The sequence below is a fragment of the Dipodomys ordii genome, unplaced genomic scaffold (assembly GCF_000151885.1).
Source record: "Dipodomys ordii isolate 6190 unplaced genomic scaffold, Dord_2.0 Scaffold8, whole genome shotgun sequence".
Classification (NCBI taxonomy): domain Eukaryota; kingdom Metazoa; phylum Chordata; class Mammalia; order Rodentia; family Heteromyidae; genus Dipodomys; species Dipodomys ordii.
In genome coordinates, this window is record NW_012267224.1 from 1609081 (window position 1) to 1681169 (window position 72089).

Here is a 72089-nt window from a genome sequence, read left to right on the forward strand (position 1 = left end):
ATACTGTTAGACATTTCTCATAATCACACACTTGCTTCAGATCCAACGAAAGATTGGGGGTAGTAGTGTTATATGCTGGGCCCACTGGGGAAAATTTGAAACTTTTTCTTTGCTTGTGTCTCTAACTTATAATTTGTGCAAAATTTGTTGGAGATCCACGATACAGGCCCAAGGGTGTTTTTTGATCAAACGGTGAAAAGGAGTCTATTAAAAATGTGGAATCATAATTTCTGAAGGTTTAGGAACTTTAAAAAAATGCAGACAGCTGCTGGCTAAAGAACTAAGAAATGTTTAAGTCGGGAAAATATCCTAGGTAATGGAGCCAGAAAGCCTAAATCAGTGGTAAATACTGCTAAGCCATCATTACACACTAATAGTTATTAGTCATCTCTCTGTTTGTAAGGGAAAGCCTAAGGGTCTGAAGTCCAAAGCTTAGACTCTATTCTCTCCGGCAAATCAAAATCCCCAACCCCTCCAACAACAGAAATCTGCCAAGAGAACATTAAAGGTCAAGCTAAACCCACAAAAGCATAGCAACACAGATTTCAAAGGCCCTGAATGGAAAATACAATTAAAAGTCACCAGTTCACTCTGAGCAGAAGAGAAGGTTGAGAGCTTGATTTAAGGTCAGAATCCTAAGGGACAAACACAGCGAAGGGAAGTGGGAACCCTAAGCCAAACCATAAGCAAAGTGGCCTGGAAACCCTCAGACTTGGCCCGAGTCTTCCCCTTTTTGGCCCCCTTCTTGTGCGCTCCTGTCACTGTGAGGCTGGACTATGGAGTTGCTCTCTTGGGGCCTATACTCAGGAGTGAAGGTGAGGATCTAGCCTTGAGTAGATAAGACCTGGCTCTTGCCCAACTCCACAGGGACTCCTTGCACTGCCCTGAAAATGTCATTCACGCTGCCCAACCCTAGTTTTACAAAATAATTTCTACTAATGAGGTCAGGCATCCAAATTACCCTGTATTTTATGATTTGAAAGATGCCAAGAAAATACCACTGGGAGTTTAGGCCATGATATACATCTCCCATTATGCTTCCGTGATCTCCACTGCTTGAAATATTACCACTGGTGAGTATATGTAATGCCACTTCATGCCAGAAATTGTACTAGAAACGAGCTATACAGGGTTGAGATTTAAAATTACATATATTCTATACTATACACGGTCCTTCTGAAAGAAATAGAATGCATTAAACATATAAATGGCATGTTTATATCCATACATGCATCCAAACCAGGAGTCTACTATAAGATTAGTGAATGAAACGCTAAGAAGTATAAGCCTTAGTTAAGGTCATTTGAAAAGTCACTGAGAGATAACTTTCAAAATGAGGTTTAAGTGTAGCATGAAGATCTTATAATATGCTATACCGGACAGAAACCCATATGATAGTCTCTAAGTTGGACCAGAGCTTTATTTATTACAAAACTTGAAAAGAAAAAGAGCTTGCTATGGATGAAGCACAGCAGGCGAAGTAGGGAAGGGCTGAGACAGATGGACAGAGCTAAGTACAGAACACATGGCATTTTGCTGGCCATAGTAGGGATGTTGGTCTATTCACAAGGACAGGCCATTAGGGATCCTATGCAAGAGGATGATATAATGTCATTATTAAAGTGATGCTGGTCTCAGTGAGCTGGAAACAGTGGTAGACGTTATAAGGTTAGAAAAGTTCTGCTTCTTTTTCTACATTGTAAATTCCATGAAAGGGAAGAACTCCACCTGTTGGGTTCACTAGCCTTCCTCTGCTTCATACCAGAAGTGAGCCATGAAGTTAATCAGTTTTGATAAATGAAGATAAGGAAGCCCTAGAAAACATTATCATAGGAGCTTGGAGTTAGTGATAGAAGCAGACAGTGAGAAGTAGAGGCAACAATGAAAAGAGTAATAAATAAAATGGATCAAGGCCGACAGAGAGGACAAATGAAGGTCAACACCCTGACTTAAGCCTCATGAAAATGGAAAAGTCATTTCCTTGAATGGAAACCTTGAGGGAGGCCAGGAAGATTAGACTACTAGCCTGAAAACTAAATCGGAAGAATCTTAGCTATTCCAGGCCTGTATATGGGGGAAAATGTGTATTATATTAAATATAGGAGTATTTATTGTATAGTATTACTGTGGACAACAGCTTCCTTAGGCAACAATCAGGAGATTCAAGGGAAAATCATGAGTTCAATGTAGAGATGTCAAACTGAAGAAAGCTAAGAAATGAATGTCCATTTCTAAAAGATAATGTACAGTGGATATCTATGTTCAAGAGAAAAGTTTTGGGGTTATTACCATAATGGCTGTACTTAAAACCAAGAGTAAGAATAGGTCATATAGAAAGAATCCATGGAAAGAAGATTGGAAGGGTGTTGGTACTCTGACAGTGGAATCTTTCAACAGTTAGAGGTCATGAGAGAAATTTTCGACAAACTAGAAATACAGGAAGCAGAGAGAAGTCAGGAAGACAATAGTAGATAGGCCATAGCAGCTGAGACAGGAGATTAAAGAATAAAATTAAAGTAGCAAATGGATGACTCAATTAAATGCCATGGTCTATATTAGTTTCCTAGTTTAGTTAAAAGAAATTATCACAAACAAGCCAGGCACCAGTGGCACATGCTTGTAATCCTAGCTACTCAGGAGGCTGAGATCTGAGGATCATGGTTCGAAGCCAACCTGAGAAGGAAAGTCCATGAGACTGTTATCTCCAATCAATCACCAAAAAGCCAGAAATGGAGCTGTGGCTCAAGTGGTAGAACTCTAGCCTTGAGCATAAACACTCAGGGACAGTAACTAGGTCCTGATTTCAAGCCCCAGAACTGGCAAAAATTAGGGGGAAAATAGAAAAGAAAGAAAGAAATGAAATGATCACCAACAGTGTCAGGTATTAGAAGGGAATCTCACTGAGCTATAGTTAAAATATAGACTGGAATGAGTTTTTTCCAGATGATCTAGAGGAAAACCAGTTTATTGGACCCATTCTTTGTCATCTCTGCTTCTAGATAGGTCATGTAACTGTTCTGGACAATGTAATACAATCGGAAGTCACATGCGCCACCTCTGCCCTGGGCAGGAAAGCCAGTGTGTCCCCTTCCTTGCCATTCTCTGCTCAGCTGGTGATGTACAGGGATGCTCCCCTGTACAGCCCACCTATGGCTGGAAGGGGCAGACCTCTCCTCTAGGTTCAGGTGGATTGGCACATGAATGCAAAATTGATTTTTAGAAAGCTAAGTCCTTGAAATATGGAGATGCTACAGTTTTCAACATAGACATATCAACATGGGACAAGAATAGGAAGAAAGTCTAAAACATGAATCTGAAGTGGGCTCATAGACCAAGTCCAATGTGACCAAGTTCATAACATTCTAGTAGTTTTACCACTGAAAGAGTAGAGAATTAAAGATACTATTGAAAAGCCAGAAAATCCTGCATATTGGTAAATAAAGTAAGCATAAGGCTTTTCACTTTCTGTCATTAAGTAAAAGCAATCAGAAATGCCAGTAAAACTTCAAGGATGTGTAAGAACATCGAAGTTCCAGAACAAAGCAAACTAAACTGTGGCAAGGTATTGAGCATTCCCACAGGAGCAGAGTGAGTTGATGTGAATTTGACACAGAAAGTATTCTCTACCAGTTTGAAGTAACCTAAGATTACTTTTCTTTCATCCTGAGTTCAAATATACTTATTCTACAGTATATATGGTATATATGTTATAGTGACATTGATATCACTATGGTACTATAAATACCATTCCTTCACCTTCAAGTTTTTTAGCATCAGTTTTAGTAAAAGCAAACAATAAACTCACACAAACCCATAAAGCAGGATTTCACTGCTGAAGGTCTGGCAGTCAATAGGTAACTGTACAGTTCAGACAATGTGGAGCTGATGTGTGTGGTGTGTAAAGGTTTCATTCTAAATGAAGGCCACAGGAAATACTCTGAATCTGCTGGATCAAGATGTGTGATTTTAAAGGTAAGATGTAATACAACCAGAAATCAGTGTATACTAGCCAGAGCCCTATTTTTCATAGCAAAGAGTCAACAGAAAAATCAAAGCATACATAATAATATCCTATTTAATATTATTTTAGCCACAGTTAGAAGAAATAAGAGAATGAAGAATCCCATTTCTTACAACTGTCACTGAAATTTTCAAAGAAGGTTGCATACATTACTCTTATAACACAGCCAGAGGAGACAAAGCAGGTGTGTATGAAAAGAAGAGTATAAAGATTTTATTTGAAATGTGTGGAGTCATTACTTTGAAATCTTTAGATCTATGAGAGCTTTAACCATAAGCTCTCTTGGAGTCAGATTATAAAAAATATACATATATACATACTAGAACATTTGAAGGTATGTGCTTTGAAATGAACATTTTCATTTTGAAAGCAATTTTCTATGTTCAGTGATTTCATATTTGTTTTCAAATATATCCATTCATTTGACTGAAGAGTGCTTGTGTTTAATAAAAGCCAAAACATTTTGACATGATTTTTTCCATTGCTCATTACTAAAAGAAAAATCACATCTTAATTTATGTTTTCCAGTGTCTTCTCAAGTGCTTATATTATTAAAATATTTGGCAAAATACACCAGAGTTTTGGGATTGGTAAATTTCATATAGCTCCTTAAAATCCTGTAACATGAATTTGATATGCCATTCAATTAATAGGTTTCTTTTAAGCTCTTCCTTTGTAAACAGTACAGTATGTGGTAAATCCAAGGAAAAGTATACAACAGAGAGGTAGAAGTACAGGCCCGGACATTGGCAGAAGCAGAGAGATCAAGATTGAGGGGGGTTATTTAATGATGATTAAAGCTTCATAACACAAACCATGGAAGTAGGATTAAATTGTCTACACAGATTGTAGAGAGAACGGAATGAGAGATGATGGCAAAATCTCAACGCATGCCACGCTCACACACGAAGATGAAGAACAAAGTCAGAGGCAAAAGCAGAGTCAGGAAACAAGATGCAAGCACTTGGGTCTGTGAGTCATTTGAGGGCAGAGACTCATTCATTGCTGACTTTTAGTTCTCTAATCCTCTCCATGTTCCCATTATAGACACTTGACAAATGGTTACTAAATGAGATGGAAGTCGTTGAAGAATGTATAATGGAAAAGGAATAAAGATTATCTCCGAGCTGAGGGACAAGAAGCATACTGCATACACTGTCTCTGAGGGGGAGGATGGTCCTGGCTGCGCTCAGCACTTCAGAGTCCCATCTGTGTGTACATGGGCAATACCTTTGCGAGGCGCATGCTGGTATGCACTCACAGAGGAACACAAAAGTCCCCACAGGAACTATCCTTATTTTGTAGAATAAAGAACTAAGACCGGTGGGTAGGTACTTCACCACTATAACCCCAGCGGCTTGAGAAGTAGAGACTAGGACCCTCAAAGTTCAGGGCCATCCTGAGCTTAATTTAGTGAGACCTTATCTCAACCAACAAACTGGGCCCAGTAGTATGTACTTACTATTATCTGTATCATGTAGGGCATCATAAGTAGGATCTTAACAGTCAAGGCCAGCATGGATAAACTTGCAAGATCCTATTCAAAAAATAAAGTAGAAAAGGATGGGAAATGGGCTTTAAGTTCTAAACCTGTACCACAAAAATAGAAAAGGAAAAGAAGGAAAGGATGGAAGGAAGGGAGGGAGGGAGGGAGGGAGGGAGGGAGGGAGGGAGGGAAGAAGTTCCAAGATCAGTGGTTTGCCTCCAGTAATATGGCTGGTAAGAAAATGAGGCAGATAGCAGTACACAAATACTTCTGCATCCCAATGCAGCACCCCACCTGCTGCCTTGACTCAAGCAAGTAGTGCATCGCTAGGAGGCAGCAGAGAGGAGCCCAGGGCTGGAGACCAGCTGCTGTGACTGCACACACACCTACTGACTGCTCTCCATGTCTCAGCAGACACGCAGGGACCCTTATGAGCTGTCAGGGATGTAGTGAGCAGGGGACAAAAGTGAGTTTCTAGTGAGTGTGTGTGAGAGAGAGACAGAGAGAGACAGAGAGAGAGAGAGATTGACTACCACTAAAGATGAGAGCAGAGGGTCAAGGACATGCACAGATATTGGAACAGACTTCAAAACATTGCCTCCAACACAGCCACTCAGTCCTCACCACACGCACTGAGGAAGTGAGAGGCGGCATAGGTACAGAACAAGAAAGGAAGGAAATACCTCTGCAAATCTGAGTCTGGACGGGAGTCCAGAGAGAGGACATCTATAATCCAAGTTCTTTCAGAGGTAGAGATCTGGTCCACTGTGGTTCCAAACCAGCCCAGGCAAAAAAAAGTGAGACTTGCCTCTCATCCCGCAAGCCGGGCGCATGTCCTAGCTGAGAGAGAGGCCTGTGGGAACGATGGAGGTTTGAGGATGGTCCGGCAAAAGCATGAGGCCTTTGGGGAAAATACCTAAAGATGACTGGAGGTTAGAGCTCAAGTGGCAGAGCCCTTGCCCAGGAAGTGTGAGGCCCTCAGTTCAAATCCTGGTGCCACCAAAAGTAAAAGAGTTTAGAGAGCTGAAAGAAGTTCAAAGAGGAGGAAGAAAAGCCCATGAGATGACCTGAGCAAGTGCATCAGATATTTCAGGGTTTCCCGTCCCCCCCCCCAACACTTTACGACCCCAGTGATCTGAACACACTGGACCAGCCAACCAAGATTTTTTTCCGGCTGTCAGGGGTCCCCTTGCAGGCGGAGAAGAGCGAGCTCATTAAGCACGTTAATCTCTCCCGCCTAGGTCATTTCCTGCAGCACTGAATGAATCATACGGTCCCCTTCTCCCTGTCCACAAGGCTTGGGTATGGCGGCTTGGAGCGGGGCCTGTTTTCCAGGTGCAGTCACCAGTGCCACATAAAGGGGATTATGCTACTTCCTGCAGCTCAGCTCCTCATACAGACCAGCCCTGGCCGGGTCTGCTTTCCTCATGGCCTGATCACGTTACAAGCTAATATCTAATTTGAAAGTTGTATGTCACACCTCTGTTCACAGCACTGCGGCTTTCAAGCGAACACTTACTTCTTCCTCTTTCCAAATTAGTTGAGCTCCCTCCTGTGAGAGCCCCAGTACAAGGGAATGCACAATTGGGCAAATTAAACTGAGATCCCCTGCATGGCTATCTGACCAAAGGATATAATGGCATCCCTTAGTAAACCATCTGAAAAATAGTCGTAACTCTCCCATGACAGAGTGGCCTCAAGTCCAAAATACAGTCGGTTCAATGAGCTAGAGTTCAGTTTCCAACAGGAACATTTTTACTAACTTGTTCTATTCTCAGTTTCCCCATCTGTAACATAAACAGATAGGAATAAACGGTGTCTAAGGAATTTTCAACATATAGTATTTGGGGCTTTGCTATGTAATTAATGACTAGAGTGCAATTCTGAGCATTTTCAGATACTAAGAAGAAATATTACAGCCCTTTAATTGCCATATTTTAAGTATTTAAATAGGGGCATAGGTCCCCATATTAAGTACACTCTCTTTTGGTAGAGTTACATGATAGTCACTTTTCTCTCTGTTCCCAGGTCTGTGCTATTTGCCATAATATTGTAGCCTAGTCTGATTCTGGCCTTGGTCTGGGAAAATGTGATACTGCTGAACAAGACACAAACACAGACTCAAAGGTTCTTAGGATGACTGCGATCGCTTCCTTTATGTCTGCAAAGCCGTATAAAGGACACGCTGAGGTATTTGTCTCCGAAAATGGGGGTGGGGGTAATATGAGACAGTTCCAACCCACAAGACTAAACCCAGTCAAACTGCAGACTCGTGAGTCACTCATGGCCAGCTTCTAGCCAGCCCATCCTAGATGACTTCACCTCTTGAGAAGCTGGACGTAAATATTTATCACTCAGTGCATGTCACACAGCACTACCTTAGCAGCTAATACGTATCTGAACTAAAAACTTCGCAGTTTTTAATTTTTTCATTACCTTTAAGTAGTTGTACAAAGGAGGTGCCATACAGCAGAGCAGTTTATGAATACAGTTTATGATCAGTGTCACGCCTTCAACATGCCCATTCCCCTCAACCCACCCTTTTCCCTTACGTTTCTTAATTTTCTAGTATATATACCATGAATTCTCCCCTACTTCCTCCTTTCCTTCATCTACTCTTCTCCCATTAGTCCCACCCCTTCCTCTTTGGATGTACTCATTTCCTAGTGTTGATTTTGTTGGTCTCTGACAGAAGTCTCTCTAAAAGATTTGAGCTCTCCATAGAGACGGTTACACTTCAGTTCATTCATTTGGAAACACTCCCCAATGTGTTTCCTTACAGATTTATAGGCGCATTCTAGTTACCACAAATGAAGGAAATCACGTAACCTTCATTTCTTTGGATCTGGCTCACTTCACTTAGTATGATTTTTTTTTCAAGACAGTGTTAGTCCACACAGTAAAAGTAACATCCAACTTGCGTCTCTGATTCATAATTCTACATCTTCATTTGCTTTCCCTCCATCTTTCTTTTATCTCAAATAATGGCTTATCATCCTCTGTGCCACTGCTAATTCCCTGCCTTCTAATCTTCTCTCAGATGTTACTCCTTCTAGGCTATTCTCCCTCAGAGCAACTAATGTGTTATATGTCATTATCTTTAACAGTAGCTTCACTCAGAAAAGTAGACTTAAGAAGACTTCATTGTCTTCTGTAGAGTAGGATTCACATTGCTTTGGTGCTAGTGTAGAAATATGTCTACTCTGGCAGGAGTGGATGTGAGGGATAGGTCCCTAAAAGTAATCTGTGTGAGTTCTCTGGGAGGTGGCTCACACTCTGGGAAGGGGTTCATTCAGGGGGTGACTGAGGAGGAGTGAGGAGAAATACCCATCTTTCAGGAGCAGGTAGGGAGTGGCAGGAAGAGGTGCAAGCATGGCTTTCCTCCTTCCCAGGATTAGAATCACAGAAGTAGAGGCCTCCCTTAGAAACCTGCACAGACTTGCATGGGCTCATCTGCCCCGACTGTAACAGAGGGCAAAAACTTCAGAGTTGGCAGTAGGATGGCCTAGTGACTTGAGCATCCTCAATGTGCAAATACTCCATTCCCTGCTAGAGATTTAGCACCTGTGATAACTGACTTGTGAGTATATTGACTATTGATCAATAACATTAGTGCATTTACTTACAATTTTGGTATTGAATTTTGTTATGCTCCTCATAGATACTAAATATACTTCTCATTATTTGCATAATACTTGTTCTCTTTATGTTTGGTCTATAACTGGAGACCAAAGTGTTCAGTATACTTCTTTTCTTGTATATGAAATTCCTCATGAAAAGAACTGAAATAAGGTTTCAGGAGTCCTAGCTACTCAGGAGGCTGAGATCTGAAGATCTTAGTTCAAAGCTCAGACAGGAAAGTCCATGAGACTTTCCAATTAACTGCAAAAACAAAATCCAAAAGTGGAGATGTAGCTCAAGTGGTATAACACTAGTCTTAAGAGAATCAAAAATCAGGAACAGCATGCAGGCCTAGAGTTCAAGACCAGGGACAAGCACAAAACAACAAGAAGTTTTTTATGAGACATGAGTAGCTCAGGTGAACAACAACCACGGGAATGATAGATGATATTAATACCATATAAGTATATCATAGGTCATCTATAACAACATTAAAATTTATGTGTATTTAAATAAAAGGAATAGTAAACTATTAACCAGAACAAGATACTGTTTGTATTTTCAATTATATGTTTAGCATTTATTGAAGGGTACATGACAACATTTGTGGAATAATGACGGATGGATGGATGGATGGATGGATGATTAGATTAGGAAAATATAATAGTGAATATTCACTATATGTCAGATATTTTGCTAAGCTGAGGAGATATTAAAACAATCTTAAATATCTTTACCATTGTACAATCCTTAAACCTCCCACAGATGATGATATTTTAAATACAATTCACAAAATATATTATTCGGCTTCCAGAGGGACAGGAGCCAAATATCTTTAAGGACAAATGTCCTATCATGGGGTAGAGATCCACATCCTAATGTGACCATCGTCACACTCTCTTGACAGAATATTCTACATATATTATCCCTGAACACTGACTTACAACTTGGGCAAAACTGGATCTTAAGTGATCTATCTTCCACTGAAATGGCAAACATCTGAGTAGTGTCCTTTTCTCCATATACAGCCCAGTGTAAACATTGAATAATATCCATGCCCACTGAATGAGTGACTAAAAAGAATAATAATTCAAACAAACAAATGGGTCAAGATCATATACCTGTTGGACAATCATGTGCAGAATGACTTATTATTCAGAGTTGTGGATTTAGATGGGACATTATGAGATGCCTGTGCCAAGACCAGAATAGCAGAGCTAACAGTCAAATATCAGACCAGGTTTCAGATCTAAAAAAAGATGTCTTCCAGGGACACCGACAAATACTTCACTCGAGTTCTAAATCAAGTCAAAGTCTTAACGTGTGGGGAGATAAACTATCAATTTTAATAGTAACCAGGGTCTATGAGAAATTGGACTTCTTTACTATAAATTCTGTAATTACAAAGCCTCATGCATGCCACCTTAATGAAAGTAAGTGTCCTTCTGGGATCAGCAAAGCAAGTGGGAACTTGATTTAAAAGAGGAAAGAGGAGAGAATAAAATCAAACTACACAAGTCCAGTTTTGCCTTTATATTCTAACATCCGTTCGTGAGTGAGACATCATGAAATGTGTAGGCAAACACTGATTTGATGGATGTCTCTCCAGATAAAAGGACACATTAAAAGATGGAGAAGCTTCCCTACTAACCAGTTCCTTGGAGGAGTTAGGGAGAGGCAGAGTGTCCAACAAAGGAAAGGTAAATGTGACAGCAGATGTCCGGAACTGCAGCATTTCCTGGATAGTTTCTGCTACTTCAGACACATTTTTTTCTACTCTTTTTGGTTATTTTCCTTGTGCTCATCCAAACATATAATTTCTCTTTTCTTAATACTCTGAGCTGTTATCCTCCTCATTCACTACAAGGTCGATTTTATTCTCCTGCGTTGTCTATGCATGCTGTTTTAAGAGGCAAAACTCTCTCTTTGTTTTATAGAGATGAATGCATTACATGACAGTCAAAATTGTCAAGATCCCTTTTCATCGGTGCATAAGTCATTTGTGGTAGAGAGCAAAGTAGTGTCTGTCTTCCTGCAGTGTTCAATGCTAGCAAAGGTGACAAACAAAGATGTATACAAGAAGGTGAACCTGCCCCAGCTGGACGATCCACCTCAGGTGAGGAGATTCAGTTCAGTGGCTATGAAGCCCAAGCCACAGATATTCACACAGCTGTGCTAACCGCCCCTCCAACATACCACCATCTCTTCCAGATGCTTTCCCTTCTCCTACATGATTCTCTTCATAACTGTTCTTTCTACGGTTCTTAAGAGCAAATTAGAATCCATTAACACAGATCCCCACATCCCTTCCTCACAAATTTCCTCCATCCAAATGGTATACTACCTTCTTTTTGGCAACAAAGAACTCAAGGCTTGAAAATGTTCAATGGTAGGGAGAGGAAGTCTAATGCCAGAAGACAAAAATTCCTCTACTCACTAGGCATTTGTTCATTCCATGCATTTCACGATTTGGTCGTGGATGAGCACAGATAGCCCATCTCTGACTATAAGGTCCATGGTCAGTCAGCCTCTTTTCAGCACTTGATTCAAGGTGATTTCACTATACATCTATGCTTTCTTATGTGATCTACCTGTGAAGGTTATTGTGTGAATCTCTCCATTTACTGGAATGCTTAGATGAGAACAGGCGTGTCAAGTGAATGGTCATTTCTGAGGTTATTGCTTGTATCTAAGAATTTGTTTATAAATCCACTCTTTCTAATAAAAGGCTAATATGCTTTTTGTATAGGATATACTAGGGAAAACTTTCATACACTCTATTTGTGTAATATATTATAAATGATGAAAAGGTTTTACCCACCTGTTACAAAACCTCTGGAAGCAAAGACTTGAATTCAAAGCAAGTGGCTGGGTAGGACAGGATGATCTGTTTGAGGTCTGGACTTCCTTCAAAAGCTCACAAACCAAGGAAAAAATCCAAGGGATCTGTGAGGAAACATTAATTAATGAATACATACTCTGTATATCCAGTGCTTATGGTAAAGTTTCTATGGTGAGCAATAAAAGAGATCAATTCCACATTTCAAATTCTCTACCTAATTCTGAGCCAGCAGGAGAGAGGCCAGAGCACAGAACACCATGAGTCAAGCGCTCTAGGCATTTTATGTGCGATGTCTCAGTTTTTTCCATCTGTTAAAAACTGTTCTGAATTGAGTTATCTTCCCCTTAATGTCACATGTTGAAGTCTAGTACTTCAGAATGCAACCCAATCTGGATATAAGAATTCTGAAGAAGTATTCAATTTAAAATAAGGATGTTAGACTGGAGCCTAAGATACCAGAATTTGCATCGCCTTTTACAGAAAAGAAAATTAAACAGGCACACAGGGAGAACATCATATGAAGTTGAAGTCAGAGCTTCAGATGATACATCTATAAGCCGAATACATACAAGAGATTGCTAGCAGTGCTCGAAGCATAGAGGGAGGGCCTTGGGACAGATTCTCTCTTACAAGTCTTCAGAAAGAAAAACCACTGCAATACCTGGCCTTGAACTTCTAGCTTCTACAACTGCAAGACAAGTTCTGTTGTTGAAGCTACCAAGTGTTTTGTTATTAATGGTTTGTCAAACTGATATATCCCCCTGAAATGAAGCATTGTTTTCTCAGAAAGTGTGATTTTACTGCCTTGGTGAAGTCAATAGGGAAAGCCTTATTCCAAAAGCCATGATTTGGGGTTATTTGGGTTCCACTGTCACCTCCCTTCTCAGATTTTTTTTTTGGTCAGTCGTGGGGCTTGAACTCTGGGCCTGGGCACTGTCTCTCAGTTCTTCAGCTCAAGGTGAGCACTCTACCACTTGAATCACAGTGCCATTTCCAGTTTTCTAGTGGTTTACTGGAAATAAGAGTGTCACAGACTTTCCTGCCCTGACTGGCTTTAAACAATGATCCTCAGATCTCAGCCTCCTTAGGATTTGGATTACAGGCATGAGCCACCAGTGCCCAGCTCCTTCTCAGATTTTTAAAGAGAAAGGGTGTCCTTCATGACAGCTTTGCCCTGAATGGCTCCACCTTCTCAACTGTCAAGTCTATTTTTCAGAGCATTCATTTATATCCATAAAGAACATCAAGAACTATTGATCTGCATTACTCGGGAATATTTCAGTAATCATATTTCAATAATTACAGGAAATTCATGTAGTATTTCATTTCATAGCAATTATCCATAGTAGTTTTCATTTGGGATTTTGTTTCTTCTTCTTTGAAGTACTGAGGATTGACTCAGGAACTTGAACAGCTAAGCAATGCTCTATTATTAAGCTACATCCCCAGCCTTTAGCTTGGGTGTTTAAATAAACTCTTATGGTGTCTCAGAGGATGAACACATGTGGAAAAGTCAAGAGATTCCACAAAGTCAGGCAGTGAGCCCAGCCAAGTCAGGACTAGAACCGAGGGATTCCGGTCCACCTTGCATTGCTACCACAGGCTCAAGGTTTGTCTGCTTCTTCAACATCTGAAACAGCTACTGCCTACCTGAAAGAAACAGAGGCGCTAGACAGAGAGGGACTGCTCTTCCAGCAAGCATGGCCTTCGGAGTCGACAGAGAGGGGCTGCTCTTCCAGCAAGCATGGCCTACGGAGTCGACAGAGAGGGGCTGCTCTTCCAGCAAGCATGGCCTACGGAGTTGGAGAGGTATGAATTCATTCAACCCTGCAGATCCTCTATGTCAAGGTAAAGCGAACTATTTTGATGACTGAGGAATATCATAAAAAGGAGACCACACAAAATCCTGCTGCATGACTTGCAATGCGCTATTCAAAGGAAGACCTAGCTCAATGTCCACTCCTCCACTGGAGCTCCTAAGATTTCCTTTGTCAGTTAGTTCATATATACCAAGGCTGATGTGCTAATTAACACTTCAGAGATTTCTAGTTCCACCTTGCTGAGTAGAATTAATTGTCAGGAATCTGAAGGGGCTCAAGTGACAAGATTATAGAAAGCATTACCATGGTGGACATAAAATCCATGTTTCTGTCAGAATGAGAAAAGGAAGTACAAGAATATATTTGCTCCATATTAATAGAAAATACAACCAGCATTTAGATTAGTATGACTAGCTTGTGTCTTAATTATAATTTTACTTAAAATTTCCTGAGTTTCATTGTTAAAAAATAACCTTCTAGGAAAATCTTTTTAAGTTAATTCTGAACTTAATTTTAAATCTCCTCATCCACCCAGTTCTATATTAATAACATGTTTTAACACATGTTCCTATAAAGTACCCTGTAGAAAGACATATATAGAGTTGTCTCAGAAGAGTTCTAACAAAAACATTAAATGAATACATCAGTTAAATGTCTGATACTTAGAGATTCTCGAAAGACGTATCTCAAAGATTCCCTTTGGAAACCTACCTCAAATAGTCACTCAACTTTCAAAGTCAATACTTATTAATGTGTGTACATATGGTATTAATTCCACATTAATTCTGTCAAAAGTGATATCATAGTTCAAAGTTCCAGATGATGACATCACTAAAACAACTTGCTTTTCATGAGCGTGGGACCACTCAGTGCCAAAATCCAGTTCAATCTATTCATCCGTCTATTCTGACAAGTTCAGTTTAATTAGTTCATGGCCTCATAAGGAACAAGAGACTGACTTTTGGTCCAATTGCCAGAGCCGTTTCTATTCTCTTCAACTTAAGGGCCAAATGCTTACACTGCTTTGCCCAATTTATACCTTCGCCTATAATTACTGGTCCCCAAGGTGTGATTGTCCTTTTTCATAAGAGTTTGTGCAGCTGCCAACATGAAGCTGTAAATAAATTGTAATACTGTTGCTATGAGGTGTAAAAATCCCACAGCTCATATCCAGAGCCTTGTATAATAAACTCAAGTAAACATTCCATTTCCTGCAAGTGATTGTGGTCTGTGACTAGATTTAGAAAACAGGGCAGTAAGTCATCTTTCTTTAATGAGTCGATGAAAAGAAAGTCGGATCCCATGAAACCAAAACCTGTCCTTGACAAAAACAAATAGATTATTTGTCAAAGACCTTCCAAAGGGAGAATATATTTTTCAATAGTTTGGATCTGAGATGCAATTCTGTAGTTACATGGAGCTTAAACAATAGTAACTCCACCTTCCCAACAACACTTACTGGGAAGAGGTTGGTTTCTAATTAGGAAAGCTCTGTACCACTGGAGGGATGAACGAAACAGGTGAGAGATTTAACAGGTTACCTGCAACCTCTGTGCTTCAGTTCCTCAGGTTGTAATTTGGGAACAATAATGTCTAACAAACAAGATTCTTGTGATCACCAAATAGAGTAGTTGGAAAACACCTAGCAACAGTGCTGTTCAACCATTGATGGCACACACAATTGTAAGTTCCTCCTCTATCTTGATTGTAATAGGCAGAAGCCTTATATTTGCATGGTTTTTCTCTGGTCCAACTGAGAGCCTCTGTGTAAGCCATGCTTCCCAGTGTCTCTGGGAACAGCCTTACCTGTGAAAGATGACTAAGACACCCAGAAGATAACATCTAAAACTCACTAGTGTGCTTGCCATTTTTGTCATCTTATTTCCTTTTATAAGAATGTTTTAAAATTACTTTCCTTAATTATACTTGAATTTCAGAAAATTCTCATTAGAACTTTGTCAGAATTCTATCAAACTCAGAAAGAATCATTACATCAATTTTAACATATTTTTTTTTACATTGGAACTGATCACTTCAAGAAGGAATCACTAAATAATAACATTGGGCCCACAATCATAGCCCAGATTTTATGGTAAAAATGAAGTTAATAGAGATTAGCAATTCAACTTCTATGTGACAAAAATCATAAATACATGGGAAAAATATATTTTTTCTCCAACATTTCCAAGTACTCCTTGCAATTGACTAAGGGTCATCTGACAAGCCCAGGTCAGTGAGCATATGCAGAAATAATGTGTATTATTTTCAGTTTGAAACAAGTTAAGTGTGCCTCCTCTACATCTCTCTCTCCTCCAGCTGTAGGAAGCCTGGAAAACATATTCCAGATGATATTAATACAAGATGTAGAAGCACTTGACCTTCATAGAATTGTGTGTTAGTGATAGATTAAGTGTTACAATAGTAATGTGACTATTAAGAATGCAGGATTTGTTTACTAAAGTATTTCATGGCCTTTTATGAAACAAAGTTTCACAGTTCACTTTATTTTGTGCTTGTAAAATATTATCCTGGACTTCTTAACCTTTGATTCCCAGGTGTGTACGTGGTGGTAAAGCAGAAAGAGAAGGGCTCATCTCCCCTCCCCAAGGCTGTGTTTCCTATTTACAGTTTCCACAGAAAATGTATCACAGCCTCTTGGAATGGATCCACTTCCTTCATCTTACTACCATGTCTGCACCATCACCACCAATCAGGTGGCTTAAAATAACCAAAATTTATTTTCTCACAGTCTTAGGAGGCAGCAGTCAAAAGCCAAGGTGTCCACAGGAATACCTTTCATTTGAAGATTCTAGAGGAGACGGCTCAAATTCAAGGAGAATTTGAGATGAATCCTGGCCTTGTCATCCTCTGGAGGCCCCAGTGTTTCCTGGATTCTTTGAGTTGTGCCTCTGTCTTCCCTTTCCCATAGCCTTCTCCTCTGTGTGTCTAAAGATATTTGTCACAGGATTTTGTGCCTGGGAAGGTAGTTCAGGATAATCTCTTCATCTGATGATTTCGTATTTACTGCTACCAAAAGAATTTCGCCAAATGAGGTAAAATATGAAGGTCCTGGGAAATTAGGATATGGGTATTTTGGGAGACCATTTTTGCCCCACTACAGTGTCTTCCAGGCTAATGTGAGCAACCAGAGCTCATCCCTCTCCCGTGTTTCCTTCCAACAGGCAGCCCCTCCTTCGTCTCAGAGGTTGAGTTACAGAAGGAATCAAGTGTCCCTTTAGTTTCTAGCAACTCCTATTTTTCTAAAACTCAGACATGTATCTGGACAAAGTGCGCATAAGAACTTCACTAGTGTCTAGCTGTTAGAACTGTCTTGAAAACAAACTTTTCTGTGGAAAGACATGTTTTTACCATGAAGGTACCCGAGTTCCTCGTTCACAGGCTCTGGCCATTCAAGTTGGCAGTTTGTGAGCATTTTATCAGGAATGTGATTTCTAGGAGTAATCAGATACAGACTGAGTGCTGGATTCCTGGGATCTTTGTAATCAGAGAGTTACTCATGTCTCATCTCTCAGTGTAAATGCTCCTATTGACTTTGATAAAAACTACACTGATGGCTGGGAATATGGCTTAATGCTAGTGTGCTTGCCTAGCATGCATGAAGCCCTGGGTTCTATTGCTCAGTACCACATAAACAGAAAACAAGTGGTGCTGTGGCTCAAGTGGTAGAGCACTAGCCTTGAGTAAAAGAAGCTCAGGGACAGTGCCCAGGTTCTGAGTTGAAGCCCCAGGACTGACAAAAAAAAGACTAAAAGTAAAAATTAAAAAATATACTGAATTGACAAGTTAATAGAGTAACATTCAAACAGCATATACTGAAATCATCATTAATAATCACCATCTTGAGTAATTTGCTTGTATATAGCTTCAATTATAATATATTTCAACAAAAAAGGGCCCAAATATTACCATTAAGCCTCTCATTTTATAAGTAGAAATACTGAGATCTCCAAGTGGTAAATAACATAGTCAACATCAATCAGCCTTTTTATTGTAAGTCATAGCTATGTGTTACGTTACTTTTTACAAGTGTCTAAGAACATTGATTCCAAAGTAGAAAATGGGTTTGAGCTGGTCTTCATCACTAACTTTCAGGAGATCTAAGGAGGCCTCTTTTGGTCTCAGCTTCTCACTCTGTAGGCAGAAAATGATTACCACTTGTGTCCCAGATATATACTAGTTATTGCAAATAAGGGAAACCATGGGACCTAAGTTTCTTTGGGCCTGGCTTACTTCACTTAATATAATTTTTCCCAAGTCTTTCTATTTCCTAACAAATGGGGCAATGTCATTCTTTTTGATGGAGGCATAGAATTCCATTATGTGTGTGTATGTGTGTGTGTGTGTGTGTCTGTGTATGTGTGTGTGTCTGTGTCTGTGTCTCTGTGTGTGTGTGTGTGTGTGTGTGTGTGTGTGTGTGTGTCACATTTTGTTGATCCATTCATCTACTGAGGGGCATCTGGATTGGTTCCATGTCTTAGCTATGGTAAATAATGCTGCAATAAACATAGTTGTGCTGGTAGCTTTAGTATGGTTTTGTTTGTGATCATTTGGGTAAATGCCCAAAAGTGGGATTGCTGGGTCATAGGGAGCTCTATGTGGAGTTTTTTGAGGAACTTCCATACTGCTTTCCAAAGTGGTTGAACAAGTTTACACTCCCATCCACAATGCAGTAGGGTTCCCTTCTGTCCACATCCCCTCCAGCATCTGTTACTGGAGTTCTTGATTATAGCCATTTTAACTAGGGTGAGGTGGAATCTCAATGTTGTTTTGATTTGCATTTCTTTTATGGCTAGAGAGGTTGAGCAAGTGGTTTATTCTTTCTTGCTATTGTTTCTGATGTATTTATAATGTACCATGTGATTTTTTTGTTTCTTTGTATGTTCCTCCCCCATGATATAACTCTTGTTTTCACTCTATTTGATGTCACTGCTCTGCATCCTGTATATACACTTCTTTAATTTGGGAAGGGGAAGGAAAAAACAAAATGCTTAAACAGGGATACAGGTTGACCCATTGTAACAATGAGATGCACAAGACACTATGTTGAAAACAAACTTTTTAATTTAGGTGGGGGGAGGGGAGGGAGTGTAGTTGTGGAGGTGGGAGGGAAGGGATGGTAGGGGAAAAACAAAAGAGGAGGTCACAATGCTTGATAGGAAATGTACTCATTACCTTGCTCATGTAACTGTAATCTCTCTGTACAGTATTTTTACAATGAAAAACATATTTAAAAAAGAAAACGATTACCATCCTCTGACTATTGGTGAAGCTCGATAATAGCCCACATAATAATCCCCAGCTAGAATGAATTCCTTGAGACTCAAGAGCATGCTGTATCCCTCATCCAACATGTTCAACATGATTGACAAAGAACAATGTTCTAAAAAATCTAGGACAATAATCAATACAGTCTACTCCCCACTTGGTGAAAACAAAGTGTTATTGTCTCAAAACCAGAAGAATGCACACAAATAAGTATGAGGATCACAGGATTTGGAACTTCAGTTCCTGGATTCAGCTCTAATACCTGTCATCATTTCACCTAGCAGGACAAATTACTTAACCTCTCTGGGCCTCAGTTTCTTTTCTCTACAATGATACTAGATCAAGCAATTGGCTATCAGTAGGTACCATCATTATAATTTTGTTGTTTATACCTGTTCCCGAAATGTCTTCTAGTCTAGTTTCTTTGTGTTTCCAACACAATTTTGGGACTTTGCCATTATCCTGAGTTTCCATATGTTTTGCCTCATTTTGAATTATTATAAGAATGAAGATCACAGAGATGTTTGGATACACTTATAAATGGTCAAGTTAACAAAAGGCACCGAGATAGCCAAGGATAAGACATCAAGATTACATCATGTTGCATCCAAGTACTCCTCTGATACCGAGACAAGGCCAGCTTTTGAAAGGACATGCCAAGGCATCAGGCACATAGCAAGTAAATTTTCCTAAGCTGTCCAGGAGTGATATAATTCAACTTGTGGTAGTCACCTGGCCCCCTAGGACTCATTTGGGAATGTCATTATCTATTTAACTGTCCTGAACACTTGTAAAACTAGCAACAAATAACTACATGTTTATAACCCAAAGTTACACCCGTAACTAAAGAGAAAGACTCCCACTTCCCTGCCTCACTTTTACTTGCCTCTTTCCCTAGCGTACTCTGTACCCACTCGCCATCAAAAATCCACATATGTTCCCAGTCACTTCAAAGAATTCTTTAAAGAAAGGTCTCAAGGACTGGGAAGGTGGCTTAATGGTGGAATGCCCGCCTAGCATGCATGAAGCCCTGGGTTTGATTCCTCAGTACCACATACACAGAAAACCTGGAAGTAGTGCTGTGGCTCAAGTGGTTCGAGTGCTAGCCTTGAGCAAAAGAAACTTAAGGGCAGTGTCCAGGCTCTGAGTTCAATCCCCAGGACTGGCAAAAAAAAAAAAAAAAGAGAGAGAAAGAACTCAAGTCTACAGTAACATATCATGGTTTTGCTATAAGTATTAAGAAATGTTTTACTGAACAAAATGCTTACTCACTAAAAAAGTCTTTGGGCTAGTCTTGGTTTCATTTTTTACAGCCTTGTGTTTTCATTGGTATTGTTGGGACAAGGGCTTGAACTTACAGTGTCATGCTAAGTTGACACTCTACAGTTGCGCCACCTCTTCAGCTTCAGTTTTGTGGCTATTTTAAAGATGGAGTCTCATGGAATTTTCTGACATCTCCAGATCTCAATCTACTGAGTAGCTAGAATTACAAGCGTGAACAACTTGTGCCTGTCTTGATGAGTTTTTTAGCCAGAAAAATTTCCAAGACATCTTCAGAAAAATACATACAAAAAAACTTTAAATTTGAGTATTTTATGTGTGCAAGATCACACGCTAGGAGATCTCAACCTTTGTTTCACTTATTAAAACCACTTATCAGCTAACTATAAACAAAAATAATTCTAAAGAGCTCAGTAATACAGCAAAGAATTTGTAGTGAAACAGTGGAGAAGAAATATCAAGAATAACCACAATAAAAAAAAACAGATAAAAGAAGAACAGGGTCATTTTGTTGATATCAACCCACCCCAGGCTGGCATTGTTCAATGGTGAGAGGAAACGCCACAGCCTGGCAGGCAAAAAAGAAAGCAGGTGAATTATCATCTTCTCCTCCCCTTTCAGGAACTCAATGCCTTCCCAGATTCTTCCTGCACAGAATGCTGTGGAGTTGATACGTCTTAGTTCTGAGCCAGCTCAGAACAAAGAAGAGGAGAGGCAATCACCATTACCCAGTGCTCTCTAGTGGTGCCCTGAAGTCTTCTCTGCAGAGCCTTCACCGCCACCACAGATCCTGCACACTGCTGTTATTACTGATCATCAGATATAGACATTTGTGTATACCAGCGGTTACTGCACAAAGGACATGAGCCACTTTTACCACCGAGGAAAGCAACTACCAGGAAGGTTGCCGCCCATCTCCATCTCATTCATTACTAAAGACATCACAGCTTGAACCTTATCAGACCCCAGATGCCTAGGCCATCACTCCTTTGCCTTCTCTCCCTACATGAACTACCCTAGCTTGTGACCACCATTGACACCTGGTTCAGGCCAGAGTTCAATCACCACACAGATGCCTGAAAATGGCCCAGGCTCACCCCACTGCTCCTAGCACCCACTTGAGTGCATGCCTGCTGTTCTCTTTGAATATATCTCGAGGGACTTGAAAATTCTTGTTTCCAGCTCCCAAGCAACAGCTAAATTAAAGCATACGATGTTGAGGGAAGGTTATAACAGTATAGTTGTTGTGTGGGCTTAAAGCTAACTACTTAAAGTAGACTGCTATAACTACACAGAGTTATGTGTAAAGCTCACATTAACACAGAGAAAAAGTCTGTAGTAGCTACATACAAGACAAAGAGATGGCAATCAAATCATGCCACGACAGGAAACGGTCAAATCACAAAGTCAGACAGCAGGCCATACAGGAGAAAAGATCTACAAACTAGCATAAAACAATGAGCAGAAATGGCAAGAGTTCAGTCCTTGCTTATCAGTCATTGTGATAAATGGACTAAACTTTTTAACAAAAGGGAGAGTGGCCACATATTTTTTTAAGCATACATGATTTAAATACATGTCTCCTTGAAATTCACTACAACTTTGAGGACATCTCCCCTTCTTTCTCCACCCTACTAGAGTAACCCCAGTTGCCACAACCACTGAAAGTACAGGGGCAAAGTAGGAGATCTCATTAAAACGGAAAACAAAAGAGAGCTAGGTAAGTACACTTACATAAGAAAAATAACATTACATGCACCACTGTTGGTGCACCCAACTGCATAAACAAATGTTACAGGACTGAAAAAACACAGCCACAGCATATAATCATAGTGAAAGACTTCAATACCCCACTCTCACCTGGAGGTAGATCATTTAAGCAAAAATATCAACAAAAAATCCACTCAACTGAATGATACCATAGATCAAGCAGATACCTATGGAATGTTTTAGCCTACAAGTGTACAACACACATTTTTCTTGGCTTCCTGAGGACCAGGAAAATCATGATTAGTTTCTCTTGTGGGAAATATAAATCTCAGTGTTTATCATTACCCTGCTGCCTATCTTGGGAAAAGAGACATCTATATCTAGAATTCCCTATAACTAACTGCCTAGTGTCATTACTTCTTAGCTATCTCAATGACATCATGACTATGAAAAACCAAAGCCAGATTCAAGCTCTTTATCTCAAACTAGTAGCTCCCAATGTTCATTGTTACAACGGATCATCTTATAACCACTGAACTTAGCAAGGCACATACTTAGGACTTAGCTCAGTCCCTTTGCTCTTAATTGTCCCCTCAAATCCCACTGCTTCTACCTCTATACCAATAACTTCTAAAGAGTACTCCACTCTGTCCATATTTCTCCCTACCTATTACCCTTAAGGACAAGCTACCAATAGCCTGGCTGGAGTAAGGTCAAGTTTTTAAGGAAGGCATGTAGAAGATTGGCAGCTGATTGTAGTAACATTGATAACTAGGGTCAGGGTCATAAAAGGGTCCTCTACAATTATTACCATGCAATGGATTTATGAAAATTAGTTGAATGGAATCTACAATCTGGACTGGGAAAATCATTTCTAGAACAGATTTTATGACATTGACATTCAGCAGGGTAATCTATAATTTCAGATTTAGCAAGGTCATACTTGGCATGGAGCAATAGTTTGAGAGAACACTTGATAGCTTTGTAACTACTGATTCCTTCTGTATCACAGGGAAATCATTTGTCAACCACAGCAAAGTGTTGCTGGTCCTCCAAAAGCCATTAGTGCCTTGCCTGAGAGCACAATACAATTATTTTTCCAGTTGGTCTCAAGTATTTCCTTTCCTAAGTAGTTCAAAATGATACATAGTTTGTAGGTTTGGGGATAATTTTAAGCATATTGTGTTTTGAATCACTGGAATGCATTACAGTGAAAAGGTCCAATCCCCTTAACGCCAGAGAAGGGTGTGTGCCCAACTCTGTTTTGAGTGGCATTGTTTTTAGGAAGCGGTCCTGTCACTCAGATTGAAGGAGCAGGCTCCATGACTAATAATGTTTTCTTTTGTAAAACTACTTCACCATCCATTATGCAAAAACTTTAATGAGCTATTTCTAGAGAGGCCATACCAAATAGTCTACTATATGAAAGCATTCAATGAATAAATTTAGACCAAGAATGTTAGTTACAATATGATGGTATTTTAGTATAGAATTAATATTTCTCTCCTTTCTTTCTTTCCTTCCCTCCTTCCTTCTTATTTTCCTTTTCTCCCTCACTCCCTTCTTCTCTTCTTTGCTCCCCATTTGCCTCTCTCCTTCCCTATTTCTATGTGTCTTTCTACGTTTCCTCAGAAATTACTGATTTTATTTTAAGTAAAAAAAACAACAACATGGAATTCTATGCCTCCATCAGAAAACATAACATTTCCCCATTTGTTAGGAAATAGAAAGACTTGGAAAAAATTATATTAAGTGCAGTAAGCCAGGCCCAAAGAAACATAGGTCCTATGGTTTCCCTTATTTGCAACTACTAGTATATGTCTGAGACAAGCAGAAACGGTCAGATAAGTTGATGTTAGGTGAAATGAACCCCAAGATAAGGATTCAAATGTTTTCTTTCTTGTGATTGTTTCTAACACATTTATAAGATGATTTCTTTGTTGCTTTGTATGTCCCTCCCCCAAGGTATCACCCCTATTTTCACTGTATTTGATGTTGGTTTACTTTGTGGAGGGGAAGGGAAAACAAATTGTTTAAATAGGGATACAGGTAGACCCATTGCAACAAGAGATGTACAAGTCATTATGTCAAAAAAACGAACTTTACAACTTTGGCGGGGGGAGGGGGAGAAAAAGGGATGGGGGAGAGATGGGAAGGAATGGGAAAGGGAAACAAAGGAGGAGACAACAATGCTTTATAAGAAATGTACTCATTATCATGCCCATGTAATTGTAACCCCTCTGTATGGTATTTTCACAGTAAAAAATAAATAAAAAAAATAAAAATAAAGACCCAGAAACACAACAAATAAAAGAAAGGTTGGATAAATGGGATTGCTTTAAACTGCAGAGCTTCTGCATGGCAAAGGACATAGCTAGCAAGATAAATAGAAAACACAGATTGGGAGATCTTCACTAGCCATACAACAGACAAGGATCCCATATCTAAAATATACTTTAGGAAGTGGCGCTGTGGCTCAAGTGGTAGAATGCTTGCCTTGAGCTGAAGAGCTGAGGGATAGCTCCCAGGCCCAGAGTTCAAGCCCCACGACTGACCAAAAACATGCAAATGTAAAATATACTTTAGAACTCAAAAAATTAAATCCCCAAAAACAAATTCTCAAAGAAACCACCATCCCATTAACAAGTGGGCTAAAGACTTAAAGAAAGACTTCTCTCAAGAGGAAATAAGAATGCCCAATAGATACATAAAGAAATACTCAACTTCTCTGGCCATAAAAGAAGTGCAAATCAAAACAACATTGAGATTCCAACTTACTCGAGTTAGAATGGCCATTATCAAGAAACCCAATAACAACAATCTAATAACAACAAGATTTATTATATTCATAAATTGATTTATTGAATGGTAACTTCTTTGTACAACCACTCAAAGATAATAATGTGGCCAAAAGGGAACCCTACTGCACTGGTGGTGTGAATGTAAACTTGTTCAACCACTCTGGAATGCAGAATGGAAGTTCTTCAAAAGACTAAACATATTAATTTTGCTAGCTATGTCCTTTGCCATGCAGAAGCTCTGCAATTTCATGCAATCCCATTTATACAACCTTTCTTTGATTTGTTGTGTTTCTGGGTCTCTATTAAGAAAATTTTGGCCTGTGCCAAGGAGACCTAGGGTTTCTCCTATTCCATCCTGTAATGTTTTCAGAGTGTCTGCTTTGACTCCAAGGTCTTTGATCCATTTGGAATTGATTCTGGTTCAGGGTGATCTATAAGGATCTAGCTTTAGTTTTCTACAAGTGATTAACTAATTTTGCCAGCACCATTTACTGAAGAGGCTGTCTTTCTTCCATTCTGTTTTTTTAGCTCCCTTATCAAAGATTAGATGGGTATAGGTCTGTGGGTTCATTTCTAGGTTCTATTCCATTGGTTCTGAGGTCTGTTCTTGTGCCAGTACCAAGCTGTTTTGATTACTATGGCTTTGTAGTAGAGTTTGAAATTTGGTATTGATATTCCTCTAGCACTATTCTTTCTGCTAAGGATCGTTTTTGCTATTCGGGGTCTTTTATTGCTTCATATGAAATTTTGGATTGCCTCTTCTATTTCCTTGAAGAATGAGGTTGGGATATTGATAGGTATCCCACTGAATTTGTAGATAGCCTTGGGAAGTATTGCCATTTTCACGATATTGATCCAGGAGCATGGGAGGTTTTGCCACTTTCTAAGTTCTGTTTTGATTTCCTTTTTCAGATTTTTTTAAGTTTTCATCATAGAGGTCCTTCACTTCTTTGGTTAAGTTAATTCCTAGGTATTTTATTTTTTGTGAGGCTATTACGAATGGAGTTTCTTTCCTGATTTCAGCCACACTTTTCTCATTGTTGGCATACAGAAAAGCCATTGATTTTTGAGGTTAATTTTATACCCTGCTACTTTGCCAAAGTTTTGAATCAGCTTGAGTAATTTGGGAGTGGAGTCTGTGGGATTTTTTAGATACAAAATCGTGTCATATGCAAAGAGGGAGAGTTTTACTTCATCTTTCCCTATTCGGATCCCTTTTATGTTTGCATCTTGTCTTCTCCCCCCCACCCCCACCCCCACCACACACACACACACCCCTGGCCAAAATTGTAAAGTTCGTTTTTCGACAAAACGTCTTTCACATCACCTGTAACTCTATTTAAACAATTTGTTTTTCCCCTCCCCTCCACAAATTATACCAATATCAAATACAGTGAAAGCAGGGGTTATACCATGGGGGAGGGACATATAAAGTAACAAAGAAATCATCTTATAAATATGTTAGAAACAATCGCAAGAAAGAACATTTGAGTCCTTATCTTGGAGTTCATTTTACCTAACATCAACTTATCTGACCGTTTCTGCTTGTCTCAGACATATACTAGTAATTGCAAATAAGGGAACCCATAGGACCTATGTTGCTTTGGGCTTGGCTTGCTTCACTTAATATAATTTTTCCAAGTCTTTCTATTTCCTAACAAATGGGGCAATGTCATTCTTTCTGATGGAGGCATAGAATTCCATTGTGTATATATACCACATTTTCTTGATCCATTCATTTACCGAGGGGGATCTGGGTTGGTTCGGGGTGAGGGGGAGATGGGAAGGGATGGGAAGGGGAAACAAAGGAGGAGGCAACAATGCTTGATAAGAAATGTAACTGTGACCCCTCTGTATGGTATTTTCACAATTAAAAAAAACTAAACATAGAGCTCCTCTATGATCCAGCTATCCCACCACTGAGCATTTACCGAAATGGCTACAAACAAGGCCATACTAAAGTTATCATCACAACTATGTTCATTGCAGCATTATTTACCATAACTAAGATATGGAACCAACCTATATGCCCCTCAGTAGATGAATGGATCAAAAAAATGTGGTATATATACACTTTGGAATTCTATGCCTCCATCAGAAAGAATGACATTGCCCATTTGTAAGGAAATGGAAAGACCTGGAAAAAAGTATATTAAGGGAAGCAAGCCAGACCCAAAGAAAAGTAGGTTGCATGGTTTCCTTCATTTGTAATATCCAGAATATATCTACAATAGTCTCACAATAGCCCAATTACTAAGTGCATAGGACCATATATAATGAAGCATATCAACATGAACTCCAAGAATTGGAAACAAGAGGCTCTTATGTCCTGTATGCAGTTATTTTTTCCTTTCTGTTTTAGTGTACTGTACCCTTTGTCTTGTGTATAAGGTTATCCCATCCATGGAAGGGAAAGGGAATAAGAAACAGCAGGACAAAGGAAGAACTAATGCAGCAATGATACTCACTAGACACTATGTTGGAAATGCACTATACAATCTTAGTGGAGAGGGGAGTAGGGATAGATAAGTGGGAAAAATGAGGAAGGGATTAACGGTGTTTAAAAATAAATGTACTCATTACTTACTTATGTAGCTGTAACCCTTTGTTCATCACCTTTGCAATAAAGATATATTTTTAAAAAGCATCTGCTTTTCTCCACAGCCAAACAAAATTGGTATACAGAAATGAGATCATGGGAAATTATCTTCCACAAAGAACTTTTCTTTATGCAAGCTGATGCCAATCCCTGAGCAAGGTCTGCGTCATTTTGAAAAGGTTTTCATCTCTCATCCTGTCACCTGACATTACATCTTTTTAAATTCAAACAATATTTTATGGATGTGTTTCTTTAAATGCCAAGCTAGTAATGGAGGAGGGGAATGTGGTCATAGTATAATGCATATCCTACCAAACTGATAAAATTGAAGGGAGGAAGGGGAAGAATAATGAAAGGATGATATCAATCAAGATATATTATATTCATAAATTGATTTGTTGACTGGTAACTCCTTTGTTCAACCACTCAAAGATAATAAAAATATAACTGAAAAATAAATAAAATAGAACATGAAGTTACAATGGCTCCCTCAGTCCTTTAATTTACTCTTCCTTCCGTTGAAATAGTATTTAAAAGTTAGCTTCTTTTTATTATTCATAATTTCCTTGACCATTCCTCTCTTTATTGACTATTTCAAGTAACAGGGTGATAGTAATGAATGAATATGAAATGTCGTCACTCAAATCCTATTGGCCAGAATTAAGCATCATTACTAATCATATCACTGTTAAGAGAGTACTAGTTTGCTAGTGCTGGTACAACAAATACTCATTAACAGCTTAGTGTATCAGCTGCCAGTTGTAGAGGCCCATTCTAAGGAAAAGATGTGCCTCAGATCACTCTTCTTAATTTATAAAAAGCCATCTTCTTATCTCACTGTGTCTCTTTGCCTTATTTTCCCTGTGTGAATCTCTATGTCCAAATTTCCTCTTATTATTGACAAGAGTAATATTGGATTGCAGCCCATCCAGATGGCTTCATCTTAACTTGCTCACCTCTCTAAAGATACTATCCCCAAATGAGATCATATGCTGAGGCACTAAGGGTATACGTTAGCATATAAATTTTAGAGAGATAACAATATAAACACCATTATTCAATTGATTACCCAGATATGTTTATTCCAAAAGGAAATCGTCCTTGGAGGAACAGCAATGCCAATTATAGTTTGATGATTCTAAGCAAAGTGGTGACAATTGTGCTGGAGTTCTGGTCCGCTGGATGACAGGCGTATTCATCACTACTTGACAATGATTTCCAGTGAAGTGCATCTCTAGCCTCGACAAAGCATGCATTTTCTTTGCAGTCAGTCTAACCAATTCATAGAACCCATCCAAGCCTCTCTGCCATGCTGTGCAAAGCCAAGAATACATTTACAATCCATGCATAAACTTTCAGTGAATCTAGAAAGATGGAGGCAATGGTAACACAATTAACTTGGAAAAGCTAAACTACAGTTTCATTTTATTATTAACCACTCCACATTCTTGATTTATCCTCATTTTCATAAATCAAGACTACACAGTTATAGCTGTGTCTGCTATACCATGTAAAAAAGAATTTGATTTTCCTTCTTTTACAATTAAAAGAAGACAATTATGCTTTCAATTGTGTGTGTGCATGTGTGCATGGGTGTGTGAATATAATATATATGTATGTATGTATTAATGTATGTACAGGATCTAAGCTTGAACTCAGGGCCTGAACAATGCCTCTAAGTTTTTCTCCCCAGCCTACCAGTCTGTCACTTAAACTATAACTCTACTTCAGGCTCTTTAGTGGTGAATTGGAGATAAGAATTTCATGGACTTTCCTGCCCAGGCTGGCTACAAACTAAGATCCTTAGAGCTCATCCTCCTGAGCAGCTAGGATTATAGACATGAGACACCAATTCCCAGCAGGATTTCAAAAAAATCTGATAAATAAACTCTCTGAAATGCAAATGATTAGTGGCTCATAGTGAGGAATAAACAGTTGTTTATGAAAGGAGTGACATTGTCCTAAAAGAAATGTACTCTTTACCTGACTTACATAACTGTGTGTAATCCCTCTGTACATCATCTTTATAATAACAATTTAAAAAGTTAAATGTAATATGTGTCTTACTCTAGGAGGGTTTACATTTTACATTACACCTTATGAAGCATGCAGAATGATGAAGCCACTGAAGACACACAGCTATCGTCACAGGACACACTTTGGGCAGCCACTGAAGGGCTCACTTGCAAAACTTGTGCCATTCCTGTACATTGTGCTTGGGGAGAAATAAGACATTTTATTTCCATATCAACTTTTGTTGCATCAAATACTATGGTAAAGCCCCTTCTTGGTTTCGATGGAGGGCAGAGAGATAGGCATCACTTGATATACAAGAGCTTATTGTTGGTACTCCAGAAACCTTGACTTCTTTGTAACTTTTTAGGTTCACTCAATCTTTTTGATGCCACAGGGGTTTAACACTTGGAGCCTCATGATTGCTCAGCAAGTAACTCTGTCATGCATGCACACACGTGTGCATGTGCACACACACACACACACACACACACACATGCAATAAGTAACCACTGGAGAGGCAGAAGACAAATACCAGGGCAAGTCTCCAGCAAGGAGAGCTGGAACCCAACAGTGATCAGAATACCAACCTTTCAGGTAAAAAATGTTAAGCAGGTTTTAGATTTGGAACATCACTTTGGACCCACGACAATATGGAAAATGTAAAATCCCCCATATGGAAAATGTAGATGCATGTTGTAGAAAATTATGATCTGAGATCATGAAAGATGAAAGTTTCATCAGAGGTTCTTGCCGATGCTTCTCACTGAGGACACGTGGAAAGAGACCAAAGCAGCCTGTCAAGCCGTCCCTGCCAGGGAACACATCATTTTAAAAATGTGTTTGTCATCTATCCTGGTAATTACAATCCAAGCCTGTTGTACACTGTGGCTATTAGGAACCTGAAATGTTGGATAAAGAATCAAAAACCTGTGAATATGTTTCTCTATGTGTCTATATCTGTCTCTCTCTCTGTCTCGGTCTCTCTGTCTCTCTCTGTCTGTCTCTGTCTCTGTCTCTCTCTGTCTCTGTCTGTTTCTCTCTGTCTCTGTTTCTCTCTGTCTCTCTGTCTCTGTCTCTCTCCCTGTCTCTCTCTGTCTGTCTCTTTGTCTCTGTCTGTCTGTCTCTCTCTCTCGCTCTTTCTGACTTAATAAAACTTTATGTCCAACCTGCTGAGACATCAAAGAAAGGAACTGTGGCAGAATATTCCACTCTCGGCCAGAGCTCTCCTGTTCCCATATGTCTTCAGTTGCTCGTTATATTTTTAGTCACTTTCCTAGAGTGATAAGTGGATGCATAGCATGGTTATTTATACCACAACACAGGGTGCACAAAATCATTACATTCTAGTGTCTGATCAAGACAGACCCTTAGCTCTTCTCAATCTCAGTGTCCCTTATTGAGTGATCCAATTGCTGGGGGCAGGGGAATCACAATTTCTAGAGTATAAGTACTTAGACTCAATAGAGATTAGATATTTACTTGGCAAGCAGTAGCATGTGCCACTATTTCTATGCTAAGCCTGGAAAACAAATTTAAAAGATCACAAGCAACAGAGGTCATGTTAGCTCGGTACTGACCCTGGGCCTTGTGATGACAGTTCTGTAGGGTCTATGGCCAGCTTTACTCCTGAACCTGGGGTCTTTTCTCTGCACTCTGAGCATAGATCCTGATCCTCACTTTACACGGTACTTATCTGAACTCCTATTTCTCAGTTACAGTGTCCTAATAAATACTTACAGAGTCTTTCTTTAGGCCCGAAGTAGTCACATATTGAAGTAGTCATAGGTTGATTAAGACCAAGTCTTTGAGAACACAGAATCTAGCCTGATCTAGGTGTGAGATCCATAAGCACACTCTATTACAAAACTACTTCAAGCTTAGAAATAATTAATCAAAAATTAATTACATAAAATGTGTGCTCTCAGTACTGAAAATTCTTAAAGTAATGAAGGTAACACCTTTGTAGCATTATTTGCAATCTACAAACCTTTTGTTGAAGAAGACAAGCACTTAGAAGCATGAGATGAATGTGAGAGGCCATAAAGAAAACATGGAACTTTATCTCAGATCAGGAGACAGGGAACGCAGATGCCAATGTCTCCCTGCACCGCAGTTTCACAGAAGTAAATTGGGAGGACAAAAGTGTCCCTGTTGGTAAAGTCACCATCAACACTGTGGAAAGCTTTCCCCAGGATGAACGCTTAGTCAGTTTTACCAGGACAGTGGCATTACAGACAGTCCTGACTTAGAAAAGTGATTTTTTTTTAATCTATGAGAGTGCAAAAGAGATATTCATTCTGTAGAAAACATACTATTTTAATTGGGGTCTTTTCCCCAGCTAGCAATATACAGTCCAAAGTCCTCCAAAATCCTGGACGCCTACAGCCAGCTGTAGCTCCCACTCAACCACGGGATCACAAGGGTAAGAGACAGACAATAGAGCAGTGTGTGGCTAAGCAGATTAAATAGGGGTGTGTGTGTGTGTGTGTGTGTGTGTGTGTGTGTGCATTAAGGTTTGAATTCAGGGCATGGGCCTGTTCCTTAGCTTTATTTTGTTTGAGGCTAGTGCTCTGACACTTGAGCTACAGTTCTACTTTCAACTTTCAAGGGTTTTGGGGTTTTTTTTGTTTTTTTGTTTTTTGCTAATTAATTGGAGATTCCTCTCATAGACTTTCCTCCTCAGGCTGGCTTTAGCTACCAGCATCTGGCTTAATAAATTTTAACTGATAATATTTTCAACAGGCAATGTCTTTATCAGGCATAATCGCGTGATAAATCAAGGATAATCTCTAGTACTACTAAAGACAAAGACGTATAACTCCTATTTATCCCTTGAGAATCTGCTCGGGAACGGTGTGTTTCTGAATGCTGTCCTTATTGTCGACTTCTGTGAAGACCCCTTGCCTTATTGTGGAGATCATACCAAGTTCTGCTGAAGGGAAGAAAAGGATGAAGAAATGAATATTTTTAGTATTTATAGATGATCCTTTTCATCGAAAGCAACAAAAATCAATTATGTATAAATCAAGAAGAAATTACTAGACATACTAGGAGCAGCTGAAGAGAAAACTAAAGAGCCAGGCTTCACAAAGAGGAAGACCCACAGCAGTTTCTGGAAACGTGAGTTGTAAGCACTGAAGGCACAATCGTGGGCAGGAAGAAGCTCTAAAGGTTGCTGGTCTTGGTGTCCTCCACTCAAGACTCAAGTTCCAAGGAGGAAACCTCTGATTGGCCTCATCTTGGTCACATGACCTCTCCTCGCTCATAAGAGGCAGGACCCTCAGATCAACGCCACACTGTGGGATGGCCGAAGTACCACGGCAGATCTGAGTCCAGAAGGAAGTCCCTGGGGGGTGACGGAAGAGTATCTGATTGTTCATGCAGGCTTTTCTCAGCAACCCTGTGAAATGTTATGACTTCCATTTAATGGAAGGGAAAGGTAAGGCTTAGTAACCAGTCCAAGCAATTGGAACAGACAACTGGTCTGAGTTTAGAGCTAGGACCATCACTATGACACGTTTTTCCCTGGCAACGAAGTCTAGGCTTTTTCCAATTACAAATTCGTTGAGCTGGACCTTGAAAGGTGGGTGGGATTCCAAATGGCACCGACATAAAGGGGAAAAAAGTGGGAAGTGACCAAGCATGCGCTTTGCAGTTCATCTGACATTTGCAGAGCCGGTATCCTTTGTAAATGGAACGGCAAGAAAAAAAAAAAAAAGCATGCTCAGAGTTTCCTCTGAGACTCACAAACATTCTGCTAAGGATAAAGCTATCCAAGGCAACATTTGTTTAAATTAAAAGTAACAATAAAGAAAAACTTGACATCTATCCCTCGCCAAGAGGCTGAGCATTAAATAACATTTAAATTTGGCTTTGATAAAAATAAAATACATGTTGTCTTGGATAGCTATATTTAAGCAATTTTTGCAAGCCTCAGAGGGAAGTAAAAATGTCTTAATTGCTTCCTCATTTTTTACATACTCCATTATATTGAACTGTGGCAGCATCTGTCACCAAATTACCAGCATTACAAAAACACTATATATTTTATACATGGAAGAACCCCAAATACCTGAAAATATCTACAAGTGTTTGAGGAGCCAATGGAGCGCCCTTAAAAATGTGTTTAATTTCTAGTTATGCCTGGGTATATGTGACACACCCTAAGGGTCTAGTACTTCTTTATTTTTTCCATGAAAGTGGTCTATGTGCATCAGCCTACTCATGAAGGTAGTTTTCTTCCTAGAAAGCAAGGATGGTTTATTCCCTTAATATTTTAAAAGGCAACCTCTTACATGGGAAGTTAAACAAAGAATGAAATTAACATTTCAGAAATTCCTAATATATTCCTAATATATTCACTTGTTCAGGATGGACAATCATGGTGAGATATTTATCGCTGGATGTGTAACCACAGAGTATCTAACTATGTGATTAGATAGGAGCGATTAGCAGAATGGTTATGAGCAGTCATGGAGTTTGTTTGTAGATGATCATAATGTTCCAAAAGTCATTCTGTAAGAGCTATTGAACTGCAACATCAAATATGTAAATTGTATGATTCTTTAGGTATATCTTAGTAAAAATGTATTTTTAAAATAAAAAACTAAAGCATAATAATAATAATAATAATTGATATTGGGCAAGGCGGCTAGTTCCTGGAGCCCCAGCTACTCAGGGTGAAGATATAAGAGTTAGAGACCAGCTCACACTAAACGTTAGCAAGATTTTATGTCAATAAATAAGCTGGGCGTGATGGTGCATGCCTGTAGTCCCAGCTATGCCTGAGGCTGTAAGTAGGTAGATTATTGTCTTGGTCTCTTCCAGGAAAAGAAAATGCAAGCCCGATCTAAAAAAACCCACCTAAATACAAAAGGGAGTAGAGGCACACATCAAGTGACAAAAACGACAGCCTAGCAATCACCAGGCCCTGCGTACTGCCAGAACTATAAATAGAAAAGAAAGAAATAAAAAAGAAAAAGAATTAAAAAAGAAAAAAACTTTGGCCCAAGATATGTTCAAAAGACTCAAAGTTCTTGCTCTTTCAAACATAATATATATTTTTTTCAGAAGCCATAGTCTTGAGCCCCCATCTCTTCCCCACTCCAAATAATCTCTAAGATTAAAACAAATAAAAGAAGATGAATGATAGATGCTTTACTGCTTAGTCTGAAGTCTAGCCTTGCTTCTGTTGCTCAAGGGTTTATATCTGTGCCAAGACTGTTTCCAATCACACTATTCGTGGTAGGTTGACCGTCCTGAAACTGAAATGTACTCCTCTCCATTAGTCCCAGGTTGTCTCCAGATCTTGCCAGTTTCATCCACATATCTCCTCCTGGGCCCTTTCAGGACACCTGCTTTTCGCTTTTCCCTTACTTCTCTCTCATTCTTCTCTAAGACCGAGAGGAGAGGCTGGCTTTCCTTTTTCTTAGTGTGCTCCATACCTAGCAAGAGCTCAGCAAATATTGTTGAAATAAAAAAGAAACAAAGGAATAAGCACATTACACGTAACAAGAGATAAACCCTCTGAGAGGAAGAACAGGGCAATGTAAACAACAGGAGAGTATGGGCTCCGGCCTTCAGTGTGCTTCTCTGTTTCTGGCTGATCTCATTGTGCCAATTAGACACATTTGTTGCTTGTCTCTTGAGGTCCCCTTTCTTTGCTGCACTCATACTTTGGCTTTCTCACTGCACCTCAAGTCTATCCAAAGTGTAGTTGGACATAGATCATAAGATTGGACTTCCCCACCTGGCCCTGGCTTTCCCGGGGAAATAATTCTACCCATTTGTAGCCCTAAAGTAAAGGCAAAATACATTGCCATCGTTTTTCTTGGAATCTCTTTTCTTTCTCTGTGTGATCAACACCTCTGGTCCTCAAAAGCTAAGTCACAATCACCTGCATTATGAAAAGCTTTCTGACTCAGGCCCCTCTTGTCTAGATCCTTCTAACAAGACAGAGTTCAACAACTCTTTCAATGTGGGTTCATCAGAAAAATGGTACTCATGCCAGAGAGAACACTAAAGGTACATGAACACAAAAACTTAGTTAAAACACTTTTGGGAAGGCCAGAGGGCACACAGGAGATGATTGTTAGTAATAGCCAGAACTCCTACATCATATCTCAGATCATACAAGACTCATGGTGGGAAATAAATGACTAGGGCACAGCCTTACTCATTTCTCTGGAGAGAGCAACCCCACAGCGGTAAAGGTCATGAGAGGTCAGGACTGTGAGTATTCCAAGAGGGAGAGACAAACCCTGTCTTCTCAAATGCCTGTATGTGTCTTAAAGATGAGCAGGAGTTCACCAGCAGGAAGAGGAAATGCGCTACTTAGGGAAGGAAAGAAGGAGGGAGAAATCACATTCTCTCCCCATGAAGGGCGTTTTAATGTCCCTAATGATAGAATGCATTCACTCTTTTCCTATCAACACCACATTTGTTGACACACCGCCATGTGAGGCCATGTGAGGCCACGATATAGTACCTCCCTTTGGTGTTAGGTTTGCATGTCACGAGGAGGCTCATCTGGTTCTAGCTGTGTCTAAGATGTAAACGCCATTAAGCAGGATTCTGACGGCTTCCTTTTGCTCTTTTCTTCTCTGCTACAATTCAAGTACACTTCATAAAAGTTGTTCCTTTATCCCCATTCTTGGGTGGTGGCTGACCCTCAAATGCCAACACACAAATAAATTTGCTTCCTTAAAAAGCAGAAGTTTGAGATTTGGGAGGTCTGTTCATATAACCAAACTGGATACTACAAATACTTGCTCTTTATCCTATCCCATAGAAAATTATTCAGGAATTCTCAAACTTCTAACCATTATATGCATTAAGCTGAATGCCAACAGGTATCACTTCTGCCATTAGCTTTTATAACAACATATTTGATTCTTCCTGATTTCTATAAATAGGAAAGTGACTCGACAACTCTTTCTAAACATGTCTGTGCTGTCTCTCAACTGCTCATGACAGTTCCATAGTTTTTATTAGTATTTGTTGTGTAATTAAAAGACAGTAAATCGTCTTGGGGGAGAGAGCTTTAAGAAGACTAGGGCTGATCTGTTTCAGACCCTAAATTACAAATTTTTCTTCCTCAGAGTTAAGACTCCCTGTGATACCATAGAGAACTTGAAGACAAAAATCCCAAAGGGCCTTTTCTTTTATAAAATTTTATTTTAGATTGCTTAAACATATAAAAACACTGAGGACTCAAAATCCCATTAGATCCTTTTTCTCCGGGTTATCATAAGTCTACATTGTCTGGCCCTTGGTACAGGAAAGAAATAGATCTTCAGTAGATAATTACTGAATAAGGGAAGGGGGAAAGGGGTAAGAATGGGTGAGAGGGAAGGAATGAAGGAGGGCAGGAGGAGGGTAGGGAGGGGTTACAAGGAGGAAGCTCATGGGCCAGGCTAAAAATCTTAATGGGCTAACCACTAAAAAAAGATGTAAAGATAGAAAAGACACAATTCCAAACATGCACAAGGAGTAGAAGCACTGAGTACTACCTTTACTTATAGGTGAGGCACAGAGGATGTAAGAACACATAAAATAGCCATCTGACCCAGCCCGGTGTCAGAAAAGGCTTTTCACCTCTCAAAACGTTTGTATGTCTATTAGAGCTATTTTCAGAGTCATATTCAAGAAGTAGCTATTTAGGGATTACAAACTATCAGTCAGGTGAGATGTGTCCCCTTAAGCACCATATAAAAATGGTTCAAGAAACTTAATAGAAACAGGAGGACAATAAAACCCGGGCTTTCATAAATTGGAAATAATGGAGGAAACAGAGCTCTTCAAAGGTTACGTAGCTATCCCAAGAGACAGAAATTTAAGACAACAAAAGACCTTTTTTTTGTTCTGAGTCTGAGTGTGAGCCTTAATATGTACTAGTCAATGACATTACTTTTATAAATCATATAGGTAGCTTTTATTCTAGAGGGTTCTGGATGGGCCTGCTATTAGTCTGAGACCAGATGAGACATTATAATAGAGATGCACACCTATTACTTGGTGGTCTCAATGATAATTATTCAATTATTTTTTTCTATTTAGAACTCATTCAAACTTATATAGCATATTACATTTAATTAATTGAGTGTTTATGCGTTAAGGAGTTATTTGCTTGTGACTATAGTGAAATGTCCAGGATTTATGATGGGAACATTTTAGAAGAGGGACATGTGTTTCCCTTGGATTTGTGTAGCTTCATTCATTATAATTTTCCTGATGTTTTGCCTACCATATTATTAACTTCCCCAAAGCAATGAAATACCAGCTTGTCTTCTCACAGCAGAGAAATGAGAGGAATAATTATGAACGTGGAAATCTCAGTGAAAACATGTTCCTATTGAAAGAGGCTAGTGGTCCAAGAAGGAGTTCCCTGGATTTATGAAGACCATTAAAAAAAAAAGCAAGCAAATACACAGGAAAACAGATGTATTTTTTTCACCCAGCATCTTGGATACACCATAGGCAGGAAAAATAAGTCCTGTATAAATATATAAATTTATATTTATATTATATATATATACTTTAGTGTCAGACTAGGAAAGAATTTCTATTTCACTAAAGTTATAAAGTCCAATAAATCATCAAGGTTGCAAGTGCGTGCCGTGCATAAATATTTAATAACTGCAAAGTGTTCTTTTCAAAATATAAGAGTTTGTAAGCACAGTGTTTGATTTGTAACTGACTCCAGGGGCAACGCTGAGGTGTGTTCCTTGTAACTTTTGGCTACTGAAGCTCTCTCAATCATGGGGAGGAGGTTATGAGGGGGAAGGATAGTGCTAGGCAAACTTCCATACCCGTCAATGCAAAGATGTGTGTGTAATCTGGGAAATCAATTCCAGCCAGAGCTGTAGATCAGTACTTCTTTCACAAAGAGCTGGGGCAGGGGCAGACAGGACCTCCAAGTCATTTGTGTTTATTGTTCAACCAGGTGTTTGGGACCATCCAGGCTAAGCCAGGATCATGTGAAGGCACCAGCAGAAGAGAATGTGAGGAGGGAAGAAGAAGACAATGAGGGGCCAGGACGGGCTGTGCAGCCTGCCTCTCCGCAGCATGGCCTCCTGCGTCAGGATCTATTTGTATTGTGACATCTTGCAGTCCCCATTGTTATTTCTCACAACATCATGGCCGGTGTCAGCACCCTGACCAACCGGGTGGCCTTTCATAAAAGGAAGAAGAAGAAGAAAAAGAGCCCCTTGATTTATATTCCTCCTTCCGACAAGGTCCTGACTTTCTACTTGCGCTGCCACGTTTCCCTTCTCTTATTTTTGAATCACTAGATTTTATCATCTTTAGAAATGAGACTTTCATAGAAATTACCCAATCATCTTTCTCACGCATCTGCTAGCTAGATGGTTCACTTTCATTCACACAACCTCTCCACTAGCCACAAGTTCCAAACTCATTAAGAGGAAATTTAGATTGGAAAATAATTTGTAGGTCCAATTTACCCTCCCAAATTATGTGTCTCAAAGCCACTCCACAATGTGAAGCTATTTCTGTCTGTGGAAACCTGGAGGGTGGAGGAAAACTTGCAAAGAAAAGGTAGGCACGTGCATTTTCTTAATGACAATATCTCCCCCCCCCCTCTCTCTTGCTCTCTCTTAAAGATCCTAGTCATCTACCTGGATCAGGACAGGCCCAGTATTGCAAGAAAGTTGACAAACCCTTAAGTATCACAGAAAGAGAAAAACTGCTGTGTGAGACAGGAAATGGAGAACACTTTGCTCCTGGATGGTGACAGGAACAAGGAAGACATTAAAGACATCATCAAAGGAAAGTCCTCATGAAATATGAGGAGAAATTCCATTCATGTTTGTAGGGAAAGAAATGTTGCATTAAATACAACCCATGTAACTTTCTCTCATTCCTCTGCTCACTCCTTTCCTTCTATTTCTAGGTTAGAAGTCTTTGCCTACACTAGTCAAAAACTAAAAAGAAATAAGAAACTACATTTTTTTCTTTACATTAGCAAGACTTCTTCAAAACTCAGTTTTCATTAAATAATTCCCACAGTGAAATGGTATGTTCAGTTGCTTAAAAATAGCATTTTCATTTACAGTTGTAATGAGAGACTATTTGTGAGCTTAAATAAAAAAGAAGGATGTAATATGGTATATATAGTATATTCCAAACTTTTGAAACAAAAAAAGAAAAATATTTGATAGGAAATGGGCTAAATTCTCATTTTGCTTATTAATTTTTCCATGTTTCTATACATATTAAGAATTCTATAATCTGATAAATGACTTTAAGTCTCATTTGCTTAGATGATTTGAGTTAATATAATGCAGACACTATGCTAGGATCTAGAGGAATACATGAATGGGTGCAGTCTTGCTTAAGCTGCAGGAAACCCATAGGGGACAAGGAATGAGAACTTCAAATGAGCAGTCACAATGCCGGAGGATAAAAGCAATAAACTCAGAGCAACAGGCTGTGACACCAAGTCTTTACTCTGAGAGCCTGGTGAAAAAGAAGCTGAAATTCCATCACTCAAGCCAGAGTAGAAGAGGCTTAGGAAGATTTAACATTAATCACTAAGGCTTTGTAATTCTCAAAGCAAAACTTAGGGGTTTAGGAAACACTGAAATTCTTCCTGTCTTATTTTTGAATCACTAGATTTTATAATCTTTATAAACGAGACTTTCATAGAAATTAACCAATCATCTTTCTCACGCATCTACTAGCTAGACCTAGCGTCAGCATTGTTAAACTCACATCGGGTTCTTTATCAAAACTAATCATCTAAAGGAGGCAAGGACTCCAGTCTTGACTTTATTAATATCCTGGCCTCATTTAAACAGTGGTTGAGATTCCATGAAGGCACAGAAATATTTTTTAAGAAAAACATGAATCTATTTTCAACTTAAACCTTGCAACCTTCTTATTTTCAGAGTCCATATCCTGTGCAGCCCAAACTACAGAATTCTGTAAGAAAACTTACCATGACTTTTGGAGTCTATATTACACCATCAACTTTGTATTCTTACTAGATGAAACTTTGTATTTGTATAAGGAGTACTTATTTTGGAGAATTAAATGCATCTTCCAGAATGCAGCAGTATTACTATAAGATAGTTTGAACTGATCATTTGTATTATAAACTTAACGTAAGAATCTCTGAAGTGTTTTGTTGTAGATACCCTGACAGATGTTCCCCATTTAAGACAATAAGAACTTAGTGAGTTCTATAATGCTTAGAATATGAATAAAATGTTAATATGGTAGGAAGTCAATGAAGTGTATCCAAGTGACTCTGGCCTGGTAGCCTTCACATTCTTGTGGAATCCTTTGTGTGTGGGTTATCCAGTTATTTGCTTTTATTGAAAAACATGACAAAGTGATGCACATTTCCAGACTGGCACACAAAAGACTGTAATTTCTAACATTCCTCCCTCTCCTAGTTCTTTTATTCTATGGGAGAGAAGCTGCTGTGTTCGGAGTAGCACTAAGGAAAGAGCCATGACTCAAGGAACTAGTATTTCTAGCTACCAGCAAGCAAGGACTTCCGACAAGTATGAGTAGGCATCAAAGTACAGCCCTCTACACAATCCTTGAGATGATTAAAATAGGTGGCAAACGCTGAGCCAAAGAAACCAGCCAATTCCATCCCTATTCACCTACCCACAAAGACCATATGCTGATAAATGATACATTTGGAGATAATTTATTATGTAACAACATACAAATAGTAAAATTATCTGCTTCCTGGCTCTAAGATAATTTCTCCATGCGTTGTTGCTAAAATATATCTTAAAATTCCAACTGAAATCAGATCACTGATAAAAACTTGAAAACTGAAGGTCACTAATGGCCTAACTGTGACTTGTTGGCAAAACATCTTCTGCGAAGCTTATGAACTCAATGATCAGGTATGAAAGTCAAGCAGTGTATATCTCTAGTGCTCTGTATATCCAACGTGCTGACCTGTTACATTTATTATTTTATTCCCTTCCCATTAGCACAGAAGGTCTACAAGAGCAAGAAATTCTTCTCCACTTAGCTGACTTTACCTATCCCAAGGTCTAAAACCAGCACTTGGTACACAGGCATTTCTCAATAACTGTTTCCTGAGTGAATGACTTTTACTTGTTTAAAAATCAAATTTGTATGCAGAAATTCAAATCCAAATATTCACAATCTGTGAGGTTTACTGTTTGTTTCCGAAGCATTCCTTCCACCTTCCCTAATTCTCAGTTATCCCAAAGGTGTTAATTCCACTTGGACGTGTCTGTGTCTTAGGGTACATTCCCCAGAGGCAGAAACTGAGACAAGAATTTGCATGAAAGAGACTTATTAAGGAACTGCCTCCTAGCTCAAACTACTTAATAATACTGTGTTGTGCACTTGAAATTTGCTGAGATTATATTCCTTAAATATTCTTACCACAAAAGGCAATTATGTGAGGTGAATGAATATGTTAGCTATATTATGGCATATATTTATATGATGTATAAATATATATATGTGTGTGTTTATATGTTTATATATAGGTGTATGTTTGTGTTTATATGTATAACTTTTATTTTCCAAATATACCTCAATAAAACTGTGGAGGAGGGAGGAAGGGCATCCAAGAGAAATCAGGAAGATGAAGGGAAACACCTTCAGAAAGGAAAAAACCAGGCCAGGGTGTGATGTCCGGTAACTCCAGTGTAATTCTGCTGGAGAGCTCTTAATATCATCATCCCTCAAAATGTGTCTCAATCCTAGGGCATAGAAGTTGAGCTTTTATACTTCTATATTAATTACTCATCCACCAAGGGCTGCCCCAAGGGTGCAAACTCTAGGAACTTCCAGCTGTCGACAAGTATGAGTAGAGCCAAGGGCAGGTGACCAGGGGCACTGTGCAGGCTTCACGGGCAAAGGGATATCAAAGCTGGGTGGGAGAAATGAAGAACTAGTAATGGGAATCCAAGGGGGGGATCTGCATGGAGATCCAACTATATACTACAATACTCCCAGTTGGTCCTATTCACATTCTACCCACTCTTGAAGCGATTCTTTCTCTATATACCTTAGCACTATGTGATAGCAATATATACTCTCTTACTATTCTACAAGTTTTCCCTCCCTTGTGAAGAATCTTAACACTATATATTTCCATGACAAAGCTAGGTGTTGGTGGCTCACGCCTGTAATCCTAGATACTCAGAAGGCTGTTATCTGAGGATCATGGCTTGAAGTCAGACCAAGCAGGAAAGTCTGTGAGGCTCTTATCTCCAAGTAACCAACAAAAAGCCAGAAGTGGAGCTAGATAGCTCAGGTGTAAGTACCAGCCTTGAGCAAAAAGCTCAGAGATAGTGCTTAGGCCCCGAGTTTAAGACCCAGTACTGGTACAGATGGGGGTCAGGTTTTCTCATCACCATATACGCAGGAACTATGTAATATACTGTACACCAGAGCCAGGAACATAATGAACACGAAGTAAATGATTCTAGAATAGGGGCTTTATCAGCTACCAAGTGCTTTGCCACCTATGTCATTTATTGCTCACAAAATACAGAGAAGAATACACTGTACTTCCAACTGTTTGATTTTCTAGCAACAAAGTCTTAGCATATATTGACTCCCCAAATAATTATTAGTTACTGAGAGATGCATCAGAATTATAGCTGATTTCAAGTCCAATTTGCTTTTATCCCACCAACACTCATCAACAGACTGGCTAGGAGTACGTTTGGAGATGGAGATAACTAGACACCAGCCTTTTGGAAAAGCTACTTCAAGATGCTTTGCTCAAGGAAAAATCCTAGAAGACCCAGTGCTGTGAAAATCAAGATAGCAAATAAATGCCTGATCACATTGAACTGAATCACATGAGGTAGAACAGAATGGAAATTCTTGACTCAAATTGAGACTGATTTAATTTAGATCAAATTGAATATTATAGTGCCCTTTGATTCTCTAATTCCCAATATTTTCTCTAAAATGTATGGTGGATGTTAAAATCAGGAGGATGGTGCCGGGAAATGTGGCGATTATGAATTGCTGACTGTTTAATTCATTCAAATGATTAAGATGTGCCACAAAACCTTTGAAGAGTCAGGCAGGCAAGCAGCACCGTAGCAGAAACTCTCTGTGCCTTACTCTTCTTCTCTGTCCTAGGATCTTAGGATTTACTATCAACATTAGTGACTCTGAAAGCTTTGCCCAAGCATGGCAGACAGGAAGAACCAATGGCAGGTGAGAGTTGAAAGATAAAGGCCTTCGCTGTCTCATTCTCCTCACTGGGAGGTTCTGTAATAGATGTTCCTTCTAGAGGTCCCCCAAAGTGATCGAGGCTTGGTTGTTCATCCAGATGTCATCTTTCTAACAGCTTAGGTTGTCTTGGTTTCCTAGTCTTCTCTGTCTCCTCTTCCATACTAGTTCTTTCCAAGAGCAATTGCAAACTAAACTACGTGATCTTGGGGTATCTTAGCATAGTCTGCTTTACTCCATGCCTGTATACTTATCTGCTCAAAGCAGATAGCCAGACTGATGGTCCAAAGGGCTAAATCAGTCATGTGTAGGAAATAAATCTCCACCAAGAGCCTGTCCTGAAGCACCTCTGACAGTGGTTACATGCTCTGTCCACCTTGAAGGCTGGCTTGAGTAGAAAGAGCTCTGCACCACAGCATGGAAAGCAGGATTCTAATACCAGCATGGCCACCAACATCCCGATTAGCTTCTTCTTTTCATCTCTCCGATCTGCTATTTTTCTCTGCCAGAAACTTACAGGATTGGATTATTAAATCCCTGTGGCCCAATTCCCATGATTCCATGGGAGGGGATGAAGTGTAGGATGTGTTTTTAAAGGTGTATAACTAATAAACAACCATAGCTCTGGCCTTGTGTAAAGCACTGTTTAATTAGGCACATGAGAGGTTCCAATCTGTCTAGACAGGCTTCTCTCTTTTCCTCCAAGGATGCCTTTAGCCACACTTGCTTTGACACTGTGACAAGGTAGCCTTTGGCTTCAGCCTACAATTTTGTTGGTGATAGTTCAGATGTCATAGAGTTAACTGTGGAACTTTCTTTAGTTTCAGTGCTGTTTGTCTTTCCAAGTGGAACTAGGAAGATTTCCCTAAACCAAGGAGGCAGTTCAAGTAACTACAGCCACCAAAAACACCTCCTGTCTATTGTGAACTAATGGGCTCTTTAACTCCTACTCCCATTTCCCACCTCTGCCCTTGAAGATGAAAACATCTTAGCACTGACAGGGAAGAGATGTGAGAGAAGGCAAGGAGAAGGGGAAGAGGGAGGCAGGGGAGAAATAAGCATTTTAAAAAATGGGGCTGGGAATGTGGCTTAGTAGTAGAGTGCTTGCCTAGCATGCATGAAGCTCTGGGTTCCATTCCTTAGTATCACATAAAAAGAAAAAGGTGCTATGGTTCAAGTGGTAGAGTGCTAGCCTTGAGCAGAAGCAGCTTAGGAACAGTGCCCAGGCTCTGAGTTCAAGCCCCAGGACATCCAAAAAATTAAATTAAATAAAGAAGAATGGAGGGGAAGGGGGAATGGATAAGCAGGAGAAAATAAGGGAGGGGGTAGCAGTGTTTAAAAAGAAATGTACTCATTACCTTACTTATGTAACTGTAAGCACCTCTTCACCTTTAAAAAAAAAGAAGAAGAAAGAAGAAAGATAACTGCCCAGAAGCAGAAAGGGGGTAATTTTGCTTTAGTGAATGGCTTCATGCTCTACAGCCTGACATAGATACTTAGGGAGTTATTTAGAACCTTCCCTCCCCTGTGCTCAGACATAGGCAACTTCTCTACTTACCCTCATCCTAGATTCCCCAGCCACATCCTCTGCATATACTTTGTCATTTGAGCCCCAATGTATAACCAGTAATCCTCTTGAGTGAGATTGGGAATGGCTTCAGGCTGGCTGCTACCCTCTAGTGTATGAAACATGATGTGTTTCTTCTGTATTCATTGTTACTTCCCACACACTCTTCTCTCAGAGTTGTCATAGGTTGTGATCACAGGCTGTGATAGCTTTGCTATGGTGATAGTCTGCCTTAGTTTTTGTAAGCTATCAACTCACAGGGAATATAACTAATATAACTTGTGATCACCTTGGAATGCACATGGACCTCAACTCTTCATTCTCAACAAAGGATAGGGTTAGGGTTAGGTTTCATATTTAAAAAAAATAAGCTGGGGCTGGGAAGGTGGCTCAGTGGTAGAGCGCTTGCCTTGCATGCATGAGGCCCTGGGTTCGATTCCCCAGAACCACATAAACAAAAAGAAAAAAAAGCCGGAAGTGGGGCTATGGCTCAAGTGGTAGAGCACTTGCCTTGAGCTGAAGAGCTGAGGTACAGCACCCAGGCCCAGAGTTCAGGCCCCACGACCTGACCCAAAAAAAAAAAGCTACCCCAGATAAAAACCCATATTAGTTCTCTTTTAGTATTTTAAAAAGCATATATACCACAAGAAAGCCCCCTGAGTATGGAGTGTTACTAGTGAATATTACCAAATATTACCGAAACGGATTTCATCAGAATGAAAACTTTCTCCAATTAGAAGATGCTATTAAAAGGAACCCAGAAAATTATACAATGGAACAAACCATATATGACACAAAGAAATACAATGTAGATCCAAAGAGTAACTATAATTGAAAACTAAAAAGTCTTAGAAATGCAAAATACTTGAACATCTCACAAAGAAAGATCTATGGATGTCCAAAGTGCACAAGACAAGTGTTGTCTTTCGTATGCTCACCGCAGGGAATCCAGAGCAAGTATGCACTTCCTCCTCATTCCCCGGAGCTTCTCCCTTCTCTTGAACCATAGCTTTCTGTGCAATCTCATTTCTTCTAGATTATGAATCATGGCCGAATGAATTCTAGGTTAATGAAAGTTACTTCATTTGAAGGTAACTTGATTAAAGACATCTTGTTCTAAGTCACTCCTTTCAAACTTTCTTTTACCCAATTAGCTTACAACATTCCTGGAGCAGTCAACTCAGCCAGGATTGCCATTGCCTTGCTTGGTGTGGCCAACATACACACTTAACTCCATCGAGAGGAACCTGTCCAAGGCTCTGTGAGTTTGAAGGATCTGGTACCAAGATGATTCAAGCAGAGAGAGATTTACAGCAGCCCCAGCCCCAGGGGTTCCTTGCCTGAGCTCACACCATTCACCCCTGAGCGAGGTCGCTCCTCATTAACGTTGCCAGCAGCTGAAAGTCTCACACGAAATTATTACACTGTGTTCATCTCACCCTGAGAACATATCCAGTTCTTGGACTGTAAACAAAGACTTGAGCTCCTTCCTTCAGCTGAGCTGCTAGTGTTTGATGTGTTCCCCAATCACATTTTCAAGCTCTGCCAATACAGCAAAATATTTCCATCCTTGTCCCTGAGTCTGTTATCGCTAATAAGATAGTCATACTGATATAGACGCATATAATTCATTTTAATAGGGTTGAATTTGGAGGTAAAAAGGATACTAAAATACAATCAGATTAAATGTGCTCTTAGAAAGTTTGAGACTGTGAATGAGTTTAATGACTTCTTAGTATGGTCTCTGGATCTAACTTCATTCACAGATTCCTTTATTCATTTGTGCTATAAGTACTTCCTAATACCATGGGTGTCAAACTATGTATTCAGTGTGAGGAAAACTTTCTCCCCAAGAAACAAAAAGAAAATTGAATTGCATACAAATGCCATATTCTCTACCAAGTACCTGGCATTATTTTGTGTGAAAAATTCTATAGAAAGAAGTTTGAGGGAAAATACAGAAGAATAGCTTTAATCATTAACTTGAAGATTTCCATTTTCCTGAGACAGAAAATTATATACAAAAAGTATTTACTGGTAATAATAAGTAAAAGGAAAACGTAGAATCGTCATTCATAAGTAGAACTAGAATTAGCAAATCACTTTTTAAAATAGGATATCTTTATTAGCTGAGATTTGTCGAGAGCCCTGCAGGGAGTCTCTCTGCATGATAAGCTTGACTATCTCCCTGGAACATCTCTCCAGGCTATTTACAGAATCTGGTCTTTGCATCCTGTCCCAAACAAAGACCAGGTAGCTGCTATTGACCACCTTTTCACATTGCCCTAAGCAAGCATCCTGCAGCTGCTACGCCCAATGAAAAAGCTTCCTTATTCTAAGCATATAAATACCCTTGTGTGAAAAATAAAATTTGGCAGCTTGATCAGAATCTTTGTCTTGCTGTCCTTCTTCGTGTCTCTTGTCCCTTCATTCCTTCTTGCTTAGGTTCATTGCCCTGGTTGAAGTCCTGCGGGTCGGGACAGAGATTTTTCTGTGAAATAACCACCTTTCTTCAATATCCTTAAATCTTTAAAAAAAAATCCCTCTTAAAATTTTTATCTGGGGTTCTTAAATATGTAAAGAATTCAACAAAGTACTTGATAAAAAAATAAATGTGATGTAATAGCAGCAACAAGAGAGAGAGCAATAGTAACAAAAGGAAGTTATAAGGTAGCTGGTACAACAGGAAGTGTAGTTTTCATCCTAACCATAATAATAGTAGATATTATAATAATGGGAGCTAAAGAACCTTAGAAATCAGGTTCTTGATGTTGAGCTTAAAAAATACTCCATCTACTCAGTCATTAACCTTTCCAAGTTTTATCGCCAGACTCTCCAATTCTCTTCTACAGAAGAAACAATCTAAATGGCAACTCCTCTAAATGGCAACTACTTAAAGATAATAACAAACATTTAAAAAATAAAAATGATCAGAATCATAGAAGAAATGTTTATCATACTCATAGAAATGCATGTCTGTTCTCTGCCTGCAGCCTCCAGAAGACTTAATTCACGCCTGATCCATGTAGAGCACCTCTGGCGATCAAACCCACTCAGATCACAGCAAAAGTTCAAGTAATACTTCAGCCTCCTCCATTTCCTTCCATGGAATGTATGGAAAGTGCTACAGTGTAACTTTAAATAATTTTGCTCTTCTAGAGGAATTGAGGGAATGACTACCTACAATAAGTGTGGAAAATATAATGTCATAGTGTCTAATCATACAGTCTGGATCTCATAAATACTGAAAAAGGCATAGCAATGTTTATAGAACATCTTAGTGTTTTTAAAAGAATCAGACATTGTTGAGTATTGGTGGCTCATGCCTGTAATCATAACTCCTCAGGAGGTTGAGATCTGAAGATCAAGGTAAAACCAGTCCAGGCAGAAAAGGCCCTATGAGACTCTTACCACCAACTGGAAATGGAGCTGTGACTCAAAGTAGTAGAGCATTAGCATTGAGCAGCAGGAAGAGCTTAGAGGCAGCATCCAGGCCCTGAGTTCAAGCCCCACAACTGAAAACAAAAATCAGACATCATTTGTAAAGAAAGAAAATCTCAACTTCTGTAATGAGTGCCTGAGGATGTTGTAGGATGTGAGGTCACTCATGAAGAGCTGAGCATGACCTCCCCTGTCTACCAAGAAGACAAGTCAGGGAGAACTATTCTAATATGAAGACAATGAGGACATCTAAGAGATGGAGTCAGCTTACCATCCAGCTGCATGATCTGTAGGTGTGGCTGCAGAAAACAGAAAGAAGGCCATGATGCGGAGTATGGGAGGTTTGTGTGTCCATCCAGACAAGTGCAAACTGTCAGCCTCACAAATATCCAGGTTGGAATAGGCCCTGGCTAGACAGGAAAAGTGAGAGACGGGACTCCGCGTGGAACATATCATTCCCTGTTCCATTCCTGAGCACTTGTCCTACTTCAGTGCTAGGGATACAACAAATACAATGCCAACTTTAACCCCATGGAGGAGATGCAGGTCAAGTGAATCCATATTTGTACTATGACACAGCAAATTCTCTAATATAATAGCTGAGGTATTCTAAGTATTTTCTTCATAACTGCACCCAGCTATAAAGCTATACATACACACACACACACACACACACACACACACACACACATATGAATTCACTGTAGTCTCAAAAACTCCTGTTGCACTGAATAAAACAGAACACCCTCAAAATTGACCAGTAGAAAGGATCTACCACAGAGATCCAGTTACAAAGGTAATGGGAAAGCTGAATAAGGAAATAGAAAATGCTAAGACAGTTCAAAAACCAGCCCAAACAAGATACAACCATGCCAAAGGGGTCTATTTTAGAGGCACAGAGCCACAAACCAAGCTTATGTAGAAGAAGCCAAATGCACCGAGACTGCCCAGCAGCAGCTGAGACAGGGAGAAATGATTTTCCTTGGTTTTCCTCTTCTTCGGCACTCCTACCTTCTGCCAATGTTTCTTATGCATTCTTATGGATTGTTATTACTATTTAACAGGTTGGAAAAAACACTGAGCCTCCTAGAGTTAGGGCAATTGCTCAAAGTCAGACCATAACTAGCAGAATCAATAGTCAAACAATTCAACCTTTTAACATAGCTCAAGTTCTTCCTACTGCTGTTCTTACTATCCAATGACCTGAGATAGTCAAAGGCTACATAATGAAAGAATAAGAAGGCAGATGACCTATTTACAGGGAGTGATGGAATAGGCAGGGCAAGAAGCTTCAGGCTAGTGGAAACTAATTTTGTTTAATGAAATGAATGAGATGCCAACAAAAATCCTTTTCAATTCTCCCCTTGCAAAGGCAACTCCACTTGTACTTTGATCTTTGACCTGGACCCATACAATTAATTCCACATCATATTTCTGCATATTGCTCTCTAAGGAGAATCGAGTTTACACTTCCCCCCAATCCAAACCATAACAGTACTTAATTAGGTGATAATTTATGTAGTACTTACCATGAACTCTTGGCACTTGCTGGAGGAGGCTGTACAAGTATACACGTGTTATCACCTGACTACATCAAGAAACAGGGCCTGGGCATTGGCAAGGTGTCTTGGGCTTTACAAGGTATCAAATGACTTTTATAACCCTGTAGTACCTGACTCTCTAGTAGGCAGAACTGTCTCTAGTGTGTATTAATATACTGAATATTATGCCCACATGTGCTTAAAACACTGATTCTGAACATGTCAAAACAACAAGGAGCCTGGAAAATCAGAGAAACAGATGTTGCATGAATAGTAGGCCTTCTCAGGGCCCATCATTCAATCTTGGGGAAAGGGTGCAATAGGGAGACATCATTCAAACCTACTCAATGGAAAATTAACAGACACAGTCTATGGTGGTAATGAGCCTCTGGACACTGACTTCTACCCTCTTGCCCTAGCCCCATTGAGACTAGTTTAGGACTGGTCCTTTTCCAGGTACTCCATGAGGTCTGCAAAGGTCATGGTTGCATGATCCCAAAGTATTAAAGATCCTCCTTTAAATAACACACACTTGTCATGAGAGATGATCCCGAAGGGACTGCAAGCTGAGACTTGACTGAACATGCAAATCGGAGTTCATGCATTAGAGACAGGAGCAACAAAGCTTTCTTGCCTGTTCCCTGTTCTTGTTATATATGGGAACAAAAGAGAAAGAGAACCCAAAGGCTGCAATTTGGGTTCTTGATTATAACCTTGCATCTGTCCTCTATTTAAGTTAAATTCATCTCATAGTAATAGTACCTCTTTGTTGTCTCCTGGTCAATTGGAGAGAACACAAAATAGGACCTGAGTATTGCTCTGTGCATGAACCAGTTTAATCCAAACCTGTGACCACAAATCAGCAAGACCACATAGATCATATCTGGGAAGTCCACAAAAAGGAGTCCTACCATACGTGGGCCCTACCATACATGCAGATCACTCCATGGTTTGGGTAAGAACCACCTAGCAGATCATCCTCAGACCTATCATCGGGCTGGAAATCTGCTCTAGCTTCATGGTTTGGCCTTGATCTTTTTGTGAAGTTCTGACCACTTACAGGACCAGGAGCTACAGCTACAGTGCTTGTACACATAACACTTATCTGTTCACGTCTTTTCCTGGCTTTTTACTTTTTACTCCTGGCTCCTTCCATGAGAACAGCATGGTCCTCTGGCTCCCTGTGGACATACCCTCCTGAGTTAGCTAAACAGAAAATCCACATCCAAGGGAGAAAGGAGACAGGAAGAAAGGCTGATCAATGGTACTAAGCTGCCATGTAGAAGGGTGTAGTTCCAGTCCACTGTTGGATGCCATAGCAAATTATAGGTAACGATTGCATACTAGTTAACTCAACGTCCAGATTCTGAGTGTTTTCATGATGAAGACGTGATAAGAGGTATCTATTTTAATCTGTATTTCACACATGGAACACGACATTAACTAGTACTACACCACTGTGTACATTTTTTAAGTATCCATTAAAAACCCACTTATGATATAAAATGAATGTTTGATCTCTCCTCGTTGATATTTCAGTCTAAAATGGAAGTAGTATGTTCCTAGATGCTATTTCTAGACAAACCCAGTGTGCCTCTCAAATAGTACTAAAACCAAATATACAATATTTTTACTAACCATGTGCTTATTTTTCTCCAGAAATTCTTTTAGCATCCAAAAGTGGTTGTAAAACTTTGTTCTGGGTACTCTGGGTGTAAAAAAAAAAAAGGTAAACAATAATGTGTACTCCCTTTGCGAAAATCACAACTCTAGAAATGAGGTACAAGAAATAGTTGGTTCTAGAAAATTGAAATGATAGAATAGAATCTCTGTGCTGCAATTCAAATGACAGAAGAATAGAATCTCTGTGCTGCAAGATTTCAGAAAACCAGTCTAATAGCCATGAGTTCAACACCTCTGGACTCATGAGTTTTATATCAAACCATTTCATCTTGGAACAACACTGGATGGTGGATATTTCTCAAATGAGGCTGAAATTCATATATTAGTGGCTTCTGCCAATAGCTGTACATTAGACTCATAGGGAAAAAAATTAAGTCTTCTATACTAATGGTACTGATGATTAACTATTTAAAATTACACCAAAATAAATACCAGGAATCAGGTACTCAAAAGTGAGGAGTGTGATCGAGGGAGGGGTAAACAAATGAAGATAGAAAGGGGGAAATTACAGTCATAAAATTCCAATACATATCCTACAAAATTAAGAAAATTGAAGGAAGGGGTAGGAATGGGAGAGAGAATAATGACAGGGGTTATATTGATCAAGTCACATTGTATTCATATACGACTTTGGTGAATGGCAAATCCTCTGTGCAACTATTTAAAGATAAAAATATTTTTTTTAAATCAAGAAGTAAGTAAAACTACTTACCACTCTACCCCTGGAATTTTTTTCTCTTTTAAGACATGACATCTCTGATTCCTTAAGTCTTACTTGATGCTGTATAATTGCATGTGATCGCAATTATATTACAGTTATAATTCTTCTGTTCATTGTTGGGGGTTGTCCTAACAAGTGTCAGGCCCTGAGGATAAACCTCAGTATCATCAAAATAAGTAAATGATTATTCTGCTCACTTTTCTCTTCTTTCAGTTCATCTTGTCACTCCTTTTGAGAATACACTCCTTTTGAGAAGGCATAATAATGCTAATCTAGAGACCAGGGTGAGTTAAAATAGAGAGGAAATAAAACTATTAGTTTACAAAGTAACATTTGCTTTCTTGGACAGCCATATCACACTTGCTGATACAATGCTATAATTCATACCAGTTCTAATTTGGTGACATGGCTTATTTATTTATATGACAGATTTGGGAAATGGCTCCTCTCGACACCACTGGTAACAACCAAGGATTCCCATCCTGTCCTCAACCTGGCAACACGTACCCTATTTTCTAGAGCTCATGGGAACCTAACCTCTGTGGCCAGCAGATTTCCTTCTGTTTGTGTAAATGGCAGTAAAGAGAGTCTTAAAGAGTTCCTCCATGGTGACCCACAGTCTAAGCAGAATCTTCTCCCTCAAACCACCTGCACCTCCACTACTCTCCTCCAAGCTGTGAGATGTCTCCATAGAACTTATCCAAAAGCAAAGCTTAATCCTCTGTCTGCCTCCTTGTCTGCTTCATCCATAGTCCACATCTCAGGAAAGTCATTGAGATGCCCTAGAACCAAGCCAGAGCATCCATACTTCCTCAGAAACTCTGCGGTCACCTTCTGTCACAAGCAAAAGAGCAAGATGAAACTCACTGAGAACCTGTTGAATAATAGCGGCTAGTGGCATGGGGAACGTGGAGGAAGCCAGGGTATAAAACACCCTAGCAGAAACCTTTGAACAAGTGGTGTACAGTAAACAACAACAACAACAACAAAGATAGTTGAAACAGATCCTGTCCGGGGTATGAGTACTAGTGGAAGGGGGAGAGATGAACAGAAAGGTGCGAGAGGATACATCTGGTCAAAATAGTTTGCCTACATATGTGAAAATGAAACATTAAAGCTCTGAGACCCTTTGCTACCAGGAAGACAAGTGTGGGTTAACTCTGCATACATCCCTGATGACTTTGCTCACCCTGCAGCATTTCTCACTCAGGACGAGAGGGGAATACCTTCCCAGTGCCTTGTCTGTGATTGGTGAAAAGCTTTGATTGGTTCATTGGGAAGCTTGTGACTGGCAGAACTGAAAGCTAGGTAAATGCCAAGCTGTGATTGGTGGAATTACAATCTGAGCACAAGCTTGTCACACCCATTTTCTAGCTATATAAACAGGCTATTTAACACTCTTATTGGATTAATTGCTATGGGGTGCCTCTCTCTTGCACACTACTTGTTGTAATATTAGGCCCAACAAAGACTTATTCTGAGAAGTCTTTTGCATACTTGTGGTCTTTGTCATGGTTATAGATTAAGCTGGTTCCAAGAAGAATGGATAGAACCTGGGAATTATAACCCTCTCTGTAGCAGCAGCAGCAGTAATAGGAAGGAGGTAGCTATGAGTTCCAGAAAGCCATTGAAAGCTAAGGACCTCAGTATCTGAATCTCAGAGCTGTAACACTAAGAGATTAAGATAAAGCTCTGAACTATAACTGTAGGAAGCTGATGAAGAGTTCTAAACGAGGGCAGAAACTGCGAGAAACTGTAGATTACAAACAACAAGAAAGCCAGGCATCGGATTACAGGCTCATGCCTGTAATCCTAGCTGCTCATGAGGCTGAGATCTGAGGAACCTGGTTCAAAGCCAGTCTGGGCAGAAAAGTCCATGAATCTCTCATCTCCAATGAACCACCAGAAAGTTGGAAGTGGCACTGTGGCTCAAGTGGTAGAGCGCTAGCCTTCAGCTGAAGAGCTGAGGGACAGGGCCCAGGCCCAGAGTTCAAGCCCCCGCAACTGACAAAAAAAGAAAGAAAAGAAGGTCAGCTGCAGAACTGGCAAGATGAGAGATGGTGAAGCTGACAGTACCTGAGCCATGAGGTTGTGAGGAGCCAAAGGCAGAGGCTGAGCCCCTAAGGACTGCATGCCCCAGTTAGGAGTGTCCAAGAGAGCCACCAAAGGTTAAAGAACCGAGGTTCAGGAGTTATGATTCAACTACAAGGAGTTGGCGCACTAAAAGCCACAACTCTAAGCACTCTGGCTTAGGGCTACAATACTCTAAGTTTGGAAGCCCAACCTGTAAGCCTCTAGAACTGAAGGCCATCAGTGTTAAGAGAAATGCTCTTTGCCTGTCTACAATTTCAATTTGGGTAGAGTGGAATAACCTCAAGCTAGCTGTGATACTGATATTGCTTCTAATTCAAATTTTTTCCTCTAACAAGAGAAAAACATTATCTTCTCCTTCTCCTCATGTTTCTCTCTGGAGAGATAGGGGGGAGAGGGGGAGGGAGAGAGAGAGAGAGAGAGGCTGCTAGACCTACCTATCAGATAGCATTCTGAATGTGGTCAATCCACTATCTCTTCCACATAGCTATACCAGCATCTTCCTGGCCATATGTGTCCTTCTGAGATAAGAGGACCACAGCAAAGACCCAAAGAAATGCTCAGTTTCAGAATACTCATCATATTCCTTTCAACAGAGTTTAGTGATCCCATCAAACCCAGAAGCGAGATTAATCATGTGGGATTTCTTTTATACGACAAATTTGTCTCCAGAAAGCCACCTGGCAGCAGACACTCACTGATAAGTTTCAGGCATCTCACCTGAAATGAGGAGATAGTGTCGACTTGTGCCACCGACTCTGCTGGGTGCCAGGAATGACTCCAGCCCAGCCTTTCCTCCCCGTTGGCATGGAAGAGGAGTGGAGGTGATGAAGGGCAGGCTTCGGTAATACAGAACGAGTAGTTCTTCATGTGGTGTTTAGAGGGAGCTTGACCAATATGAAGGCCTGATTGAGGGAGGATGATGGTGAGACAGAGAATGCGAGAGGAAGCCAATGACCGGTGACATTTACAAAGATCTCCGCAGCACCCATCTGAGTGGTGGACTTGAGGTGGGAGGGAGGGAGAGAGTGGCAAAGCATTTCCTCAGCCTTCTCTTGCACCTCTATTCCTACCCAAGTATCTCTCACCTCATTAGCTCTCTCATCTTAGGAGTACAGCCCACCCTCCACCTCTAGCCCAACCCATGAAAACTGTGGACACAGACTTCCATTATGGGCTATCCCTCAGCCGCTGCCCACTCCAGATCCCACCCACAGACTTCGAGCCTCGCCTTCTCTCAATAACCTCATTAACCAGGCAGCACCTTGGAGAAGGCAGGGGAAAAGGCCCCAGGCAAGCTTGTCCTGGCGGGGGGAGGGGGGGCTTCACTGAATTTCATTTCTCTATCAATTAAACCATAGACCTAGAACCTCACAAGGAACAAAGGTGGCCTTATAGTCCATGAGTCTGAACGATTGTCAATATAAGATTTTGTGCTTCTGCCCAAAAGACCCCAGAAAATTAGAGATGTCCCCATAATATTTTAACCTCCTTTAAAGTGTTAGCAACTTACTTGGGATGGGTACTATGGGTTGGGGGTATAGGAGGTCATCATTTAGCATCCAGAGCTCAAGTGCTAGGTGATGAAAGCAGATTAATTCATTCTCCCTCAACTCAAATGTCACCATTTGCCTTAGAGGACAAAGGGAGCAACGTTGCCTTATGCCTGAGATATAGGAAGCTGTAGTGAATTACAGTAGCTAGTACTCCTCACTAGTCATTCTATGTTTAATGGTTTCTTTGAAAACACGGGATGTGTATTCTTTCCCAGATACTGTGCAGTCTTGGGGAGTGATAAAGAAAAGCAAGTCACTCCTGAGCCTCCAGAATTCAGAGCCAGATGGGCAAAGGATCAGCCAGGATCATGACAGGAAGCAGATGGCTTTCTCACTGAGATTTGTGAGGGACTTCAAAGGAGAGATTACTCTAGAGGTGTGATCGGGGTCAAAGAAATTCACAAGGGATGTTGGGATACCCAGAGACCAGCTACAGCAGGAAGCTATAACTGCCTGTCAGCTTGAAGAGGTAGAAGAGCAGACAATTTCACTGTAGTATGTCCAGTTGGAGTTGCTTTCCCCCAGCCTCCAGATCTATGAACTTTGATCAATAGCCATTACCAGATCTGTGAGACAATGTTGTAACAGCATGAAGCAGAGTAAGACAGGGTCCTGGGGTCGGGGGGATGGCTAAAAGATGGTGGTCTAACTTTCTTGAGTCTTTGGTTTCCCAATCAGCTTCTCAGTGACATCTAACCTTTCACCCCTGGCTCATGTGTTTCTGCAGAATCTACCCATGCTCTGGTGCTAGCCACACAGAAGCAAAGATAACGCAAAGAGCAGGAAAGAACACGGGTCTTTCAGTGTGTATGCAAAGGCTCAAACCATCCTTTGCCAGGAGATCTAGTGTGGCTTCCCACAGTGCAGAAAGATCTGCAGTGCAGGAGGCAAGAATTCTTGCTTGGTTTCTATCTTTCTGGTCTTGGAAGCCATTAGTAGGCCATTGCACATTTCTGCACCTCTGTTTCTTCCTCTGCGTAATGTCTAAGAAATTTCACATAATTGTCAGCCTGCGAGGATATGAGACCTGCATGTGATTCAAGTCTCCCCACAGGAAGACCAAAACCTGTCAGAACTGCAACCTAACTTCCTTACTTTTCCTCACTGACCTTCTCTTTTGGCCACAGAAATCCCACTGGATTTCTAACATTTTTTATTCTTTTTGGGCAATGTGGTGGCCCCACCTGCTAGATGTCAGCAGCACAGAGAAACTGAGAAAAATCGACAACACAGAGACTCCTCAGGCATCACCTTATGCACTAGTGTCTCTCAGGGCCTTGGAACAAACTTGGCATTTATGGTTGCATACAGAGACTGATATCTGGGAGTATCTGGGGTCCTGGGGATGGTTAAATATATACTGAAAGCTGTAAGCCTCTTCTCAGAAAGGCATGGATGCAAAACTTGTACAACCATATCCTGCCCATGCAATTGTAACCCCTCTGTACAGTTTGTTCACAAATAAAATAAAATAAAATTTAAAAAAAAAACTTGTACAACCAGCTAGGTTGGCCCCAATTATGATATTTAAAGTGGATGATGAAATCTTATATTATATTTCCACTCACCTGAAATCTTATATTATATTTCAATGTAGAAGCTTAAGAAGCTGTGATCTCTATCATGAATGCCTGTGAAATTTTGGTTCCGTTTGCCCTGCTCTGTGTGGTTCTGATGGGGTTGTCAATCATAGGACTTCATCCTGTCAACTATAGGCAGCACAGCCTTGACTGGCCGAGGCTGGGAACAGTGCTTCATCTGAAGAAAGCCAAGGGCCAATAGAGTGTTTTCAGGGTATCTGAATAGATATTAGGGAAGAGAGCTGTATTGTTTTTCCTTTGGATGATAGTTGGTCCCAACCAACTGTATAAACAGGGAACCATCCAAAATGACTCTTGCTGTCATGGTGCTGTGGTGCAAGTGGTAGAGCACTAGCCTTTAGCTGAAGAGCTGAGGGACAATATCCAGGCCCACAGTTCAAGCCCCATGACCAACAACAACAAAAAAAGAAACCTAGAACAGAGAAAATAAAGCAAGCCAGGCACCAGTAACTCATGACTGGAAGCCGACTGAGGCAAAGGTAATCAAGATCCCTACTTAAGGGATCTTATTCTCTTCTTATCTAGGCATGTGGTGTTTGTCTGTCATTGCAGCTACTACATGGGATGCTAAGATAAAGTTCCAGGCCAGTCTGGGCAAGAAAGTTCATGAAAATCCATACCAATGACAAAAGGTAGGCATGAGGGCACATACCCATCATTCAAGCTACCATGGGAAACATTTTATATTTGGTCCAAGCACACGCCCACATATACACAAGTTAAATCCTATATCAAAAAGTAATCAAAGAAAAGGAAGACTGTAGGCATGGCTAAGTGCTAGAGTAGCTGTCAAACAAAAAAAAAAAGGTCCTGAGTTAAACCCTAGCACTGAAGAAGGAGAAAAGGGAGAAGTAGTAAAAGTGGAAAGATAGTCTTCCTTGTCTAGTTTACATCCCTCATTGCAGTCATGGGCTTCATGACAAAATTAGTATTATTGTGGTTGTTTAGTTAGATGATGGTGATGTGTGTGTGTGTGTGTGTGTGTGTGTGTGTGTGTGTGTGTGTGAGTGCTTCCTATTACTTGCAAGCAAAATTGAAATGTTCTCACACGTGTCAGAGAGCCCTAATCTGGTTTGGGGTTGGGTATCCTATAGGGATAACTGCAAGGAAGTCAAACAAATCAAAACAGGCAGCAGTCTGGCTGTTCTGATCCCCCAGAAGGGGACAAAGGAACTGCTGATGCTCAGGCTTCTGCTCCTCCCCAGCAGATGGGCAGGGCTTCAGAAAAGGACAAGTGCTGGGGAGCCCAGTCACCACGACGTCTAGAGACATCACCTACTAGGAAAAGCCTGACTGCTTGTGCTCAAGGCCTGGACTGGGTTCCATGTATGTTCAGCCATTGCCCTTCCACAGCACAGTCACTGCTATAGATGTCAAAAGTCACATAGGTTTCACATAGGAAGGAGAGGATGACTAAGAGGCCTGTGGTGTCAGGATGGAGGCCCTGTTGTAGAATGCGCCTGGAGCCTCAGGGCCAAGTGGGGGAGGAAGTTGGAAGTGTGGTTGAGAAGCTGGGGTAGGACTGTATCTGCAGTAGGATTCATGAAAAGATGTAGCCATGCAGCTATGAGCAGCAGATGAAGGAGAAACAGGGCCGAGGCAGATGAGCATGACTTAGAGCAGGACTGGGATGGAAGATACGCAGTGCTGTCTCTCTCCAACCTCTTCCTCCAGATTTGAGGCCAAGCACAGAGAAACACAAGAGCCACACTGGAGTTGCCTGCAGAAATCTTATAACCAGCTCTTTCTAGTCTGAAAGCCCAATTTTGCAATGGTTTTTAAAACACTGTGTTAAATGTTTTCGTAAGTTTTGTTGTGTGTGTGGCATAGAGAGAATATTATTCACTGATCTTCTATTAAATCTATGATTCTGCATTCTTCACTTCACCCTGAACACCTGAAGATCTGGGCTCATGGACCAGTCTAAGCTTTGGCATTACCTCTAAGGTATTTCATGCTTAGGAGGCAATCAGTGCCCAGTCACTGGAAGAATAAATACCACACAATAAGGTGGTAGGGTTTCTTTTCCCCTCTTCTATTGTAAAAATGAGTTAGAAGAAAAGCAGCTATTGTTCTAAACTATTTGGAGGAGTGAATTTTTTTACTCTAAAGAAATCAGCAAACTTCTATTGCTCTAGGCTTGTGGCCAGGTCTTTAAAATATTTTTGTTATAGTAATATTTTTCTAACCATATTTGCTAAAATAAGACTTGACCTTGATTTGTTCTTTTACCACAATTCAAGTCAACAAACCATAGGAGGGCTAGAATGAACTAATGAAAAGTAACTCAAGAAATGAAGACCATCTACATTAAATGTGTAATAGTAAACAAACAGTAAGTGCCACACAGTCTCACACAAACCAACACACATACACAACCAAATATACAAGAGGGAGATAAGAGAAAACTATATGGATAAATTACCACTTGTTCCCTTTGAGAATTTAAGATGGACCTTCACATAAGGAAGATTTTGAGCACTCCCCAAGTAAAGACATTGGTCTAACTGGAATCATTCTGCATTTCTCAACTTAACTCAGCACCAAACAACTCACAACAAATCAAGCTGTTCACTACAACACTCATTTGAGTGACAGGACCTAGAGTTAATATGAGACTGTCCATTCCACTTTGTCTTTAGCAATGACGTGCCGAATCCTGTACTAGATTCCCACGCTTCTACCCAGGCACAGAATGTAGGCAAGTTAACTCAACTCTCAAAGCTATGCTCTCTCACAGTAACTGTTCCAGTTACTTAGCTAAATAACAGCACATGAAGAAAGACCAAAATGCTTGATATAAAATATAAATACATCACTGCTATCTTGAGGATTAAATGGAGAAAGAATTACACAGCACCTCTCAGATTAATAGTTTAAAACAAATAAAAAATTAATTTTTTTGTGGTAGGGCTTGAACTTGGGGCTTGGGTGCTGTTCCTGAGCTTTTTTGCTCAAGGTTAGTGCTCTACAACTTGAGTCATAACTCCACTTCTGGCTCTTTGTTGGTTAATTGGAGCGAATAGTCTCAGCTTGTCAAGGCTAACTTCCAATCACAACCCTCAGATCTCAGCCTCCTGAGTGGCTGGAATTACCAGTATGAGCCACCAGTGCTTGGCTGAAATTGTTTTGGTGGTTGTTTGTTTTGTTTTGAAGGGACACGATGAGCTCATTCTGTGGACGCTGAGCTGTTTCTGGTGTTTAGACACCTGACTTTTCCCATGCCAGTTACCTCACCTGCATATTAAGCCATCCTACAGACCTTTCCAACCAGCAGCAAGAATTCCATGAATAAAGAAGAAAGAACAGATTGCCTTTTTAACAAAAAAAGAACATTTATAGAGTGATAAACTTGATTGAAAGAATGGCATTCAATAAGAAAGAATCTAAGTAGAGATGTGAGGAGGTAAAAGCAAAGAATAGAGAAGTAAATGAGACTTCAAAAAACTCATAGAAAGCAATGACTCTTTCTGGTCAGGATATCTCCCCTGGACTCTAATACTAAATTTTCAACAAACTCCTAAATATTGACACTTCCAAATAAGCACCCCTTCCCTTGAAAGTGCTTCTTCCTCTTCTGTAACCCACTGGTGGATGACGCTGCACCCAGTGGAGCCATCTGCGAGCAGAGTCAGCCCATCATTGTTTTTTCTTTTTCACCCTTCCATAGCAGCCATAATAAGACAAAAAAAAGCTAAAAGGGGTGGCATCTGATTCACTGTGGAAAAGAGGAGTTAGCAATTCCACTCCTAAATATTTGCTTAAGAGCAGTGAAAACTTATGTTCACACCTATGCACAAATGTTTTGAACAGAATTAGTCCCATTAGTCTAAACAAAATAGAAACAATCCAAATGTTCATCCAATTGATGAATGAAAATGTGGCATATCCATTCAAGGGAATATTATTCAGCAATAACAGCTGCCAACTCTGCCACATTGGGAAACATTGTACTGGAGGAACGTAGCTTTACACAAAGGCCATGCGTTTTATGATTCTATTCACATGGAATGTCCATAATCCATACAAATCCACAGGCAACTCTATAGAAGTGGAAAATAGATTAGAGGTTGCCAGAAACTAAGGGTAGGAAGGAATGGGGAGTGATTGCTAATGGGTTTTGTGTTTCTTTTGGAGTCCATGAAAATATTCTGAAATTCGATAATGGTGATTGTTAGACAAATCTGAATATTGTAAAGCCACTAAATTATACATTTTACAAGGGTAGATTTTATGATTTGTGACTACATCTTGAAAAACTATATTTTCTAAAACCTGTAGCATATGTATAGTGCTCCACAGTTCCCAAAGCTCTTTCATAATTTTTGTCAAGTGTGCATTAGATAAAAGACCTAAAATGCAATGTCTACTTCCTTCCCCGCATTTGCCTTAAAAGCAGATCATACAGAGGAATTATTATGTGGATTTCAGAAACTGCATAACTTTCAACCACAGTACTAGAAATCACTCACGTGTTTAGGGTCAAGAAATAAAGAAGAAAGACTTCTTAAGGTACAATCGTAATAGTACAAACATTTCAGGAAAGAAGATTCAAATAGAAACGGTGATGATTGATCAAGAATAAGAGTAAATCCAGAAAGTGTCCTAAGTATCATAATAGACGTATTAGCCATGCCAAGATAAAAGCACAAGGTCAGGGGCAATGCCAACAATCTCCCAATTTGAGATTAGTGTTAAAAGCCCTTGTGTGCAACATTGCCGTTAACTTGAGATTAATTCCACGGTACTAATTTCCCAGGGCTCTGAGCCACATGCACTGAAGGAGACAGGCTCTGGCTGGCAGTGGAGCCAGCTGGGATCCATTACTTGTTTCATTTTGTTTAAGCCACCGGTGCTTCCCTTTTTTTGTAAGATAAAAAAAAATGGAGGTAGATTGTTGATCAGTTTTCATCAGCCATTTTTTTCTCTTTCTCCATCTAAGAAATGGGCTTTCAGGTTCTTAGTAATATCTGTTCTTATTTGCAGAAGAATTCCATCTTCTGTGGTCGCTCGAGCTGTGTTTGTTTTAGGGAAGCCATGCTGTCAGTCAGACCAGTGGGTAGGAAACTTGGGAAAATACAATAGAACTTAAAATGCACAAGCACTCTCTTCTGGCTCACTGACAAAGCCAGAAATAAAAGAACAGGAACACAAACATACATGAAGGAGAAAAAAATCTGCTGTGTGATTTATAACAGTGACAACCTAGGTAATAATATATTTAATATATCGTATTATGGCTATTACTCATATAATTACAATAATTATTATATTATGATGTAGTAACATAGTAACAGGCACTTACAGTTGCTGAAAATGCACTGCTTACCAGGCACTGTTGTAAGCAAGCTAGATGGAGCTAGCTTGTCTAGCCAGCCAAGTAGATAGTTTATCATTCACATTGCAATTAAGGAATTTAAGGAGTTTGTGTCTGCACAGTGTGTCTTTGTAACTGAACAGGGTCACGGAATTAGGAAGTTGTTTCCTAATATTTGCAGCAGTTGACAAAACTCATTTCCGTGTGCCTCACATAATGTATTTAGTGAAGGGACACACTGATGGCTGTGGGTGTTTTGGTTCAGAGGAAGCCTTTCACAATTTAGGAGCAGTTACTCTAATTAGTGGCAATTAATCAGAAATCAGAGCTCAATCAGATGTGTGACTCTAACAGTTCTTTGGTGAATTGGTATGGGGTTGGGGGTATCTACATCCATTCTTTTTTTTAACCCACAGTTTATTCAACAATTACTGAAACTTCATAATAGCCAACAATGATAATGTACAGAAAACACTATAAGAAAAGTTGTGGTGGGCTGGGAAGGTAGCTCAGTGGTACAGTGCTTGCCTTGCATGCATGAAGCCCTGGGCTCGATTCCTCAGCACCACATAAGCAGAAAAAAGCCAGAAGTGGCACTGTGGCTTGAGCCTTGAGCTGAGGGACAGAGCCCAGCCCCAGAGTTTACACCCCATGACCGATAAATAAATAAATAAATATATGTGTGTGTGTGTGTGTGTATATATATATATATATATATGGTACAATGGAGGAAAGTGGAGAAGTAGAGCTTATAGTCAGATAATTCCAAAAGAGATTTTTTTCAGCAAGTTACTACTAACATATATTATGCATGTAAAGCATTTTAATATGCTTTTTTAGGTACTTTTAAATGGAAGAGAAAATCTAAATATTCCTTAAATATCTGCCTAATATATCCTAATCAGACTGCAGATTTTAAACATGAAGTGACAGTGTTCCATGTTGAGCTAATGCATCAGGCTGTTAGCTGTTGTAATCCTACAACACATTATACAAGCCAATGGACTAGATACAATCATGAGAAAAGTATTCGGTTCAAGGAGATAAAGTAACCTGCTCATGGTCACACAGGTAGTGGCCATACAGTTGATTCTCCTGGCACAATTTTAGATGATAAATTATATTGGGCATAATATCATACAGGTTTTCTCAAGGTACAGGAAAGAGACTCACATAAACTCACCCAAAGTTTCTTGTTTGAATGAAAATCAAGACTTTAAGTAAGCAGCAGGAAGATGGGGTTAAATACCAGCACAAACCAGACCATGGAAATCACAAGTTCAAGACTTTCAGCCAATCAAGTATTTCTCCATAATGTCACTTCATTGGAGAGAAGTTTGTGTGGAACTGTAATATGTCTATTGAAGGGTGTTTTTATCGTCCGCTTAACATTTCAGACGAAATATTTTTTTGCATTTGATGTTAGTTAAACACTTAACATGAGCTCTTCACGCCTACAATTCAATACATGTTCCGACTATATTAAGCAAATATTTAAGAAACATTTGGGCTGGTTTTTTTCCATTTTTAAGTATTTAATCTGTAATAAACATATAGCATGTTAAAGTGCATTTCATGTACAGTATGTGTTAAGTGTTAAGAATATATTTTTGAGCTGACTTACTTGAGCCTGTCAGACTTTCCATTACAACCCCCTAACTTAAGGGGGCTTTACACCAGTTATTAAAAAAACCTTTCCATGGTGATATTTCAGGTGAAATATCTCCCTTTCTAGAAGCCCTTATTAGTTTTTGATGGTTTGGTTTTTAGTTTAAATACAATGAGAGAAAAATTGGCTCCATGAAACTGAGGATCATAGAAAGATTTTTTAATTTAATTTTATTGTCAAGGTGATGTACAGAGGGGTTACAGTTACATTCCTAACATAAAGAGTACATTTCTTGTCAAACACTGTTACCCCCTCCCTTGTTTCTATCCCACTTTCTCAAAGAAAGATTTTTTTCCATCGAATTTTAGTAGAATCCTCATTATACGGGCAAAATAATTCATATACAAGAGGCATTTTCTTAAAAGCCGTAGGCCTTACCCCAAAGTTGAGGAGAAAATTAAACAAACCATGGCTGAAAGAAGCACTCCATGTACATTAAAATTCAAAATCTAGGATATGAAATAAGGCTGTAGACACGTCTCAGACCATCCTCACTAATTTCAAAGGCAGTTGATGTAGCAATCATCTGAGTTTAGTAAATGGCAACAGTGTCATGTCTCTTCCTTTGCCTGGAAGGTAAAATGGTTCTGGTCATAATTAGCCCCCTTCCTCCAGTCACTGTATCATCTTTCCTAACTATATTTCCAAGTAGCATTTTTCTTACTGTATGTGTCCACCGTATCTACTTAGATTCTTTAGAAGCAAGGACGTAGTTGTGGGTATGTCTTCCTATCGCCTGCCCAATGCCATTGGGAGGAATGAAAAGAACTTACCAAGTGTCCAGAAAAACTGATGCCTATATTACGATAAGCAGCACTTATCAATGCGACGTCTCTCTACCACCAGTCCCGCAGGCACTACGTAAGAAAGGTTCCATGAACAGGTGCATTTGAGCGATGTTCCTGTCTAGGCTGGAGCTGCAATGTTCATTGAAGGCTGGTGTGGGAAGGCCTAGTTCCCCAGCCAGGACACTGCTGGGAGGTGGTAGATTTAGAATGTGAGGTATAGATGGAGGAAATGGATCACTGGGAGCATGCCCTTGAAGTTGAGATTGAGACTCTGACCCTCCCCTACCTCTTTCCAACTGCCATCAGGTGAGCACCTTTCCTCTGTCATGTGCTCCACGATGATGCTGTGCGCACCATAGGCCCAGAAACAACCAAACCAAGTAAGCGTGGGATGGAACCTCTGAAAACGCGAACCCAGACAAATCTTCCTCCCTTTAGGTTGATTTTCTCAAGCATTTTGTCACATCAATGGAACGCTCACTCAACAATCAGCTCAGCAGGAAAGAAACATAGTCCTGGCCTGCTGGACTTTTCCCTGGAAAAATGCTGGCTGTGGACACCCAGTTGGCTCTGCTGTTCTTGGAGGATTCCCTTCTCTGCTGGCCAGATCCAGTCCAGCTCTTCTCATGACCAGAGTGAGTATGACAGCATCTGCCTTGTCCTAAGCATAGGCCCTCTGGCCCTTACACTAAACCAGCTCCTCAACCTGCAGTGTCATAGTCACCATTTTTATTTATCAGTTTGCTCAGAACCAAAATAAAGATGAGAAATGCTGTTTATTTTTGAACCCACCCCCCTCCCCCGGAACTCCAAAAGAGAAAAATACCTAAAATCCTTCATAGACAACTGCTTTTTCATCAAATGCAGCCTCTTCCTTCCAAATTTACCCAGAATACCCTCAGGCCTTCAGGGTAATTATGTTTATGATCATTCATTTCTTTCATTAGGCTAGAGCAAATACTGTGGGACCTCAAGAAAGATGATGTTCCAAAGTCAACCTCAAGCTTGGAAATGCAAGAAAAGAAGCACAGATAAAAATAGAATTGGAACCAATGAACCCTGGATACTCTCTCTAATAAGAGCTCTGCACAGGAACCACATCTTATACTGTCTTACTATACAGCCTTTAAAACTTAGGCAGGCTGGACCTTAAATCGTACCTAGAAGACTAAGCGGCAAAGGCAATGGAAACTTCAGGACACAAGAAGAGAAGCCCAAATTCAACAGAGACATTGACAAGTGTGTGGAATGTTTGTGCGTCAATTCCTAATTCAGACATAATGTCAAATAGTGAAAAATATCCTGACTTCATTCATTGGCTCAACAAATATTTATTGAGTGCTTGTTATATTTCAAGCACTGTTGGAGACATTATGGATACTGAAATGAGCTAAAGAAAAAAAAATTCCATGCCATCTTCAAGTTTGCAAGCTAATCAGAAGATAAAGATAGTGTAAAGTAAATAAATAAAACATACAACATATTGGAAATTTTGCAAGATAGAAGGAAAACAATATAGGAAATCCAGGAGTGCTGTAAAGTGAGGGGACTGTAATTTGGAGAGACTAAGAAGACCTGATTGAAACCATGACATTTGTGCATAAATAAAGGAAATGCAGAAAACTGAAGCAATACAGATAAGTGAACTGGAAGTATTCTCACAAATAAGCAACAAAATACAGCTATGGCTAGCAGAATTGTACTTAGGAAACTTGCTAAATAGAAGAGAGAAATCACACCTAGGTGTCCTTACAAAATGTCAAAGCTTGAGTGTCTTTGAGGATACTTATTTCATCAACTGTTCTGGAGAACAGGAAGTCCAAGTTCAAGCAGTCTGTAGTTTCCGTTGCTGGTAAAAGCTGACGTCCTCACCATGTTAGTGCATGGTCTTTTTCAGTGGAAAGCAGCAAATGTCTCTGGTGTCTCCTTGCAGGAGGTCTCTAATCCCATCACCACGTCCCCATTTTTATGTCTTCATGTAACCCTGATTACTTTCAGAGGCCCATCTCCAAACACAATCATACTGGGGACTGGAATTTCCATAATGGGTTTGTAGGGACACAATTTAGTCCAGAGCAAGGGACTGTAATGGTTCCACTTCCTGCTGCCTTCCTGTCCCGCACAGGCTCACTATGTATTTTTTCTGTATCACTTGCCATCCTTAAGGAAAAAATGGAAAGTAGAACCCTTCTTTGGCCACAGCCAAATCTCACTTTTACATGTGTGCTATCTCCTTTTACACATCATAAACACTCGGGTAACTCTCCACAATTTCAAAAAGAAATTAAGACAAGCAGGGTCTCATTTCAGCATCTTGCTCTGTGGGTCATTGACACATCCGGCACATCTCTGACTTGAGTGCAGGTGCAGGCAAATAAAAGGCTGTGTTGCTTTTCAAAGCCAGGCCAACATCTTCATCCCACTTCCAGCCATCTCCCCACAGCAGCTAGGCTTTTCTGTCCTGCTGGAAATAAGCTTCCATATCTTCTCTATGTGACAGCTAAAGGCAAATATAGCTATGTACTTAGTCTTGTTATAGATAAAACAAGGCCATAAATGTATGATGTGTGTGTGTGTGTGTGTGTGTGTGTGTGTGTGTGTGTGTACTTGAGGAATTTAAAGTAAAGAAAACAAATCTCTCTCCATGAAAAGTAGACTGTCAAGACTGTTATCTCTCTATGAACTTAAAATAAAAATCAAGCATGAAACTCAAATTTGAGCAATGAACTCTTTGTTCTGCATGGTAGCCACAATCTCCCCTGAAGCAATGAATGGCACTGATTCATTGCGTGAAGGGAATTGCCAGGCAACATAGTTTATGGGAGCAGGGGAAAAAAAACCTTGTTTGAATATTTTTTGAAAATATTGTCTCTGCTGCACATATAACAAAGTATATCTGAACGTGGAGAACAGCAAAATCCCAATAGAACATCAACTGTGGCTAATGTCAGTGAAGAAGCTGACTGAACAAAAAGAAAACACAAAATCAGGCAATGAACGCAACGAGTAAAGACTAGAGAGAAATAGAATTCAGAGCAGAATTTTTCCTCTTCTCACCAAACACATAAATAAGGAAAACATTTATTTAAAAAAATTAAACAACCTATAAATCTCAGATCTCTTCCACTACACTATTGAAAGATCACTGACACTTTTGTCAGTTCACTGGGATGGAAAATACTATGAAATGAAAAGCATGTCTCTAAGTGCTGCCCTGGAGTTCTAAAGCAGTAAGTATGATTGCACAGAGTCAATAATAAAGGGACCTCTAAGGTCAGGTAGAAATTTAGAGAGAGCTTAAGGCATACACAACTTATAGGAGAAAGTAACCTCTTTTCCTCTTGCTTAAATATGTATTATGAAAGACCACACACAGTAGGAAAAGGGATGTAAGATACATTTTGTTATTATATCTCGTGCATATACGTAATGTCAATTCTGTGCTTTCTTGACTTCAATACTTCACCACAGTGCTTCCCAGTGCCTTTGGAGCATGGTAGTCTCCTCAGGAAGGCTGGCAAGACTATGTCTTGGGCCTTGCTGGGTAACACCACTGATGGAAAAGTAATATCATAAATTTGAAACCTAGAAACTGTTCTTGGTCATCTGTAGACCCCTAATGTTTATTTAAGTGTCTTCTAAATAGAGATAATAGGTAAATCCTTGGGTAAAAAAAACACATAATTTGGAAAAGTGTACAGTAAATAGTTTCTCACATTCTAAAGGAAAATACTTATAGAATGTAACACTTAAAGACATGTAGGATTCGTGTAGCAAAGTCTAGATGACTTATCAGAAAACTGAGGCACTGAGAAGTTAGACTTTGCTCCAAGTCACCGAAAACAGATTGTAGCAACAGAATAGGGACTTGAGCTCACACTTTTTATTCTTTCATATCCTTTCTCCTCATTGTGTTTAAATACAGGTTTCATTATTATTCATAAAAGGATACAACCACCACTGGGAAGGTTGTTGTATTTATATTAGCTTTAATTAGTTGAACAAGGGGATTTTAACATATCTATTTATATATAAAGTACACATTGATAAGATGTGTTATATATTTGTATCATACATAATAATAAATATAATATTATATATATATATATATTCTCTTCACCCTTCCCACACCAGCCTTATCCAGTTTTCTTGTTCCATTTTGACATATGCGTTGAGTGTTATGAACATATTCCTCCTTCCTTCTCTCTGTGCCTCTACCCCACTCCCACTATTACTCCTACCCAAGTCAGAAAGAAAGACAGGCTGCTGTGTTTACACTTCCCGAGAGGATAGGGCACCAAGGTGAGGCAAGAGGCAGAGGAAACTGGAAGAAATGCAGACAAGAGCCTTTGCTGAGGGTTTTTCATGAAGGAATCGCTGAGGCAGGCGAGTCCCACTCAGAGTTGGCTCATTTGAACAACTTCAGCAAGACCTGCAGGGACAGCTAGCCCTACCTCATTGTCTGGTACCTCTACCTGGTACAATTATGGCAGGTGCATAACAGCCCACAGTGTGAAACACGTAAAGGCGGTAACTGGAGATGTAAGAGCTACATTGGTTGGTTTGCGTATAGAAGTAATGCTCCTGAAGAAGTTCACGGTCCCTAGGAATTAATTAGACCTTGTTAGGGGCATGAAATGACATGCTTAATATACTCACTAAACTGAGCTTTATAAGTGTTCTCTACATTGAGACTTTAGGTTGGATTTGTGGATTTATCTCCCATCTCTCCAATATGGTACAATAAACTCATTAGAAAGGGGTTCTCCACATTAAGTTCTTTAAGATTCTGAGTCCTCAGAGTTATGAAAAATGTCTTTTGGATCTTAATCTAGACAATCTTTTCTGCTTATTTATCTAAAACTGAAAGCAGGAAATGATTCATTTGATTTCTGCCAATCCTGGAGTGTTGCCACTTTGGGTTCAGGAAGACTCGGCTTCCCTTGGCAGCCCTCACTTGCCAGATGATGAATGAAGTTCTATGTTTGGTGCTAGCTAAAATTTTATAGGGTCTAAAAAAGCAATTTATACATGCTTGAGGAGGTGGCTACATTTTTTTTCTTTTTTAGATAGCTTTAGGCACAGCAGGGCACTCAATATACATATATCACATCAAGAGGTCATTACACAGAAAGCTGGAAATGTTGCTCTGTAGGTTGATAAACGTTCTCAGCTTCTACGAGCCTGATATATGCTCTGAATCCAGCAAATAGGCATTAGCTGAATTCTGTATTTTCTTAGTTATTTTCAGACCTCAGGAACCCATGACCCTCAATGGGATATTGTGAGAAAGAGAAATAGCCAATCAAAACATGTTCTTTGTTTCAAGACTCAGTACTGGAATTCACAAACAGAGCAGGCCAGTTAGCATCTCTTCTACATCCTGGCATGGGTTGGATGACCTTGCACACTAGCAAATCAAATAAGTAGTCAAGGGTCAAATCTAATTCAAAGAACAGTGGCCTTGGGCCAAACCAACCACTTACCTTAAGTGATGAGCTCTGTAAACACTCACGACCCACCAAACCGCATCCGTTTTCCATGTTTTGTTGTGTTTTGGCTTTTCTTTTTTAATATCCAAGGTGTGATCTATCATACTCAATCAAACTTTAAGACATGTCTAGATCACCACCCCAGTTTCCATCATGGAAGAGGTTTTCCCTTTCCCCTTAAATTTGTATTTCTGAACATGTTAGTATAGAACGCTACAACTGAGTCAGGAGATGAAGGCTTAGGGAACCCTCTTCCAGGCATCCCCTGAGATACCTCAGGCACCTCCCTGCGACATTAGCAACAGATCTGTAGTTCAGGACAGCTATCGAATAATATGGACAAACTTTATGATGAGTTAAATAAAAAACATAATCTATAAATAATACATATAGAAAACTATGTTATGTGAAGATTTTGCCAATAGTTCATTAACATTCATTTATCTTCCCAGCTCCTAGACATGCTCTAGCTTTTCTCAGAGCTGGTGTGGACCATATTATAGACTTATGATTGAACATACTATTAACTTTCTACTGAGCTACAAGCAAGGAACCCTGAGAAAAAGTATTATGGCTATTTCCAAAACCACCTATGAAACATTACCCTCAAAATCCACCATCTCTTTTCTCCTATGACAACATTCTTAGAAGCTCTACGTCAAAGATGTTTGAGCCACATGATCTTCTGTAGAAGACTGGGCTCTTCTACACTGAGAAATACCCTCTTGAACTTTACATGGAGGAGGATTACAATCTCATGTGTTACCTCCTGATTTCTCTATTATAACACACAGCATTATATTAACTCATATGCTATATTTTAATGTACTCATTAGAATTTATTTACAAAAGGTCATAGAATTTGCATATTTGGGTGGTGAGATTACAAATACAGTCCGTTTTATGTTTTTTTTAATCTTCT